Genomic DNA, 72,089 nt, shown 5'->3' with positions numbered 1-72,089 from the left:
TACCTCGTACTCGGAATTGATGAATCAAATCGATTACTCGATAACCTTCGATTTTCCCCGATCTAAATCCGAGTTCTTTCTTTCTTGATCTATATGTATTCAAAATTAACTCATTTAATCACCAATTCATTCAATTTCATCCGCAAACATATATTTGAGCATTTTTACACATTGGCCCTAAACTTTCATATTTCTTACAATTTAGTCCTTATTACACAAATACACAAAATTCACAAAAAAATTTTACACCCAAGCCTAGCCGAATTTCATGTAATTCCCTAGTAGCCCCAAACTTTCATTTATTTCACAATTTAACCTCTCAATTTACACTTTTCTAAATTTAATCCCTAATATGCATTTTTACTCAAAATCATTTTACAAAACATGTATATCAACCACCAAGCTTTCATAATTCATCATCAAACATCATAAAACCCATGGATTCATCCATGGCATTTCACAAAATCATTAACAATTTCATAAATTAGGGTACGGGCTAGCTAGTACTCAGAGCAACGATCACAAAAATATAAAAATCTTCAAAAATCGAGCTCAAAACATATCTCAATTGAGAATGCAAAAGGCCGAATCCTAAAATGCTTCAATGGTTGTTTCTTTTCTCTTTATTTGGCCAAATATGGATGATATAAAGCTTAATTTGGCTTTTTTTTAATTAATATAACTTAATTAACCAATTTACAATTTTAACCTTATTACAAAACATTTAATATCATCCATTCAATGCCCATTTATGTCTATTCCCACTATCCATGGTCTAATTACAACATAAAGACCTTTAATTTAATAAGCCATGGAAAATAGACACCTTTATCATATAGAATGCCACTTTTGCATTTTACGCAATTTAGTTCTTTTTCTCAAATTAACCACTTAACCGATAAAATTTTCACATGAAATTTTAACACATATATAATAACATACTATAAACACCAAAAATAATATTAAAATAATTTTCTGACCTCGAATTTATGGTTCTAAAACCACTATTCTAATTTCGCTAAAACTGAGCTGTTACAACTCTCCCCCATTAGGGATTTTCGTCCCCGAAAATCTTACCAGTGAATAGGTTTGAATATTGTTTTCTCATAGCATCCTTGAGTTCCCACGTAGTTTCTTCAACTCCGTGTCAATGCCATAATACTTTCACTAATGCTATTTTCTTATTTCTCAACTCTTTGATCTCACAAGCTAGAATTCTAATCGGTTTTCACTATACGATAAATCTGACTGAATCTCTACATCGGTCGGGGAAATAACATGCAAAGGATCAGATCTGTACTTTCGTAGCATTGATATATGAAACACATTATGAATCTTTTCTAACTTAGATGGTAATGCTAGCCGATAAGCTACTGGTCTAACTCGCTCGATAATCTCATACGGTCTAATGTATCTTTGACTCAACTTTCATTTTATGTCAAATCTAATTATTTTCTTCCACGGAAAAACTTTCAAAAACAATTTATCCCCGATCTGAAACTTAATATCTTTCCTTTTAAGTCTGCGTAAAATTTCTGTCGATCCGATGCTACTTTTAGACTATCACGAATCACTTTCACTTTTTCATCACTCTCTCTAATCAAATCAACCCCATGGATCTTATTCTTACTTATCTTAGTGCAATACAATGGTGTTCAACATTTATGACCATATAGAGCTTCGTACGGTGCCATTTTAATACTCGATTGAAATCTATTGTTATATGCGAACTCAATCAATGACAAATACTTTTCCCATGTACCTTTGAACTCAAGAATGCAACATCTCAACATATCTTCGAGTATCTGAATAACTCACTCGGATTGACCATCCATTTACAGGTGAAATGTGGTACTAAAATGTAGCTTTGTACCCAGTGCATCTTGTAATTTCTTCCAAAACCTTGATGTGAACCTCGGATCTCTATCCGAAACAATAGAAACAGGTACTCTGTGTAATCTCACAACCTCGGAGATGTACAACTCAGCAAGGTTATCAAGCGAATAATCAGTTCGTATAGGAATGAATTGAGTTTATTTTGTCAATCGGTCAACAATAATCCAAATTGCATCTTTCTTAATCGGAGATAGGGGAAAACCCAAAACAAAATCCATAGTTATTCTATCTCATTTCCACTCAGGAATCATATCGGCTGCAATAAACCTGATGGCACTTGATGCTCAGCTTTGACTTGCTGACAAATCAAACATTTCAAAAAAAATTCAGAAATATCATGTTTCATACCATGCCACCAATAAAGTTGTTTCAAGTCGTTATACATTTTCGTACTTTCCGGATGAACAGATAAACGATTACTGTGCTTCGTTCAAAATCATCCAAATCAACTCTGAATTTCTTAGAACACATATTCGACCTCTGAATCTCAAACAATCATCAACATCAACTTGGAATTCTGAATAGGGTTTGAATCACATTGAGATCGTTTTGCTAATATTTCATTATCAACTTTCTGTTCTTCACAAATCTGCTGTAAAAACAACGGTCTCGCTTTCAACTCAGCTACAATCGATCTGTCATCAGATAGAGCCAACTGAGTATTCATTGCACGTAGAGCATACAAAGATTTTCGAATTAATGCATCAGTAACAACATTTGCTTTTCCTGGATGGTAGTCAATTACTAATTCATAATCTTTTAGCAATTCTAGCCATCTCCGCTGTCGCAAATTGAAATCTTTCTAAGTCATCAAATATTTCAAGCTTTTGTGATTAGAATAAACTTTACATTTCTCACCAAATAAATAATGACGCCAAATCTTTAATACAGATACAATGGTTACTAACCCTAAATCATGTGTCGGGTAATTCTTTTCATGTAGTTTCAACTGTCTCAAGGCATAAGCTATGACTTTGCCTTCTTGCTCAAAATGCAACCTAGACCATTCAACAATATATCACTATAGATCACAAATTCTTTACCTGATTCTGGTTGTACTAATACTAGAGCTTCTGTTAAAAGAGCTTTCAACTAATCAAAACTTTTTTAACATTTCTCGGACCATTCAAACTTTACATCTTTCTGAAGCAATCTCGTTAACAGTGTCACAACCATAGAAAAGCCTTTCACAAATTGTCTATAATAGTGAGCTAATCCCACAAAACTACAGACTTTGGATACGTTTCTCAGAGGCTTCCAATCCATTATCGTAGAAATCTTGTTTGGATTGACTCGAATACCCGATGCTGACATAATATGCCCAAAAAAACCAACCTTATACAACCAGGATTCACACTTACTGAACTTTGCATATAACTGTTTATCACGAAGAGTTTGCAATACAATTATCAAATGCTCGACATGCTCAGTTTCATCTTTCAAATAAATCAAAATATCATCTATGAACACAACAACAAATTAATCTAGGTACGGTCTAAAAATACGATTCATTAAGTCCATAAAGATAGCAAGTGCATTCGTTAGTCCAAAAGGCATAACTAAGAATTCATAGTGACCATATATCATCTTAAAAGCTGTTTTTGGCACATCAGAGTTTTTAACTCTCAATTGATAATAACCCGATCTCAAATTTATCTTTGAAAACATTGTAGCCCCTTTCAATTGGTCAAACAAATCATCAATCCGTGGTAGAGGGTATTTGTTCTTGATCGTCACTTTATTCAACTATCGGTAGTCTATACACATTCTCATAGTGCCATCTTTCTTTTTTACAAACAACACGGGAGCACCCTAGGGTGAGAAACTCGGTCGAGCAAAACCTCTATCCGTCAACTCTTGCAACTGAGCTTTTAATTCTTTTAACTCTGTCGGAGCCATTCTTGTAACACCCCTTACCTGACTTCGACGCCGAAACAGGATACGAGATGTTACCAAACTTAAACACATACAAACATACATTTCCTAGTTATGAAATTTCGCTCCAATTTAAAACTTTTCACAATACCTTAATGTCCTTACCATGTCCCTGCGAGGCCCCAAACACACCTTGGAATTGATTCGGGACTAATCTGTGCGTTCGAGTTTGCAAGAATAAACTCCAAATACCAGTCATCCATCATATGGAGGTAAGCTTCTCTAGCCCCTCCGCCCTGACTCATTTTTACGGGCTTACTCTCTACTGGCGCGATCCCTTCAGCGGGAGCCGGCACGTTACTCTCTACATCGTCCGTCATTGCTCCGTCGAGATCCATTTACTATATGAAAATACAATTTAAATTTGTCAGGAGTCGTCACATTATCAGAATATATTTATGACATGTATAGCTAAACTCGTACTCATGCTAGGTTAGTCTGAGAATCGACTAAACCTGGCTCTGATGCCACTAAGTATAACACCCCTTACCCGAGTTCGACGCCAAAAGAGGATACGAGGTGTTACCAAACTTAAACACATACAAACATACATTTCCTAGTTATGAAATTTCGCTCCAATTTAAAACTTTTCACAATACCTTAATGTCCCTACCATGGGCCTACGAGACTCCAAACATACCTTGGAATTGATTCGGGGCTAATCTGTGCACTCTAGAAATCTTTGTAGAATTTCAAGCAGACAGGGGCACACGCCCGTGTGGAAAGACGACACGCCTGTGTGCCTAATTAACATGGCCATGTTGAAGGCCTATGTGACTCACACAGCCTGAGCATATCGAGACAAGCCCGTGTCCCTAACTCGTGAAAATTTATTTTTCGATTCGAACCTATAAGGGTTTTCACACGGCTTGACACACGCCCATGTCCATGACCCGTATCCCACACACGGCCAGAACACACCCGTGTCTCAGCTCATGTGCAAGAACCTTGACATTCTGTTTCTGACGTCAGCAACTCCTTAAGGGCACACGGCCATGGTACACGCCCGTGTACTAGGCCGTGTCCTCCATATGGTTGGGACACACGGCCGTGTCTCCGCCCGTGTGGTTATTACTGGGCATTTTGTTTTGTCAGCTTTTAGGTGAAAGGGACATACGGCCTTACCACACGACCATAGGGCAAGCCGTGTGTCACACATAGTCTAAACACACGTCCATTTGTCTTCTAGTGTGGACAAAAACAAGGCTATTTACCAAGCCTTTTTGCCACCCATACTTGCACCAACCTACACAACATCAAATATAACCAATCCAAGCATAAATACACATAACCAGATAGCTACAACCATTAGAATCTTCATCAAATGCATTTCATAAAAATTAGTATTAACCAACATTAATGGCCTATACAAAATGAAAATCACATCCATCATATGAGCCAACACTTGTGGCTAAACTAATAAGACACTAAACAAAGATTCAAGTCGCTATACATGTCACAATCAAAACATTTAAACTAGCTATACTAAAAGCTTTGGGTGATAGCACGATTGATGCCTCCGACATCCCTTGATTCCCGATACTAGCTTGGCGACACTATAAGAAGATGGAAAAGAGGAGTAAGCATAAAGTTTAGTAAGTTGCATATAAATAAGTAACAACATCAACCATGCATATTATAATTCAACACAACATTCTTGAGTGAACAAAGGTAAATATCATTACATGCTTATATATCATAAGTATAAGCCAACGATTATATTATCATCCCAAAATCATTTTCATAGCTAGAACTTACTCATGTCATTCTTACCATCAAGGCAACATAACTAGACTCAAATCTCATGAGTTTCGAATAAGAACCTGTACCACTCACAACATTATTATATCATTCCATATCATTGTCATAAGCTTTAAAATAACCCATGAAACTATTTGGAATACTAAAGGATATCTGACAAGCTTTACACAAGAGGGTGAGTTGCCAATGCCATGTGCCAAACATGGTATTACACTGGCTCACATGTCGAGGCCGATGCCATGTTCCAGACATGGTCTTACACTAGTGTACATATCAATGCCGATGTCATGTCCCAGAAATGGTCTTACACTGGCTCTCCTATCATGGCCGACGCCATGTCCCAAACATGGTATTACACTAGCACTCATAATGTGGCCGATGCCATGCCTCAGACATGGTCTTACACTAGCGCACATATCACCCAAATGTCATGGTATGGATATCCAATCTATTCCTAGGTTCAATCGGGACTCTACTACATTAAATTTCATCATGCATTATTCATAAGCAATTTTAACTATATTAGGTAAAATTAATCATTCAACACATAATAATGATAAAGTTGCCTTACTTACGTACAACTTACCTCGGCATACAAAAAGTGGGCGATTAGTTGGATTTAGTCTACTTGCTTGGCATTCCCCCAATCTAGGCTCAGATTTTGTATTTCTTGATCTAAAATGATAAAAATTTACTAATTTAATCATCATATTAATCAATGCATTTCATAATTCATATTTTGACAAAATGACCATTTTGCCCCTATACTTTCACAAAATTATGATTTTACCCCTAAGCTCGTAAATCGATTTTTATCAAATTTCCTCATTAACCAATCTTAACCAAAACTACTTTAAGCCTATAGCATCTCACAATTTTAATTATTTCACACATTTACCACATAATTTATAACTTATGCAAAATGGTCCCTAGTTAGGGTTTTCATGAAAACTACTTCACAAAAGTTTTTTATTTAACAACCATAACTCATTTTCTTCTATAAAATTTCAGCAGCCAACATGAGTACTCTCATGTAAAAACCCTAGACTCTCAGCCATTTTGCAAAATAGTCCCTTCATTAGATAGCTTATGCTACAAGGGTCCCAAAAGTACAAAAATTATCAAGAAAAATCATCAAAATCACTTACTTATGAGAGAACTTAATGGCTGAAAATTTCAAGCTTTCAAAACCCCTTTCTTGCTGAAAATTTCAATGGAGAAGAGAAGAAGAGAAAAAGATGATAGCTAGCTTTTGGGTTTATTATTTATTTATCAATTAAGTCACCTACCCTTTGACCATTCTATGAATTAAGGCTCTATGTCTAGCTACTAACATTTTATTAGTCTATTTACTCAAAAAGGACTCTACTTTAATGCTCTATAGCTATTTGACATCTTTAGTTAGTAGAACAAAACTTTCACACTTTATGCGATTTAGTCCTTTTTTCGCAATTAGGCATGCAATCGCTAAAATTATTTCACCAAAATTTTTATGCATTTATATAATCATGTTATAACACATAAAATAATATTAAAAATAATTTCTCCAACCTCGGGTTAGTGGTTACGAAACCACTATTCTGACTAGGCCCAAAATTGAGCTGTTATAATTCTGTACGGAACTATCGATATCGGAGTCCTTCCCGGCACTAATTCAATAATAAATTTAACTTCTCGAATCAGTGGTAAACCCGGTAACTCTTCAAGAAACACATTTGGATACTTACACACAACTGACACTGATTCAATCTTCTTTTCAGTCACTTTCGTATCAAGCACATAAGAAAAATAAGCTTCGCAACCTTTTCTCACATATTTCTGAGCTAACATCTATGAAATCACTGCTGGCAAGCCATTCATATCATCTGATTTAATTCGGATAATCTCATTATTCTGACATCTCAAATCTATCATCTTTCTTTTGCAATCCACACTAGCATCATGCAACGTTAGCCAGTCCATACCCAGAATTATATCAAACTCGTCAAAGGGCAACAGCATCAAATCGGCTAGAAAACAATTATCTCGAATCATCAATGGACAGTTCTTGCACACTTTATCAACCAACACACACTTGCCTAAGGGGTTCGACACTCTAATTACAAATTCAGTAGACTCTACAAGCAAACTCTTACTGGATACTAAATTTTCACATACATATGAATGAGTTGATCCTGGATCTATTAATGCAAAAACTTTAATATCATAGAGAGTAAAAGTACCAGTGATAACATCTGGAGATGACGTTTCTTCGCGAGCTCGAATAGCGTAGGCTCGTGCAGGTGCTCTAGCATTAGATCTTACAGTAGTGTCTCATGTCGCACCTCTACCACTACTCACATTTCCAACATTACGGGATGGTTTCTCTCTAACTGCAGTGTTACTCGGCCTCATGTTCTGAGCATTATCTTTTTCAGCTAACTCTGGGCAATCTTTAATCAAGTGATCTCGAGAACCACAACTGTAACAAGTTCTATTATTATTTTTCACCCAGCAATCTCCAAAATGCCGTCTTCCACACCGTTGACACTCAGGTTTAACATCTTTTACATTACCAACACTCGATACTGATGTGGCTTGAGTTTTAGGGTTGGTGTATGGCTTTTTGGGATCTCTATTCTGATATCCTGTTGAAGCTGTTGATCGGTTAAAATAGTCTCTAGATTTTTTCGATGAGGAATGATAAGATTTATTCAACGATCTCTTTCTCGAATCTCTTGCCTTTGAATTAGCCTTTCTCTTTTCTTTGCTGATATCTTTGGCTTTACAAGCCATCTCAACTAGTACTATGAATTCCTTCAATTTAAGTATCCTGACTAACAGCTTTATATCTTCATTCAACCCATTAACAAATCGTTTGCACATTATTTCCTCAGTAGATACACATTCTCGAGCATACTTACTTAGTCGTACGAATTCTTTTTCATACTTTGTCACCGTCATCTGAACTTGTTTCAACTCTAGAAACTCTTTATGTTTCTGAGCAAGAAATCTCTGACTTATGTATTTCTTCTGAAACTCGGATTGAAAGAATTCCCAGGTAACCCGTTCTTTAGGAACCACTGATGTCAACGTTTTCCACCAATGGTACACATTATCCCTAAACAACGATACAACACATTTGATACTTTCTTCGAGAGTACAAGATAATTTTTCAAACACTTTGATTGTGTTCTCGAGCCAAAACTCAACTCTCTCAGTATCATCATCAACTGTAGCCCGAAACTCCTCGGCCCCGTGTTTACGTATCTTATCTACTGGTGGCTTACTCAATCGAATCAAATCTATCACTTGTGGTATAATTGGAACTTGTTGAGAAACAGGTGGGGGTAAAGGTTGTTGAGCAGTCGAATTCGTTCGAACGAACTCCGTGAACCACTCACTCATAATTTGGAAGAAGGCTTGCTTAGCCTTTCCCCATTGGCTACTAGAAATAGGCCTAAAATTGACGGCGCTGCCCCTTGAGCGGGAGTGGGCGTATTACTTTTCATATCATCAGCTATGGCTCGATCGGGATCCATTTGCTATATAAAAACACATTTTAACTGTCAAGAATCATCACACTATCGCAGTTTATATATGTGGCATGTATAGCTAGACTCTCACACGCTACGTTAATCCTAGAATTGACTAAATCACAGCTCTGATACCAACTAAATGTAACACCCCTAACCCGTATCCGTTACCGGAATAGGGTTACAAGGCATTACCGGTAAATCACAACATAAAGCATACATTTGTGCAATCATGATTATAATCCATTCATTTCAATCATTTTGTCCCTTATAAGGTCCTAAGAAACCTTAAAACATGATTAAAAGGGTTTGGGACTAAACCGATAACATTTGCAAACTTTGGGAAACTTAAAAAAAAAATTTTGATTCTAGGGTCACACGCTAGTGTGAATAGGCTGTGTGCCTCACACGGCTACCAGACACCCCGTCTCACAAGCCGTGTGAAAACAGGACATACATACTGACTTGTACCATACGGCCGAGGACACGCCTGTGTGTCATGGCCGTGGGAAAACTAGGGAGGTTATTGTCTTGGGTCACACGGTCGACCACATGCTCATGTGCCAGCCCGTGTGCCACACACGATCAATAGACACGCCTGTGTGTCTAGGCCGTGTCAAAACTGTAGGGTATATTTTCTGTAACACCCCTCACCCGTATCCAATGTCGAGACAGGGTGCGGGGCGTTACCGGACTTAAACATTCACAACATACAAAATCGGGCCATAAAATTTCACCAAAAATTAAAACATCTTGAACACATGCATATCGTCTCTTATATAGGTCTTCGAAACTTATGACATACATTGGGGTGGTTCGGGACTAAACCAAGAACTTTGAAAATCTTTTGGCAACTTAACGAATTTTCTTACTTTGAAGAGTCACACGCCCATGTGGATTGGGCCGTGTGGTCAATTTCAATGCTATTTTCCAAGCCAATTGTCACCCTTAGTTACCTACATACACTTATACAATTTCATAGCAATTGACAAGGCATATTTGAGTAATTATATATTCACAATCAAGACACAAGCATGACATTCTTACTACAACACGTAACATATTACCAACCATGCATGGAAAACAAGCATATGCACATCACCAATATCAGACATAACATGAATAGCTAGATTTATAAGTCAGAATCATTAGCTCACTAAAGACCAATATATTTGGCCAAAATATAATAACACATGTTATAAAACTAGGTCCCTATACATGCCATTCACTTGATAATTCTAGCATATGTGTTTATACTGTCAAGGTGTTGGTTTGATAGTGTGATGCTGCCTCCGACGATCTCCAACCCTGAGTTAACCTGACAACACTTGGATCCAGAAATGACAATTTACCATTCTAGTCCATAACCTTGTATTTTCCCGATTTAAGCCCAAATCTCGATTTCCTTGATCTATAATATCACATTTAGCTATTAAGCTTGGAAGCTTGGCCAAACCCTAACCATGGCTGCTCTTAGTACATTTTGCTGTAGCAAGAAGAAAATGACACATTTGGGGTTTAAAATTTGTCTTTTAATTTATTTTACCCCTAAATGACCAAAATGCCCTTTTTACTATTCTTTCAAATTTTACCCAACCAAGGCCATTTTTGTCCAACAAGTTATACAATGGTTTAATTATCATTTAAGGACCTCCCATTTAAAATTTCATGACAATTAGACACCTCTAACATGTAAAACTGAACTTTTTCACTTTTTATAATTTAGTCTTTTTTACTAAACTGAGTGCCCAAACGTCGAAATGTTTGAACGAAATTTTCATGAAATCATTCCGTGAAATCGTAGACCATAAAAATATAATAAAAATGAAATTTTCCTCATCGAATTTGTGGTCCCGAAACCACTGTTTCGACTAAGCCCAAAATCGTGATGTTACACTGCCTTAATTCGAAAGGGTAACCTAAGGGACGCACAATGGTGTAACATGGCTGTGTATCGCACACGACTGAGACACACGCTTGTGTCTCAGCCCGTGTGGACAAAAATAGGCCATTTGCAAAGTCAATTCTCCACCCTTCATTCGTGCACACATAGCAACCAATTTGAAACCATTTTCATACACTTATAGGAAGCTCAAAACATATTAATTCACACACATATCATACCATCTATCATCAACCATTTTAACTACTCAATTCCACATTCAAAACTTACCAAATCATTATGCTAAAATCATTACAACTTGCATAACTTCTAAATGCATTTCATCATCATCTTATCATCTATTTCATGCTACAAAACTTACCATTTCAATATACTATAATCAAGTCACAACATACCATTATTCCAACCTTAACATTCTCATTTACAACTAATTAAAAGAATAACCTTATAGTCATACCAAACAAGCCAACATATAAGGCATTATATACATCACATAAATAACTTATCAAACACATAACTTAAGCCAACTTAAATGGCCAAATCCACACCAACATTTACAAACCAAATCTCATGGCTATAATCATAATTCAAAACATATCATCAACTCACTAACCTATACATGCCATATACCATATTTACAAGCATCCAAAAATACTAACAAGTTGTCGATAGTGTGATGATGGTTCCCGATGATCCCCAATGTCTGAGCTAGCTTTGATACTCTATAAAACAAAGGTAAATAACACACAGCAAGCCTCATAACTTAGTAAGTGGGTACCAAATATACTCAATAGTTCATAATATACAAATATTTAGTTAATAAACACTTAGTAGTTCTTGTATCATCATTCAATTCTAATCTATAAAAATTTATCATTTATATACAAATTCATCAAACTTCATATACATAGTATCAACTACAACATAGGTATCGTACATACTTGTACATTCCCGTATTTATTTATTTCATTCTCACCTCTTTGTTCAATACGTTAAATCGTTCGAAAATCTTTCAATGCTCTGAAAACTCGCACACTTAGTGCATAAATGATTAGCCGAAGCTATAATGATATCGCACACTTAGTGCCATCACATTAAACTGAAGCTATCTCAATATGGCACACTTAGTGTCACATAAAGCCGAATTATTCCAATTCGCACACTAAGTGCTTTATATAGCTGAAGCTCTCTCGAAACGCATACTGAGTGCCAAGTATAGTAGATTTGTCGTTGTACACAGTCTAGTCGCGTATATACAATTTATGCATTATTAAAGCATTAAAAACATAATTGTCACAATTTTTATCATGTACGAACTTACGTCGTACTCGGAATTGACGAATCAGATCGATTACTCGATAACCTTTGATTTTCCCCGATTTAAATCCGAGTTCTTTCTTTCTTGATCTATATGTATTCAAAATTAACCCATTTAATCACCAATTCATTCAATTTCATCCACAAACATATATTTGAGCATTTTTACACTTTAGCCCTACACTTTCACATTTCTTACAATTTAGTCCTTATTACACAAATACACAAAATTCATAAAATTTCTTTACACCCAAGCTTAACCGAATTTCATGTAATTCCCTAGTAGCCCCAAACTTTCATTTATTTCACAATTTAACCCCTCAATTTACACTTTTCTAAATTTAATCCCTAATATGCATTTTTACTCAAAATCATTTTACAAAACATGTATATCAAGCACCAAGCTTTCATAATTCATCATCAAACATCATAAAACCCATGGATTAATCCATGGCATTTCACAAAATCATCAAAAATTTCATAATTAAGCTACAGGCTAGCTAGTACTCAAAGCAACAATCACAAAAACATAAAAATCTTAAAAAACCGAGCTCAAAACATACCTCAATTGAGAATGCAAAAGGCCGAACCCTAAAATGCTTCAATGGTTGTTTCTTTTCTCTTTATTTGGCCAAATATGGATGATATAAAGCTTAATTTGGCTTTTTTTAATTAATATAACTTAATTAAGCAATTTACAATTTTAACCTTATTACAAAACATTTAGTATCATCCATTCAATGCCCATTTATGTTCATTCCCACTATCCATGGTCTAATTACAACATAAGGACCTTTAATTTAATAAGCCATGGAAAATAGACACCTTTTGTCATATAGAATGCCACGTTTTTCATTTTACGCGATTTAGTCCTTTTTCTCAAATTAACCACTTAAACGATAAAATTTTCACACGAAATTTTTTCACATATATAATCACATATATAAACACCAAAAATAATATTAAAATAATTTTTCAACCTCGGATTTGTTGTTCTGAAACCACTGTTCTGATTTAGCTAAAATTGGGTTGTTACAATACATGTGTAGCCTCTGTTCTTTGCTGTAATAGAGCTTTTTATGCGCTTCAGACTGTGAATTCTCCATATGCCTCCCCTTGCCACACCTAGTAGTCTTCATGTTGGAATTTGGATAGTAGGATATTTAGAATCCTTCTAGCATCATTGCCACTGAAGGTATTCCTTATTAAATCCATTTTTCATTCCTTGTTAACATTATCAATTAGATCCGTTACCAAAAAATTGTCCTGACATCGTTCACTGTTTTAGATTCTGTAATTTTCAGCTTTTGAAATCCATATTGTATCACGAACTGGAATTTTGGTCCCACTCCCTACTCTCCTATCCAACCCCTCTTGAAGAACTCCCTTCGCAGTCCAAATGCTCTTCCATGTATAGAAAGTTATATTTCTTAACATTGCATTCTTAAAGTTTGAATTTAGATAATGCTTTACTTTCGAAGTACGTGCAATTAATGAATTATAATAATTAATCAATCATCAACCCTGTTTAGCAAGTAACAAAAGATTAAATTTATCCAAACTGCAAACGCCTAATCCACCATCCTCCTAAATCTCACAAAGCTGTCTCCAAGCACACCACTGAATCCCCCTATTTCCATAACTCTTCTACCACCAAAAGGATGCGCAAATATTCTCCATTTCATAACATAACAATTTTTGAAATAAAAAACAAGCCATGGAATAAGTTGGGATAGCCTGGAGAATTGATTTTATGAAAATTTCTTTACCTCATTGCGATAGAAATTTAGTGCTCCAACTGGCAATTTTCTATTTCATGCGATCTTTTAAACCTTGAAATGCCAATTTTCCCCCGTCCGACCATATTAAAGAGTAACAACTCATTTTCAATGAAATCGGAACAGTGGTTTCAGGACCACAAATTCTAGTTTGAAAGAAGAATTATTATAATATTATTTCATGGTCTGCATTATGATTGAAATATCATATGAAAATTTCATAAAGAAATTTTATAAATTACATGTCTAATTAAATGAAAATGACCAAATTGCATAAAATGTAAAAGTTGAGTTCTAGTAGCTATAGATATCAAATAGCGAAGGAATTCAAAATTGGAGGTCCTTATATGGGAAATAGACCATTAAGATGAGCTAGTAGATAAGTATGATGATTCATCAATAGGAAATTAAATAAAGAAAAAGACTACATGGAAATATGAAATAATAAAAGAAGATATTTTAATTAAATAAGAAAATATCATCATTTTCATCATCTTTCCCAAATAAAAAGACATGGAAACCCTAGTTTGGAGAGCTTGAAGTTATCAATCTTACTTGGTTCAACTGGATGAGTATTCTTGTCTCGTTTTTAATAATTTTAATATTTTCGATATCTAATAGCTTAATCTAGCTATCTCAAGGGTTAATTTGTAAAGTTACCAAAGTACTAAGGTTTTGCCATAGATGAGTATGCATGAATTATGAAGTTTTATGGTAGAAAATGAAAGGTTGTTTATAGATAAACAACTTTTGTAAAAGGAATTTTGATGAAATTATAATTTAGGGACTAAATTGAAAAGATGTGAAATTTATCAAAAAATTATGATTTTTGTGAAATACATGGACTGTTATTGTAATATGTAAAATCTTCTAGGCTTGGAATAAGGATTAAATTGCATAAATTTCATTTTTTGAGCCTAAGGATGAAATCAAAATTAAATAAAAGTATAGGGGCAAAATGGTACTTTTGCCTAAGATGTGAATTGGATTTAATTGAATATGAATTGTATTAAATTAATAATAAATTCATTCATATAGATCCGAATAGACCAAATACAGAGTTAGATTGAGGAAAAGAAAAAATATCGGATTAGTAGATTTTGCGTACACGAACACTTGTCGAGGTAAGTTCGTGTAACTAAATTGTGTATATTTATATGTTTGAATTGAGTGTTGTATATATGAATTGTGCAATTTCTATTTATATGAAATTGATTACATATACGAAAAAGGCTGATAAATGTTAAGTTTCGTTTGAATTGATGAAATTTCGATGGATACAGGGTTCCTGAATTTGTTGTGGTCCTGCATATGTTGCGGGCACACCACAGCTCGAAAGAGAATCCCGTTATTAGCTCTCATGAGCATCCTGTTACTAGCCCTCTCTAGCTTCCCATTATATGGTTCTTGCGAGCTTCCGGTTAATAGCTCTTCGGAGCATCCCGATTGGTTGTAATTTTGCATGTGTTGTAGACACACCACAGCTCTTATGACCACCTCGATATTTCGCTTTTCGTAAGCTTCCTGATTAAAAGCTGTATGTGAGCTTTCCAATTAATGGCTCTCCGGAGCTTCCCGATATGGCTTACTTAAACTTCTCGATATAAAGCTATCAAGAGCTTTCTGATTATTGGCTCTTCAGTGCTACCCGTTATTGGCTTGTATGACCTTCCTGATTATGGCTCTTATGAGCTTCTCGTTATACAGCCCGGATAAGCTTCCTGTTACATGGCTCACATAAGCTTCCCGTTATATAGCTCGAGAGAGAGCTTCCCGTTTATGTGCTCATATGAACATTCCCAAATATGAATTGACGAATTACAGTTGTGTACACTTCGAGTGTACTACTTGTGTATCCGTTGATATTTCAAGTAAATTCAACGGGAAAAGTTCTGACATGGGATAATTTGAACTTTGAGATGAATTGTTATGGAAATGTATATGTTATATGAATATTTGATGTGGAAAGCATATATATGGAAATTGTTACATGATGAGCTAATCATTGTTTCTTGATATTCATATGAAGTACATGACTAACATGTTTCTTGAGATTTTATGTGTTTAGGCAAATTGCTAAATTTCTTTGGATAAATTTTGCATGCTTACTTTAAATGTAAATGAATGGTAAGTTAATTTCCCGTTATATGAACTTACTAAGCATTAAATGCTTACTTTGTTTTATTTCCTCTATTTTATAGTATTTCGAAAGCTCATAAAGGTTGGAGGTTGGTCGGAGCATCATCACACTATCCCTCAGCTTATTTCGGTATAAATAGTAAACTTATTTTGGTTATAATGGCATGTATAGGTTAATTAGCCAAAATGTTGGCATATAAATGTTTGATTGATAATAGCCATCTGAATGGCTTATGTTTGATATGTTTTGATGTATATATAAGTGGATTTATCATGTTAGAAGTATTGAGCTTGATTTTGCATTTATGCATTTGGTTATTTAGATAAATATGAAAATTAAATAAACATGATAATAAATTGTCATTTGAGGTGCCTAAGAGCACATTGGTTATGTGCGGTAATATGTTATGTTTAAGGCATGATTTTGGCTTGATTTGAATGTCTTGAATCGGTTGGTGAATGTGTTTAAGTGTTAATGTAGGTGAAAAACAAATTGGGTGAGAAATGTGGCCTTGGAAATGACCTATTTTCGTCCATACAAGTAGAGACATGGGCGTGTGTTTTAGCCGTGTGTGACACACGGCCTAGCACATGGGCGTGTGGTTTAGCCGTGTGTCACCTGCATATTCAAAATTTCAAAACTGAATGCTCAGAATTGATCACACGGCCTGACACACGAGTATGTGTCCCCTGCACCTTGATAAAATTTTGAGATTTTGCGAAAAATTTTCTAAGTACCCGGTTTAGTTCCTCCTTGTTTCTAATGCATATTTTGGGCCTCGAGGGCTAATTTAAGGGACAATATAATTTATTATGAAAGATTTTTTATATGAATGTTAAATGTTATGAAATATCTGTATTTGATCTGTATGTTTTGGTAATACTCCATAACCCTGTTTCGGCTACAGATACAGGTTAGGGGTGTTACAAAGGAGACCCAGATATTTTTATAGATTTCAGGAATTTCTAACATTCAACAATTGCGTAACTGAACTATTGATCTGATCAGTTGTATTTATACTATAAAAGATCATAGGCTTCGTATAATTAACACACTGACCTGAAGCCTCTTCAGACTCCTGTAGAATCTTCTTTAATACTTATGCCTCTTGATTTGAAGCCTCCCCAAACAATATGTTATCATCTACGAATAGTAAATGGGAAATCTAGAAGGGGCCTTCAGCTTACTCTAACTCGTTTCACTGACCATTCCTTCCTTCTTGGCTAAGCGCATTAAAGTCTATAACCCCTCACTACACACCAAAAAATGATAGGGGCTCAAAGGATCCTGTTGCCTTAGTCCTATTCTTGGCTTAAATTTCTCACCATCATACCTACTCACCACAATCGAATATGAGACTGAACCTGTAACACCCCTCACCCTTATTCAATACCGGAATAGGGTTACGAAACATTATCGGACTAGAAACACATATAACTGTACTATTTTCATACATTTGATTAAATCATACAACCAACATTAATTCCAATCAATTTGTCCCTTATAATAGCCTACGACGCCTGAAACATGCTTTAGAAGTGGTTCGGGTCTAAACCAATAACATATGAAAATTTTGGAAACTTAGAAAAATTTCAAACATACAAGCCGTGTGCCTCACACAACTAGTAGACACGCCTGTGTCTTAAGCTGTGTGGAAATAGGGCATACATACTGACTTGCATCACATGGCTGAAAACACGCTCGTGTGCCAGGTCATATGAAAACTGGAGAGTATGCTAACTTAAGCAACACGCCCAAGTCACACGCCTGTGTGTGAGACCATGTGGAGCATACTAACTTCATTTTAATTCAAAACCAGGGGACACACAGCCGTATAACATGACTGTGTGTCTCACACGGCTGAGACACACGCCCGTGTCTCTGCCTGTGTGGACAAAAATAGGCTATTTGCAAAGCTATTTTGCCACCCTATTTTCACTTAATACACAAGCATAAAATTTCATCAATTTATAACTCAATAGGCAGCCATTCCAATACATTTTATACATATATGATACCAATTCAACATAGTATTCAATTACCTAATTAACATCATGCATTTTCCAATTATATTCCAACCACATATCAAGATAACATTTGCATAATTCCATTCCATCTACCACTTATCAAACATACCATAATTGAACACTTATATACAATCACAACATTGTACCAAATTTAGCCAAATCACATGGCTTAGACTTATACCATAAAATGTACCAAAAATTCATTATCTCAAGTAACCATACTTATCATTTTTAATACTAGCCTATACATGCCATATTTACATATAACAATTTCAAAAGTACCAATCGCCAACTGGATAGTGTGATGCATAACTCCAATTTGTCCGAAACGAGCGAGCTATCGAACCTCTATAAAACATGGAAAAAGAAGCATAATAAGCTTTAAAGCTTAGTAAACCCGTATAATTCAGAATTAAATTTACCATTTATACATAATCAAGGCAAATAAATAAGGTATACTCAACTCAATTTCGAAATGCCTAAACACAAACATTCATCAACAAGTTAGCCATATAGATACGTGTAACCATCCATTATTTCAATTCAATACTCAATACATTGCATTATACCAAATTCATATATCATGTACAACATTAGTAACATTTCATTCTCAATCATATAAACAATAATCCATTTGCAAACAGTAGTTCATCCATATAAATAGTATTTATGCCCGTTGAACCTATTAGAATATCGAAGGATACTCGAGTAATATACATTATGTATAAATCAGTAATCCATCAATTCATTACAATTTTCTACTCTTTCAAGCTATGAACAGTAAGCTCCTCCTGAGCTGATGGATAGTAAGCTCTATTGAGCTGAAACGGTAAGCTCTGATGAGCTGAAAATAGTAAGCTTTTATAAGCTGAAACAGTAAGCTCTAATAAGCTGAAAATAGTAAGCTCTTACAAGCTGATATATCGGTAAGCTCAATTGAGCTGCGGTGAGTCTGCAACACATGTAGGATCTTGACCAAAACGGTAACCCTAGTGACATGTCACTCGTATCCTACGAATTCATATGGTTCAAATGGGGCTCGGTAACTATCAGTCTATATCAATAAGGCATTCATATTCCAAGTATATCAATTAATCAATTAATCAATTATATACATAAATTTCAAATAATTACAAGTATTTAAAAGTTCGATGCTAATTATACGAACTTACCTCGTATAGCTCGGATAACAACTATCGACTATTCGTCAATCTTTCCTTTTCCCGATCTAAACCTGATCTCGGCTTATCTTCATCTATATATTATCAAAATCAGCTTATTTAATCAACTATTTATTCAATTTGGTCCAAAATACACATTAGGGCTATTTTACATATTTGCCCTTAAACTTTCACATTTTTATAATTTAGTCCTTATCACATAAAATTGTAAATTCATGCAATTTAGTACCAGCCCATGCTTAGCTGAATTTACTATATATTACTAGCAGCCCATATTTGCAATTTATTCACACTTCTACCAACATAATTTTACATTTTCTCAATTTAACCCATTTTTGACATTTTTGTCAAAAATCACTTCACAAAACTAGTTTAACTATCAACAAACATTCAAAATCCATCATCAACCATCAAATTACTCAAACATTCAATAATGGTAACATGTTAAATCTTTAAAAAATTCAAAATCTAAGGTATGGGCTAGCTAATATACGAAGCAACGATCTCAAAAACGTAAAATTCATTAAAAACTGAGTAAAAACCATACCTTAATCAAGAATCTAAATGGCCGATCCTCAAAGGAACAAAAATGGATATTCTTTATTATTAGTTTCGGCAATAATGGATGGTTTTTTTTTGTTTTATTCACTTATTATAACATAATTTATGAATTACAAAAATAACCTTAATAATTAACATAAAAATTTACCTAATACATGTCTAAACATGTCCATTAAAACAACCATTGGTCTAATTTGAACATAAGGACTCCCACAATTTAATTTCATAGCTATTTAATACTTTTAACTATTAGAACTGAAATTTTACGCTTTACACGATTTAGTCCTTTTTACTGAATTAAGCATTCAAACAATAAAATTTCTTTACAAAACATTCACATAATAATTCTATTATACTGTAAACTTTAATAAAATAATAAAATAAATATTTTGACTTCGGATTTGTGGTCCCAAAACCACTATTCCAATTTGACTCAAAAACGGGCTGTTACAGAACCAATGCAATACATAATAAAGTTTACCCATTAAGTAGCAAACCCCATCTTTAATAACATTTGACGTAAAAAAAATCTCATTCAACACAATCGTACGCTTTACTCATATCCAATTTTAACACAAAAAAACCTCTCTTCTTTGTTCTTTTTTACTTGAATGTATGTAGAACCTCATAAGCAAGTAATACGTTATCAATTATTAATCTGCATGGGACAAAGGCACTTTGAGCATCGTCTATATAGCAATTTAGAACTTTTTGGAAATGATTTGCTACCATTTTTGAAATTATCTTATGAAGGACTGAGCATAAACTTATAGGCTTAAAATTTGATAAATTCATTGGCTAAGTAGTTTTCAGAAGGAGAATAATATTAGTAGCATTATAAGGTTCCAAAGACATATCTTTGTTTAGAATACTCATACAGAACTCGCTAACATCTCTTCCCATAATATGCCAAAATTGCTGATAAAAAATCGTAGGGAAACCATCACTACACACTGCCTTCATTGGTCCCATGCTTTTAATAGAAGTAAAAATCTCTTCCTCCACATAAGGCGTCGTTAATTTCTTATTCCTTTCTTTAATGATTTTCCTCTCCACTCCGAAAAGGATATGATCTATATTTCCCATTCCTCTTGAAGAGAAAAGATCATTAACATAATTGCGAGCAATTGTCTCCATCTCCTTTTCTTCATTCTAGATCACGTCCATTTCATTCTCCAAGCCCCTAATTCGATTAACATGCCACCTTTTAGACGTAATTCTATGAAAAAACGTTGTGTTCTTGTCCTCCATTTTCAACCAATTTGCTCAAGCCCTCTATTCCCAGCATAATTCTTGTTTCTTTATCTCCCAATTCAACTACATTTTAATGTCAATAATTTTTGCAAACATTTCATCATCTCTCCCAGCTTCCAAGAGTAATTCCAACCTGTTGTTTAAATTCTTACCCTCTTCACCTTGTTTCCTTTTATATTTCTCTCCCATTCTTGTAAGGCTACTTTAAGATAATCCAATTTAGATAAGACATCACTTAATTCAGACTCCTACACCTTCCGAATAATTGCCTCACATGAATCCTCCAGAACCTACCATGTTTTGAATATGAAATTTTTATATCTTCCTCCCTTTTATCCCTAGTTCGTTCTAACTAACAATGTACAATTTTCCGAAAAAGAATGAGTTATATGATCAATAGAATAATTAGAAAATAATTTTAACCAATTTATATTCATCACTCCTCTATCCAATCATTCCCTAATATTTGTTTCTGGTAAATTACCTCTTTCCTAAGTGTACCAAGAACCCGAGAAACCTCCATCCAATAACTAGCAATCCTCAAGCACCTTTCGAAAGTTCTACATGCACCTTTCTTCCCTTGGTATTCCTTTTACTTTCTCATGAGCATATAGAATTTCGTTAAAATCACCACAAACTAGCCAAGGGACTTCACAATTTTCCCTAAGGTGTCGAAGTATACTCCAATTGTCTACTTTATGTCTAACAATTGGGGCTCCATAAAAACCTGTAAACCTCCATTTCAAACTTCTAACATCCTCTTGGACATCAACATCAATATGATTTTTAAAGAAACTCCGAATACTGACCAGTGCATTTCCATTCCACGTAATATTAAGACCTCCTCTAGAACCTTCCGCTTGGACATTAATCCCATTCGTGAAACCACACCTTCTTCGCACTTTCTTCATTCGTATCCTATCTAAATTTTTTTCATTAATAAAACAATTTGAAGATTAATAGACTTCAACATAAATCAAAGTCTTCGAATAGCCTGTGAACTCCCCAATTCGTAGACATTCCATTATAAAAGTTTTGTTGTATCCGGTCGGCTTGCCCCTTAGCATTCGCAGATATCTAATTGTGGTAAGTATTATTTCACTCAACTAAAGGTCCAAATGAATCAATAGAAATAGAAACATTAGGAACCATCATTTTAGTTCTGGGCCTTTTCTTCCCATCAACAGACACTATTGGGTCATCTTCAACTTCATGATCTATATAGATTCGTCCCATTGCATTAGAGGAACTAATCTGATTGGCTAAATCAATATTATGATATCCTTCCAAATTAAACCCTAAAATCGGGTTGATATAATTTCCAAATCCAGTCCTTCATTCTTCTCATTAATTACTCTCTGACACATGTATTGACTGATTTCTTTCCTTAGACGCATCATCCTCTTCCTCTAGCAGCCAAACACTGCTTGCAGTAAAGGCCATTTGTGTTACCGCTTTCAAAGAAATACTCTACCCAAACTCTATGATTTCATCTTTGAGGTTTAATCTAGCAAGGCAGAACTTATCGCTGTGACCTAAACATGTTGGGAAATGTGTCTATATTGTAGTAAACATGTAACTATTTTCTATTTATTTGAACAATGAATAAATAAATAAAGTTAATTTTACATTTCACTATTATGTCTTTTGTATTTATGTCTTTTATATTATGCATGCATAGAAAAATTGTGACAAACAAATATTAGCTCATTGATTGTCTAAAGTACAAACTGAAGATAAGTGGCATTGTAAAGAATATTTACATTGCGAGAAAGACGACTTACTTCAGTAGATAATCTAAATGAGTCTGTAATCCCGTAAAAGAATCAAAGTGAGAATTTGATTCGAATACTAAGAAGGATTATTATGTCGTCTACAATTCTAATTAGGGAGATGACTAGTCTTGACTATCGGAGTAGTTGACTCCACAACTAGAGACATAGATGTATTTATTGGTAGAATGATACATTGGACTGGACGCAAGATGAATTAATTCTGAATACGTTTGTGAATTAATTCACTTATGACATTTATGGTGTGATTTACCTAAATCCTGAGTTAGTCACTGACCATGCGTATGCAACTCATATGTTTTGATTTAAGTAGAAGCGTATGCTCTAAAGATGATCGAGCCCATAGTTGCTATGTTGAGTACATGACTTGTGTATGGCATGCCTTTACTAGCAACAATGGAATTCATAACTCAATTAAAGAGTTAATGATATCCTCTCATTGGCGTTGTGTGGATTAATAAAAATGGAACGTGGCCACGGGTTGCTCGAGCAATTTATCACAGTCAATTGTTGATAGTGGTTATATTAATCATTAAGAAGACATAATGGTGACAATGAGATAAAATAGGATTGTATTGAGTGAACGAATTTAACTCAAAGGAATCAAGGATATCATATGAGGGTGACACACACATGACGAGGTCATTGGACAAAACAGTTGGATGAGTGCTTTCGTAAAGAGCATACAATAAGGAGTTTTCAATCATGATATTTCTTATGGCTTGACTTCATGATTAAGTAATTGTGAATTATCGGAACGATACTTCTGGATATAATTGTAATCACTAGAGCCTAATTGTATATGTACAATTGGTCCCTCCGCTAGCTCAACAAAAACTCGATCGGACTGCATTTGAATCAAAAGAAAATTTTACGACTTTGGGAATAATTTAATTGAGTTCATTTATTCGATGTGAAATTAAATTAGGTAGTCGTAAGAATTGTCCAACTAGAGAATTTGATTAAATAATTTTCTTGAAAAATTAATTTGGAAAATCTAAGTGATTTTGGGAAAAATTAATTTTGATCAAGTAAAATTAAATTAATCAAATCAATTAAAATTAATATGATATTTTTGGAAGCTAATTTTCAAGTTAGACAATTGACCCGGTAATTGAACTTGAAAATTGGTCTTGGGATCATAAATTAGGTCAAAGAGCCCAAAACTAAAACCAAGACCCAAAACTGGTCGAATCGGGCCCGGTATGTGAAACCGAGTTGACGGTCCAATCGGTGGTTAGACCGGACCAGTTGGATCATCATTAACCTGGACCGAACCAACAACAACTGAACCGGGTTGGGGTGCCGTAAGGGTGTCACATCTGCATTGTTAGACACAACAATGTTCTGGTGGCCGGCGGCGGTTGGTCGTCGGTAGTTGAGCAGTGGAAGAGTTACACTCCTATTGAGACTCTGCCAGAGAATTTGATTTCAGATTAACTATTCCAAAAATAATATTATTTTAATAGTTTAATATTAAATTTAATTAACACTTATTTTAATAGTTTTTTATTAATTTAATATTAAATTGATTATCTTAATATTAAATTTAATTTAATATTTATCTTGATAAATATTATATTAATTTAAAATTAAATTGATTAAGTTTAATTATAGTTGAAGTCTCTAAACTCTCACTATATAAAGAGAGCCTTGGGTCATTAATTACACACGCTTGAATTCAAGAGAAAGTTGTAAACAGATAATTTTTTGAAAAAATTATTTCAGAAAATTTCTAGAGATATTTTTCTGATTTACAACTTGACCTAAAAGTTAAGAGAAATTACAAAATTACCCCACTGGTAATTTTTGTGAAAATTTTTCTAATTCGAAACAAGCACACACTCTGCAGACGTGAGCTTGAGGATAGCAGAGATAATTACTCGGTCGAAGCGCTTATCCTAGACAAATCGAAAAGGTACAATTTTGATTAAGTGATTATTACTTTAGATATCACAACCAAGATCTTGCTTTGGAAAAAATTTTAAAACTCTAGTTTTTTCCTAAATTTATTTTTCACGTTTTCCAACCCATTTTTCCAACAAAACATCCATATAAGAAACAAAATAGTGTAAGCTTTTCGTACCGAAAATTTGCATAAGTGAATTTCGAGGAAGGTTGCATTATATTCTTCTTTCTTTTTAACGGTTTTCTGACATTTAACTCTATACGAACTCTCAGATAACTCATGAGCCCCCTATTCAGTTGTTTCAAGTCAAATTCCATAAATCTACCCACTAAATTGCTTAGTTTCTTCGCAATGGCTTCCGTAAAAAACCTAGGGGTAAATCATGAATTTGGATCCAGAAAGCCAAAAAAACTAATGGCACCAACTTTGGATCATTATCTTCTTTCAGCTTATGAATAATAAAAAGATGATTATTGAATGTCCAAGGACAACCATTGATCACCTGATCTACATCTACTTCAAGGAAAAACTTGAACAGATATCATCTTCTCCCAAGATCCATAATCTGAACACCCCTCAGAGGATGCCACAAATTTACCATTGTAGTTTTCATTGCAAAAAAATGAACCACACTCAAAGTAGAAAACATCCCACCAAATAGTATTCATACGTCACCTTCTATAAAGTTGTATCAACAGATAGTAGAACCTCCTCCTCCCTATCGTCTATATTGAGACCTTCCAAATCCTTTTCCATGGTGAGAATCACTTACAAAAGAGCGAGCAATAAAAATAATTATAAATGTAACAATACGAGAAACTTTTGACAAAAAAGAATATAAAGGCAAAAGCGTGCTAAAGAGAGTAGACTAAATGTGCTACAGAGAGTAGAAAATTGTGATAAATGAACTGAAAACTTATTCTCAAACCTAGTAGTCTATTTTTTTAAACATGGCACATTTATGTTGTCCTTTTAGAAGGCATGTATTGGCAAAGTGAAATTTTTTGAGAGGACCAAAATAAAGTTGTAAAAATTTGGTAGCTGCAAAAAAATTAGGGAGCTGAAAAAAAATTAAAAGCTAAGTTTCTAGAGGGCCTAAAAATGAAACATTTCTACCAATCAAGAGGCTGAAATTAAAACTATTCCATTTAACCAAAATGGTCTACGCCATTCCGGTGAAAGGATGACAAAATCCAAACTTTTCAATGGATTGAATTGAGTAAATCTTTTTATCAAATGTGAAGTGAGTAAAGGTAAAATGTGGTGGAATTTTCTTTAAATAGTGACTATGGAGTGTTTTATGGTAATTACTTTTTTTTTTATTTGTTAAATAAAATTATCATTTTACCATTGTATATATGACTATTAAAAAGATAAAAATATAAAATATAAAAAATGTTATAAAAAATCTATTTGTTTTTTATTTAAATTGTTTTCAAAAATTATGTTTAAATCTTTACTTGTTTTATAAAAATATTAGAAATAACTAGAAAAATAAATTGAAATGAAGCATAACAGGATGAGGATTTATGCATAGTACAACAGGGTGAATGGTGGAGTAAAGCATATTATCTATGGAGCAATGAGGGATTCGTGAATATCCATTTCACCTCGGGCCATTTCCATCCCAATTTCAATGCCTGGAGGTGTTTATAGGCTACGTTTGATTTTAAAAAAAAATTTTGGCCTGAGCTCAACTCGCCCAAGCTTACTCAAATGACCCGTTTCATTGTTCATAAAATAATAAAAACTTATTTACTTTAATTATAAAATATATAAATATTAGTATATATATTTTTAAAAATTGTTGTATTTAAATAATAAAAGGAACCAAGTTGAGATTGGAAATTTTAAGTTAAAGCCTAACTCAAGTTGGCTGTGCAAGTCACTTAACCCATTAACTTATTGACTTGCCTCCTATCCATATTTATAATATATAATAACATGAGTTCGGAAAAATTTTTAAATTGATGAGGATATTTATTATTTTAAAATTATTTTTCTTATCAATCTATTATTTGTTTGGTGTAAGCGAAAATTGTTTTTTTAGTTTGTTTGTTTTGAAAAAAAATCAAATTATTACATGTGTACTTATAAATTAATGTAAATTAATGTATTTACGTGTGCGGTGCATGAGATTTAATGTTTTTAAATTTTCATTATTTTTAAATTGGTCTAATATCATTAAAATGTTTCAGATATTAAAGTTTAAATAATAAAAATATTAAGATATAACATATTTAAATTACGAATATAATAATAATATTTCATAATAATTTTTTGTAATGTTACGACACCGTAATTTTTTGTAATGTTTAATCATTTATAATTTGCAAATAGTTGTCAGCCACTTAAATGTTTTCCTAAAATGTTTCAATACATTATCATAAATAAGATATATGATATGATTTAGTTTGAGTACAAAAATTTACCCTAAATATTCAATTATATTAATATAAAATTCTTTTACCATAAATATTATTTTTAAAATTGAATTATAATTAATTTCACGACACATTGATTTTGTTTAATTCAAATAAATGTTTTTAACTCAATGTAAAAATAATAATTTTTATTTGAGCCTAAGTTAAATTATAAAAATAAAAATAATATATAAATGGGAAGGATCCACTTACAGTGTAAAAATTAAAATAGTAAAACACTTCTATAATTATTTATATGATTAATATTTTAATGATCTAACTATTAAATTTATCAATATAATTATACTTATTATGCATGTAAATTTTAAATTGACCTAATATCTATCATATCAATCTAAAATACTCTATTTATTAATATATATTCAACAATTAATTTTAAATTTATATTAAAAAATACTCTATGTGTAATTTTCTTTTACCTAAACTTTTCTTTTCTCAAAAACAAACTAAAACTAAAAATAAATATAAATTTATAAAAAAAGTGATGAATATTTAATAAAAATAAATAAAAGCAAGTAACAAAATAATAAGAAAAAGTAAACAATGAGCCAAAATAAAAAAAGAAAGAAAAAACAAATATTTCTATAAGTTGTTTATGAAAGTGAAGCATCACAACCTGCACCGTCATATCAAATAGTTGTTTTCAACCTTCCTCCATCTCTTACTAATTTGCAATATCCATTGGTTTTACTTATAAACATAATTTCAAAGGATTATTTATTTATAGCGGATACTGAAAATATTTTAAAATAGAAAATGAATAAATCAATACTATAAGCGAATATTTTAAATTAAGATCATATTTTTTTATAATGAAACAAATTAATGTCAATAATAATGTAATATAAAGTTTTGACTCTTCTCAAAATCATTAATTTTGAATGCATGTATATCAAATATTTGGAAAACACTAAATTTAATGTTTACATTATGTAAATGGAGAAAACAAATCTATTAACAAATTAACCTATTTTGAGATTCCATGAATAAGTGGTCTCGTCCACACAAATCTCTTCTATAATAGCCTCCTAAATAATATATTTTAGTGTTTGGATGATCATGCATAAAATATTTTTATTGTTTAATATATTTTTGAAAATATTTTATAAAACTGTTTTTCATAAAATAAACATAACTTTGAGATTTTTTTTAATCTTTTCATTATTTAATTAAATTTATTTTATGTCTATAAATTTATATTTTACATTATTCTTTGTAAACCAGACACAACTCAAATATATTTGTTATAAAATATTATAGTACAATTTCCTTTTAACAATTAAAATTTATTTCATAATAGTAAAACATTTTGTGATAATCAATATCTATATAAACTTAATAATAAATAATACTTAATTAAAATTTAATTTAAATTACATATATTACATATATAAGAGTACACATTGACATATTAAAGTTGTAAGGTATAAATGAAGCTAAGCATTATTTAAACAAATACTCATATTTATATAATTAAAATATTCATATTTTTATACTAAATTAAAATATGTCATAAGTCTATTGTACTCTTTATAAATTTGAAATTTAGTCCATGTACTTTTATTTTGGATTAGTCTTACTTTTTAGAGATCGAATTTAAGTTTAACTGTTAGTATTATTAAAAATATTTTGTTAAGTACACATATCTATAAAATACAATTAAAATATCATAATTTTAAAAAAATAGAGTCTTAGAATTTTTTAAGTGATAACTGATTTTTTGAATTATATAATTATGTAATTATTTTTAAATTTGTTTTGGTATGTTCGTCTAAAAATAATGAAAAGTAAGCCTTAGAGGTGGATACAAGGGGGCGGCAGTGGCCCTGGACCCTTAAAATAGAAAACTTATATTTAGGCATTTGAATTTTTTAAAATTTTAAATTAGTAAAGGTAAAATTATACTTTGCCCTCTAAAATTATAGAAATTTAATTTAATCCTATAAAAATTATAAAGATATAGATTATAAAAATTAATTTTTTATCATCTCTTCCTAAAAATTTATTTTGACTTTGCGCTTGCATTAGATTCAATTTTTTAAAATTTCATAAATTAAAAACATACCGTATTTTTATAAAGTTGTTTTAGAAGAAAATCAATGGTTATAAGCTCTAAGGTGATTGACGCTTGACCCAATCAGAATAGGATAATACTCGTGAAGGATGATTTAAAATGCGTAACCAAACATGAAAAAAAAGGTAGCATAAACCCTAGAAATTACAAGAGCTTAAACCCCTCTGTAATATCAATTCAGGATCCATATTCCAGAAGGAAAAAAAGAAAAGAAAAGAGAAGAAGCTTTAATGGCTGGTTCGACGATTCTCTCTAGATTATCATCATCTCGGTTAAAGGCTCTTCCTGTAAAGCTTAAAAGCAGCAAACCAGTGTTACCCACTATTTCTCCATTGAAATCGAGCTCTCAGTCTCAGTTTTCTTCTGCTTCTTCTTCTTCTTCTTCTTCTTCAGTGAAGCGCATTTCCGGGATTCCAAGGTGATCCTTGTTTGTAATTAAAACTATTTGAATCTCTAAAGTAATGATTTTGCTCGCTCTTTCCTTTTTGGTTTGATTTCTTAGAGAAATGGGAATTTCCCTTTCATTTAGATTACCAGTGGAGCTGAGCTGCTTAATCTCAATGATGCCTTTGCACAGTGCGGTTGCTTCGGCTCGCCTCAGATCATTTCTTGCTATAGAATCTCAGAGTTGGGGTTTGATTCCTCAAGGTCTCTCTATTTACTCAACTCATGGAATATTTTTATTTTTATTTTTGGTATTAATGTTCATTGTTTTGACATTGTCACCACTGAAGCTTATTAATATAGTTTTTGATCTCAGAATTCTTGCTTTGTTATAGTTGAGAAAAGGATTGTTTGAAATAATTATGGTATGGGAGCATATATCATTATAATTGGTATTATTTCACAAAAATTCAACCTTTTATTGTAAGAATCATTAATGAATTGTTGAAATATGTGTCGTGGTTGTTTCATATAACCATTTGCGTTATGACCAGGGCGAACCTGATTGCCTCGGCCTCCCTTGTCTTCTACAAGCTCTTTTGATCATAAGTATTTTCTGCTCGAAAAATAATAACTTGTTTTTTTCCAAAAACATCTTTAATTTTATCTGGACTCCCAACATAAAATTCTTATCTTGAGGATCTTGACTTGCATGTTTTACGATTTTAGATGTTCTCTCTATAAATGTTCCTCTATAGAGCTTAGATTTATAGCCTGCAATGTCCTCCAGCATTCACTGGTAAAGGCATGCATACTTTGGTGATACTTTATTTTGTCAAAGAAGCCTGCATTTTATTTGCTTCATAAAGCACGACCGTCTGTAGTGATGCTAAATTGATTGAATAATGTTAAAAACGAAATATCTCGTTCGTATTATTTCTTTCGGAATGTTTACAAGAACATATCATTTGTTCTGATTCATGTTGTTTTTTCGATGTTGCAGGTATCTCTATGCCTTTATAACAGCACCCGTGGTTAGTGTCTGGTAATTTTTCTTGCCAAAATGGAGTGTAATTTCATTACGAACTCGAATTCTGTAAGGGTTCATTCTTAATAATTTTCTTGTTGTTTGTTACGGATATGATGAATGCTGGAAGTCTTGATCGTTGAGAAATGAGTCAGACATGAATCGAACCAAGATATGTTTTATTTCTCCGAAAATTAGTTTAAAATGCAAGGTTATTGTTAAGGTTTATGTTCCTTGTTCCACTTCTGCATCTCTCGTGATTAGCGTCAATGATCTTCGTTCCATGTCTTTAGATGGAAAGTTTGCAGTTTCGGGATGATAGTAGTATCGTTATCGTCTTTATGGTATCAATTTTTTCTGTTTTGATTAGGATTCGAAACATTTAATACCCTCTTTAACGATCAAAGAAGTAGAACTTAGTAACAAGCTGCCATTCGACTAATTGATAGCTGATAACATTAGTCCTGTATTAATTTTTACGTATGTTTTAGCATATGGCTTAGCAATAAACTAACTCAATTGGTAATATTTAGTCACTTCTGTAACTTATTTTTAACAAAGAGAAGGGAAAAATTTCGCATATTTTGATTATTCATTTTCTAATTTTAAGTTTAAATCTAAACTAACTATTTTTATTTTATATCTAATTATTATAATATATACATAATAAATAAACTTTTCCTCATGTTATTAGGCATAAGATATATGTAGTAAACATGACAAATTAATATGATGCATGTATTAAATGTGATAAGTTCATCCATTCATCCCTTATCTTTTATATTGTATTCATGTTTGTTATATGGATCATGTCTGTAATCACCAGATCCAATGCATCTTAAGAGTAGAGAAATTCAATAAGACTTATGTTGTTCGAACTATTCATTTTCTTTGACACACAAATGTCAAACACAAAAATACCTCCAATTTTCTTCCAAATACATTGAAAAACTTGGGAAAATCTAATCATATTCGAATTTGACACCCAAATTTGAGTTTGAGTAATAAAATTGTAGACAACTCTTTATCGAAAGCAAATAGCCTATTGGGAAGAGTAAAATATTACAACAGCCTTATAAGTTCAATACATACATTCTATGACATGAACAAATAATAAGAAAAGAAAAGAAAACCAAATGTCAAAAATATCCACTTAGCCCAAATGGATTGGTTTTTCCATTTTCTGTACAGGGGATGATGTGCATGATTCTTATACCAAAACATGCAGAACAAAATAGGAGTCAAGAGATGGATAATATATGTTATATGTAGTTAAAATTTTCGAGAGAGCTTAAAGTGGGGAAAAATCTGAAAATGAGAAAAGAGGAAGTTAGCCATCTGAAATAATGTAAATAATAATAAAAAAAATAAAAGAATTCAGATTCACTTTGTGCCAGCTCTTCAAGGAGGTGTTGGTGTTGATTTAACTTTTGCCATGTCAACAAGGTCTCCAAACATCCTATCTTCTGGGTTTGAAGGCCTGCTGGGTGGAACGTAAGAGGAAGTAGAAACCTGGTACGAAGAGTTTCTTAGGCCATTATCATCTCTGATGGATAGCCCATGCATTTGTTCATCAAGATACTGCTGCTGACCGAATCCAGATGCTCCCATTTGGGGGTTTCCATACATTTGTTGAGTATGTTGAGGGTAAGAAGTCATTTGACCACTTGGCATTTGCTGTAGAACAATGCCCATGTACTGAGTTCCCGGGCTTTGTTGGGGGTTGAAATCAGCAAACTGGTTCCCCTGATTGGCTTGATTATTAATTGTCGAATAATGACCAGGTGTGATCGGCTGAATGTACACCGCCTGATCACTTCCCATATGTTGGGATCCTTGGGGTTGCCACTGAGCACCTGCAACTGGGGTAGAGTCTGCTCCCTGTGCTTCCCAGGGTGGTGGTGGTAGTGAGCCACTATACTGGGTACCTTCTCAACATGGAAAAATTAAGCTTCATTGATTTTATTATAGTAGTATCGAGAATATAACTATTCAGCCTGTCAAATAAGCCTAAAACATCACGGCATTAATTTGGTAAGAGAAAAGACCATAGTGAGGCGGTCAATATATGTAGTCACTTTCAATTCTTAAATAAAGTTTGAGATTTAGTACATATGCTTAAAGAAAGTTAATAACATGTAACTTAGACCAATCATTGACATCGTAATATTTTTAGTCAAAAATTGTTTTCGATATATCTATGCAATTATACCAACTTGAGAAGCAAATCATTATAGCAATTATACTAACTTGAGAAGCAAATCATTATAAACTTAATAAGCATACTAAAGGCGTAAACTATTGGACTAAAACTTTCGTATTAATAAGTGAAGAGGATTTAATTTATAAGGACTAAATCTCAAACTTCGTCAAAAGATAAGGACTGACGGAATATTTTGACCTAATGATGTTGCTTTCCCCGAGTGAAATGCAGGATGCCGCAATCATACGTGACTGTCCCTAAATACAATAAGGCTCTGCGCCAAAAATAGGACATATTTATGCATAAAAAGCTTATTATAAATAGAAACAAACCATAGAAAGGGTCTGCGGCATGCTGATCCAGCTGACTATTCCAGGAAGGACCTGTGCCTTGAGCATATGACTTCTCATATTGAGGTGATCCCATGTTTGGTGCAGTTCCATTCACATGGAAATTCTGTTGCTGCTGAAATTGAGAAGTCCAAGGATCGGTTTGTCCAGTCAGACCATGTATGTCATATCCAGGTGATCCCACGTTTGCTGCAGTTCCATTCGCGTGAAAGTTCTGCTGGTGCTGAATTTGAGGAGTCAAAGGATTGGTTTGACCACCAAAACCTTGTGTTCTTGAAGAATCATAGGTGGTGTTACCATCAGAGAACATATCATATAGAACAATGGCGTTCTGCTCTGGTGCAGGAGTTGGTTGTTGTGGTTCTCCAAAAGGAACAATGGCCAGTGAATTATCTACCTCTGGCGAATTGTAGTCATTGCAACTAAGCAGGTCTATTTTGGGACTCGCTGCTGCTGGAGTTGTATGTTGAGAACTTGCAGCAGTGCTGGAGATGGATCTGCGGGGAAATTATGTTAGTCAAAAGCTCGAGATACCGGAATCATTTGATCAAGGATGACATTTCAACCGGAGTTAAATAAAATTTGGGTTAACTGCAACAAACTTCTCCAAACTATCATCCAAATTCTAAATTGATCTCTAAACTCAGTATTTGTATTAATCAAGTCCTTCCATCAGTGTAGCTGTCAATTTTGATGTTAAATATCAATTCAAATACCGACATGAAGCACATTTAAAACACATGAATCAAATTCGAAACACTTTTGTACTACTGCATAGACAGCTTATATTTGCCATCTGGCATGCTAAATAAGACAAACAAGGTTAATAAAAATTGAGAGGGCAATTTCTCTTTCTTAACATGTTATCTCTATAATAACATGTTTTAAATATGCCTCATGGCAAATTTAAGATGATATTTAATGCTTAAACTAATGACTAGGTTGATAGAAGAATCTGATTCATACAATACTGATACTTTGAGAATTTAATTAAAGTGTTTTGAAGTTTGAGGATAAATTTAAAATTTGATCATATTTTATGGACAATTTAGAATTTGGTTTATAGTTCTAGGGCTTTTAATTAAATAAACCCAATAAATTTCAGTTTCTTGACTTCCTAAAATTTGATAAGCAAATTAAGCACCCCGAGAAATACACTACTAATCATTAGATCTAGAGAAGTTCAACGGGTTTGGTCTTCAACATAATCAAGCCCTTGCAATAAGGTAACATACTTTGAAAAACTCTGTGACTAAATTCTACTAAGACTAAAAAAGAGGAGAAAAAACCCAAATTGGTGAAAGAAACTTGTAACGAAGTTCCAGGATTCTGAGTTAAGCGCATGATTCGCACCACTAATAATTTCCTGTAGTAACAAATAACACATTTTAAACACCAGTTCCCTGCATATTGTAAATCCAGCTCATAGAAGTATCATTACCTGTCATTAGACTGGTTGCTGATATGACCAGTATCAACCAGAGGACCGCCGGCTTTCGCAGGTTCTTTTGCAGGCTCAGGCTTATTTTTGTCTGCTTGAGAAGTTCCTGTAGCTAATGATTGATGCTTTGCTAGTACCCGCTGCAAATCATCATTCAATGCCAAACCTTGGCATAGAAGTGACTCATCCCTACAAGAATGGAGAATTAAAGGTAATAAATGTTTTAGATGTAAAAGTATTTCACACAGCTCTTTCTACAATTCCCCAGAGGTTAGAAAGTAACTACCGATGCAATTCGTACACCATACATCTTGAATAGGTGACAATATCATACAGAAATTGAATTGAAATGCGCACAAATTTATTCAATAAGATGTTCTCATAGGGCGTTTTAAAGGAAAAAAAAAAACAAACGAATAGAAAACAAATGAAATCCTCCAAGGAGGGCTGTGGCATCTTGTCAACAACATAGCACCAAGAAGAATATAATTGAATAAGATAGTTAAGTCCTTTGACCTAAGATCTCAGGGTTTCACACCCCTCCTTTTCGGTCAAGCATTGAATAAGATAGCAAAACAAAACAAACACCTTAAGAACGAGGTAAAAGCAAAACAAACAGAATGCATAAAAAATTCTACACAGAAAAGAACGTCCAAGTGATGAAGACAGATGACAACATTGAGTCATCGACATAAAGGTACCAAGGTTGCTAGGAAGTTATAGTTAAAGAAAGAGCATCCTTACGATGTTGAATTAACTAGGTGAATAACTCTTTGTTTAAAGGTGCGGCACTGCTCCACTAAGTCAAATATGACATCCTGCTTAAGTCCCTGAAGTTGTAGAAGAAAGGTCACCAAATATGCGTTATAAGATTGGGGGATTTAGCAGCATGAAACTTCATGAGCTTCTGAAAAGTTTTTCATTACAAAAGCTGGAAAAAAATAAAGTTACAGCGTAAAAATGCTTTCACAAACTGATGAATTTGAACATTGCCAACCAAATTATTACAGAAGTGTCGGTTATATTCAGAGTTTAGCTTTTACTTCAAATCCAATTAATAACTTCTCAGTTAGAAACTGCATTATTATGCTCTTGTGGGACACAGAATCATTTTAGCAAGTAAACAAATTTATCTTCCTTTTCTCTAGATTTCAAATTGTGAACACATACCTCCTTGTTTGCAGGATCTATTGCGCTTAGCATTTCTGTAAGGACATTCATGATACTCCGGGCATTCTGAAGTTCTGTCAAACTAATAAATGAAAATCCAGTTAAAAGACTAGGTGTGTCATCCATGATAAAATACCAAGTAGGAAATAGTGAATTAGAAATGTAATATCACTAAATAACATGAAAGACCAAGTAGTCCACGTTTTTTCAACTATTATAATTGCGCTAGCTTGTAGAAAGTCCCCAGTGCTCTATCATAGAACTGAAAAGGAGTATAAAATACTCAAACAGTTGAGACACAACAAAATACCTCAGGGTTGGGAAGTCAGGCTCTTCAGAAGACTCAGCTGTCTCTTGCTGATCAGATTTGCGTTTATTTTGAGGAGGAGGCTTCTCAGTTCTCTGGGGAAACATTGCCCCGGCACGCTGAAATGATAAACCAGTTTGTCTCAGAGAAAAAATGAAGGGAAAATAGCACACCATGTAGAACTAGTACTTGCATAACAGCATGTACTGAATCACGAGAGTTATAAACAAAATAAAGCGTAAGAGGAAATGTATCCTGATCGATGCAGCATGTCTCATACAGTTTGAGAAGAGAAAGCCTCAGCAGACATACCAACAACTCTTGATATGCAGAAAAATATTGTGGATATCTTGCCCTTGCCCCACCAAAAGCTTCTTGCCAAGTGTCAACCAGAATCAATATTTTCTCTTTGACACTATAATCAGGCTGCAATTGAGCACTACAAAAACTTAGAACAACCTTCGTTGGAAGAAAAACAAATGCAAACATGGGATTTAAAATAACTTCCTACCCTTTTCTTGAAAATTTTTACCATCTCAGGAAGAATATTTCTGTCTGCAACATGCATATGGACAATTTCCCCACAATTTTGTATCATAGTCTCTAGTAGCTAAGAACATAGGAAGTAGATCAAAATTCAAACAAGTTTAGTTCCATTTGAGAAAAAGTTGGTAAAAAGGACAACGGGAGTGATAATTGCATCCATGGATTAGTAGAAAAATGAGAGTAAAAGTTCTGAGGAGCTTACTGATAGTGCAAGAAGTTGAACTTTAGGATTTTTACTTTTGAGCTTCTTCTTTATGCCTTTCACAACATCTTTCACTTGCCTGATAATTAACAATCACATTTATATCATTTGGTACCCTTTTAAAGGCACAAAAAAAAAAAAAAAAATCTAACTTCAATCTTTTAACTCCAGCCAGCTTATACATTCCAGCCTCCCTCCCCTGGTGGGAGAAAATTGAAAAAGAAAAGCCAAATATTAACCAGAAAATGAAGAAACTAAACCTTTGTGTCTTCTCTGCTATAAAACTTAAGGCATATTTAAATTGTGTTACCAAATACATTCTGAAAAAAGGGGGAAAAAAAACTAAAAAGCAAAGGAACTGTTCAATCCTGATAACCTTCCCGAACAAAATCTTTCTTTTTACTTTACATGCCATAAAAAGAAAATTATTTATTTAATTTCTCGAAATTTATTCTTTATAATCAAATTGAATGCAAATCATCAATAGAATCATAAGAGCAGAGAGTAGGAAATCCAATGCGAGACATATGCGGGCATTTTACCCAGGATCATGTTTAAGTATTTCGCAGATCTCGGTATTCTTAGCCCAATCAGGCCCGACCAGCATATCGCTCGTAGCTCTCTCCACCAAATAATTCACCATCTTCCCTCACCAAAAAAAAAAAAAAATCGCAAACGCAAAAAGTTTGGAAAATATATATAAATAAAATTTTATTGAAAAGCTCAATGCAGTGCAATGCAATGCAATGCAATTCCAGTGACCTTCCGACGAAATGAATAGCGGAATATTCCGGAGACTCCTACGAATTATCTCTTTAACAAATAAAAATTAAACAGTCCAAAATCGGCAGGTACGTAGTCTCCTCCCCTTTCCCCCCTCCTCGCTTCTCTCGCCGTTTATCCATCTAAAATTAAATCAAATTGTTTTTTTTCTTCTTATTTTTGGAAAATACTTTTTTTTCTCTCATTTTTTCTTCCTTTTTAACCTTTTCCCAATTATTTGGGAATGATTGAAAGAAAAAATAGGAAGAGTCAACCAAAATCGACCACGTGTTATTAAAGAAAGGTACACGTGGCCTATTCCAGATGATACCAGCGCTTTTGGCGACCGCATACGTCAAACGGTTCTTTTTTTTTTTTTTTTTTTTGAACAGAGTCAAACGGTTCTTTTTATTGTGTTTTCCCAGGTCGATCGGGTGGATCCGGAGTTTTTAAATTTTGGGTAAAATATATTATTTGTTTTAATTATTTAATTAAAAAATATTATAATTTAATTATTGAATTATTCAAAAATTTTAATTTAAGTTATTAGTATGTTAAAATGATGCTATATGACTTACTTAATTCACATTACCTGCACCAATCAAAATCTCTTTTTCCTCATCTCTTTTACAATTTATTTTTTTCATGAAACATCTTTAGACGTCATGAATCTGTGAACCAAATTTAAACGACTTTTTTCTTTGATCTCCAATACTGATTGCTTGATCGACTTGGATCTAACGTATATTCTTCTACTCATCAATGGAGATTAATCTACCGTACTGATCGTTGAATGGTGCTCGCTGGCGAAACTTTTTTCTTTTGTTCAATGACCAAATTATAACTTTTTTAATTAAGTAGCCAAAACGAAGACTTACTCATAGATTAATAACTAACGATAGTTTACCATTAAAATTTTTAAATTATTTTAGATTTTGTTATAAAATAAAGAGAGATGGAGAGAATAAAAATAAAAAAAATATGAAAGCAATAGATAATGTACTTTATTGATCAAAATAGATGATTATAACGCTTCATCAGAAGTAAAAATCTAATTAGAATTTAAAGTACATAAAAACTTTATATTGATCATGATGGACATCCATTTAATAAGATATTCATAACACTCCCCCTTGGATGTCCATTGGTAGATAATGTGTCTCGTTAAAACCTTATTAGGAAAACCCTGTGGGATAATGAAGGAAAAATAGTATACAATCTATAATACGCATAATATACTACCTCATTAAAAATCTTACCAAAAAAACCCAATGGGACAAAACCTCGATTAAGGAAAAAAGAGTGCAACACATATTTACTCTCCCTCATGAAAACATCACGTATTTTCTCATATTCTACGTATTCAATCTTGAATTTTAATTTTTTAAATGACTATTTGAATATATTTGTTAAACATTTATATTATCATTTTTTAAAAGTCATGAGTGAGGAAAATTTGGGGGAATATATTTTGATCTTTTCGGAGATTCAACAATAATCATAATAAACTTTAATAATGATTCTTTTATAAAAACACAAATAGGTATTTTGGATCATTTTATAATCTTCCTTCAACTATTATTCACTAAGTCAAATTTACCACATATGTTCAAATTATTTCAATTTATATAAATAAACAATTTTTCGAGATTTCAATATGCTTCTAGCATCCTAAATCCTTTAAGGATTTTAATATAAACTTCACTATATAATGACTTATAAAAGGTTGTAACAATAACTATTAGACGTAAGTTAAATCTTTTATGAATTGCCAATTTAATAATATATCTAAATGTCATTGCAGTCACCATAAAAGAGTATTATATCTTTTTATAATTAATGCCAGAAATTAGCGAAAAACTTCATATTTTTATTTTGCTTTTGCAAAACTACTTCAATTGCACCCTCACTAGCTTTATACTTTTAAATAATTGGACTACTAGTCCAAAAACTCTACGAATTTAATTGTACTTGAGTTGTGTCTTTATATTTTGATCAATTTATTCCATATTTGTATTTCTCAATAGATTTTTTCAAGATCCTTTTTTTTTTATTTCATTATTTCAATAATAATATTGCATGCAAAATCATTATCAACCACTTTTATTATTCGATTCCACATTTTCTCGAATTGATATAACTTATCGAGATTTTTTATTTTCATTATTTTAAAATTCAATTTCAGGTGCCTGAATCTCTTTTAAAGTTTTACTTATTAGTTATGTCTTGGGTCTCTTTTAGAGCATCCGCTTCCACTATATGACCATCTAGAATAATTTTCATTTTTGGAACTGATCAATCTATTATTTATTCTAACTGATTATCCTACTTAGACTTTAATTCAAATTAAAATATTAGATGGTATATAACACTTGGTCATTCTCATTAAATTTGTAAATACATCTAACAGTTAACTTGTAATGAGTTATCCTTATTGTGAACTTCTGGTTCAAATTACTCTCGTTTAACTCATTACAAGTTATTATTTCTCTCTTCCTAATGTTGGGAAAACCATCGAATCAAAACTGTAGTCACAAATCATGTCATAATTGAATCTTCAATGCATTCAAAACATCTTATAATACAAAGAAACTAGTAATTAATATATATTCTCAACTTTCTTTGAGGATTCACTCATCTTTGTGCATTGTGGTGAAACAATTGGAACATATGCGCACATACAAAAAATTTAAAGGTGAGAAATATTTAACTCTTGATCAAAAACCAATTGTAATAGAGAGTATTTATAACTTATTGGCTTGATGCGTATAACACGTAAATCAACATAATCCTATGTTAAAATAGGAAGTTTAGTTCTCATAAGTAATAGTTTAGACATTAATCAGAGGTGTTTAATCAATAATTTCTCCAAACCATTATGCGCAAATTTTTACAAAAAGTTTTTTAAACTCAATCAATAAAAGATTGAGATGTAAATCATCAGTATTAGCAAGATGAATTATCTTAATTGCATGATCTAAAATTAATTATCTAAACAAGCAATCTTGCAAATGACAAGTTGCAAATTGATAACACATATGTGATTATTTTGTAGATGCATCTATCAAAATCATAGAATATCAAAACCATCCACAAGGTGGATGAATGGCCCCATATTCGTTTCAAAAATGCAAGACATTAAATCTTAACTTTAGCTAATGAGTTTCTAATAATCAATTTTCATTGAGAACAGACAACATATGAGAATTCTTTTAAATTAAAGAATCTACTGGTTCTTTAATGAATGTCCATATGAATTCTTAATTAATTTTCGTAACATCAATGATCCAGGATGGTCTAATTGGTCACGCCAAGCAGTAAATGCATTTGTATCAGTAAACTTCTAGTTTACTTTAACATGTTTTTCAATTGTACTAAATTGTAACAAATTAATAATTTTACTATCATTCATTTTATTTTGCATCCATATATAATTGCTATTGTGACATTTACTACTGGAAATGTCTAAACTAATGTGAATATTATAATGTCACTAAGTCAACAAAATAAATATAATTTCCAAACAATTACAAGCAATATTCACTTCAGGGAATATGCCAAAATCTTCAGGTGCGTCCAACCATAATGAATTTTAGATAGAATTATCATATTTTATTACTCATAAATAGATCTTTCACAGTCAAATATTTTTCTTCCAACCCTTTAATGGGGATGATGACAAAAGAAGATTACAAAGACTATAAAATAAATATAAATTAATAACCCAATCCTCTCCTTTTCATCATTTCAAAATAGATATTTATAGCAATAATTATTCATATGAAATATAATATTTTCCTTATTCACAATCTCAATATAAGATCCATTATAAATATATTTTAAAATCAATGGATTAATCATCACAAGATATTAATATATTAACTCTTTTAGATCTTTCGACTAATTTTGTATTATCAAATATTTGAATAATATTTGTTTGTTTTAGTATCAAATAAGATAAATATTTTCTATTTATAATGATAAAAGTTATTGCTACATTCGATATCCTTCCTCAAAGAATATTAACAGTAACAAAATATTTGGGCATATGCCACATATGTGGCCAATAATCTTTAATATCACATTGATAGCATAAGTTACCTTTTGAAGAGTTATCTTGGGAACTCTCTTTGTTCTTTTATTTATTACTATATTTCCGCTTTTAGTGGTCCGTAATTATATATTTTATTTTTTTTATGTTTACATTCACTTCAGGGAATGCAATAAATCTAGTAGGATAGACTTCTAAACGCCTCTATTGATTCTTTATTTCATAATCACTATAAAAAATATGCGTGGATTTTAAATCAAATTTTATTGATTTATGTTGTCATGATTAATCTTCAATCACCTCCTCAATTACAACAACAATCATGATATCTATATTTTTATTTTTCATAATTGTTAAGTACTGCTACATTCACTACATTCACTTCAGGGAATGAAGCAAAACTAGTGAGAAGAATCTCATAGTTTTTCATTAGTAACTTATTATTTTGCTTAGCCATTAGAAGGTATGAGATCGTTAGAAAATATTGTTAAAGTCATTTTTCACAATATTGTTACTGCAGGAGCACATTAGATATTTCAATCATATAGTGTAATGTATTCTTTCGGAGAATATATATAATACAAATACATGAGTATCTCATATTATTTATATATATGGTTTTAATGTAAAACACATGGAGTTTTTATTTAACATATATCTTCTTGATCTGAAAAATAATATTATATTTTACGAAATTTTGCATCACAATGAGCTAAAATATAAGCTTTTAAAGAGCTTTTACAGTTTGATGTAATATTAGCTCTTCAGAGCATATAATCATTTTATTGTATAGCCTTAATGAATGCTTAATTTATTTTAAATAAAATTTTATTTATTCATATAAAAATAAAATGAATAGGTATAAATAAAACATATATTAAACGCAACAAATAATAAATTCATCTCACTAATAAATCATTGTAGTTAGATAATATAAATTATATATCATGCTACAACAAAATACAAAATATTATAATGTCAAATTAAAATAACTTTACAGCTATAAAAGTTTAGACATAAACATTTTCTAACATTCACCTCTTATGATATAATTTCATATCAAATTTTACAATGATATGAAATTATCATAGACAGATGAATATTCCAAAGTTCATTACAAGTAAATATTTTTACTCACATTTTGCAATAATCATATAACTTAATCAAAATAAAAATAAACCATTCAATTCTATTAAAAATGAAAAAATATTTATTTCCACATCAAAATCCCAATAACTAAATACGTGAAGGGTTTTATAAATTCATAGAAATAGGAATAGTGAATTATATAAATTGAACTTTTAATAGAAATCAAATCAAATTTCAAAAGAAGTTGATTAGATTGACTTACGTTACCATGGATAAGAAGTAGTGATTATAAATATCCTTTGTAATGAAGAGAAAGAGATCATCCCCAAGCAAATATCAAAAAGCAAACTTTGAGAGCGAATCTTACTTCTCAATTTCATATAGATAACGGTATCATATCTTTCACCATCCTTAAAAACAAAAAAGTAAAATAAGTTAATCAAAATAACGATAACGTGTAATGAAAGAAGAATAAAAAAGAATAATCAGATATGAAACATTAAATAAAAGAATTTTCTTGTAAAAACTTTGCATCTTGTCGTCAAAGATATTGAAAATCATGAAGGATAAATTTGATTGACGAACTATCACTTTGAGCAAAATCGTGCTGATAACATGTTATAAAATAAAGAGAGATGGAGAGAATAAAAAACAAAAAAAATTAAAATATGGAAGGGATGGAGAATGTACTTTATTGATAAGAAATGAATGATTACAATGCTTCATCAGAGTCTCTATTTATAGGTATAAGAAGTATAAAAGAAGTAGAGTTCTAATTAGAATTTAAAGTACACCAAAACTTTATCTTGATCATGATGGACATTCACTTAAATATTCATAATGATTTGAATTTTCAAATTAAATTATTTTAGATTTAAACTTTTAGGTTCAAATTACTTAGAGTTAAAGTTGTTTTTAATTGAATTATTTTGAATTTAAATTTTTTAGATTTAAATTATTTTAAACTCAGATTATTTTTAAATTTGGATTAGATAGATTTAATATATTATTTTATAATTATGAAATCAATTTGAATTTAATTTGAATTTTAACTAATCAAGTTAGTTTTAGAATCCCATCAAAATTCACCTATTTAAATTTATCATATTTTAATCACTGTTATTCATTAAAAAAATTAGATATGTTAATTTTTATTTAAGTTAATTTGAATATTATTCAATTCAAAATGACTTGAATAAATAACTCAAAATAATCGAAATTTGAAATTAACATGACCTAAAATAATTTAAATCTATAACGATTTAACTTGAAAATTCAAATTTCATACCTAAATGACTCAAACGCAAAACAATTAAAGCCTTCAAAACCACCGAAACATAAATCAAACCTAAAATTAATCCAAATTCAAAATAACAAATTAACTCCAACAAAAATAATTTTGTTTTTAAAACCTAAATTAATCCAGTCAACTTAACCCATAATAAAGTTGACTGTACTTGTCTAATTAACAGGTCTAACAGAATCTACCTTCACAAAAAAAGAAAAAGAAAAAAAAAACAAAACAAAAACAGGTCTAACAGAATTTCAACAAGCAGGAAACTTCTAAAAGAAAAGCAACAAAGAGGTAAAAGTTCCACACAAGCCCCTTCACTATACCCTTGATTGCATTTTAGCCCCTTTACTAAAAAAAAGGGAAAAAACAGTCTTTGTAGGTTAGTTGAGTGAGCAAAACAGCCTATCTGATAAAATTTGGCATTTATATTTAGGGAATAATAACAAATTTAGTCTTCAACCTTTATCCATTTTTTCAATTTGACCTCTACTTTTATTGAAAGTAAATTAGAAAAATTTTAAACTAATATGGCTAAAGGGTAGAAAAACCTTAGTAAAAATTTTAAAAATCAATTAAGCCCTTTTAAAACTTCAAGAATAAAAATTATAAACAAAATTTATGAAAAAAGTTATGAGAATTTTAAATTATAAAAGTTTTATTAAAGAATAACAATACCGCCCATTACAATCTAATGTTATAATCTTTTAAAAAATTTTGACCCCTACTCTTTTATTGGGCCAATATTTTTATTTTTAATAAAAATTATAATTTTAAAATTTGTATAACAAATTTTTTATAATTTTTATGATTTTTTATGATTTTTAAAATTTAAAAAGGCTTAATTGATTTTTTTTTTTTTTAGTTTGTTGCTAAGATCTTTTTGACCCTTTAGCCTTATTAGTTTCAAAATTTTCTAACTTCTAATAAAAGAGTAGGGGTCAAATTGAATAAATGTGTAAAAGGACTATTTTTACCTTATATATGTTTAACTAAAATTTTACAAATGGCTGTTTTGCTCACTCATCTATGTACAGGGACTATTTTACCTATTTTTTCAATAAAGGAGCTAAAATGCAATCAAGGGTATAGTATAGGGGCTTGTGTGGTACTTTTACCTCTTTGTTGCTTTTCTTTTAGAAGTTTCCCGCTTGTTTAGATTCTTTTAGACCTGTGTCTTTTCTTGAAGGGTATAGTACAGGGCTTCTGTGGTGCTTTTACCCAACAAAGATAAACAAGCAAGAAGCAAAACCATTTTGAAGGACCGAATTTAAGGATTAATGTGAAAAAAGAAATTCAAAATCCAATCAGAAATAAATATTTCTTTGTTACTATAATGAAATAATATCAGGCATTCAATTTCGCACTGCCAATTGCATTACTTTGTAATATGCCTTATGAATATATTTTCTAACATTGAAAATGGTTAGGTCGAGAAACAGTAGGCATACCACGCAATTGCTTAGGCCACATGTCACAACTACAACATAGTCACAAGAAAATCCAAGTTTTATGCCTTACATTTGGACACACATCAGCACATAATCTCGGCGCCCACGGGTTAGCTTAAATCTCTGCTATTCAGCATCATCAACTGAGCTGCGGGTGGCTTTGTGCTAATTATTTTTTTCATAGCCGCGAGTGAACACTATATTACCAACATCACCACGTTGCTCAATTGCAATTGAGAGACGTGATAATTGTCGGAGAACCACAACCCAAAAACTAGTTGTTGAGGTTGGAGACCTGAGTCCCACAAAAACATCCCATTCTTTCTATTGTACATTACCAACGGACAAATATCACGTTACTCCATTCATATCTCTTTTCCTTACGGTTCTTAACATGTTTTAATAATAATGGTCAAATAAAATTTTGTTTAACAATGAAATAATCAAACAAAACTAAGCTGATCCATTCTGTTTTTAAAGTTTCAAAACTAAATACACCAAGCTAATTTACATACCATAGTGCTTTGCATTATAAGATATTGCAGAGTTATGTCTATATGCAGAGCCAACAAGTGAGAAGCAGATTCTTCGACAAACCTTCTGAGAGCAAGAGAATGAATCAAAGCTTCTGCTTCAACAAGGAACAGGTACTCGGACTGATGAAGGACCGGATTTCATGTCCTCCAGGATAAAATTCAAGAGAGTTTGAGTTATTGGACCTTCCTTGCCTACAAAGAAACGCATAAAGGGCACTATCAACGCTACAAATAAACACATAATGTATGAGAAGAGGCTTGATGAACCCTAAATTATTAACACATCAGTTTAGCATTTCTTTTGAAGAACAATGGTACATCAGCTACATAGCTTTCAAGGAAACTTCGGAGAGAGGTCTTCCGAGTTCAACCTATTTCGAGGCAGTTTGATTAAAGACACTCTATGTTTTCAGACAATGTGGTTAACCAATCAAAATTGAAGGACTAAAATGATGAATGCAGACAAATTTGAAGGCAAGAAACTAGTAACTAGATGTTGCAACTTATGTAAAAAATGAAGCTTCTTACCATCGCCAATGACCTGTTCATCCCACTGTATTACAGGGCGAACAAGGACCCCACTGCCAATAAGCATCATTTCGTCTGCGCTTTTCCCTTCGTCGACGCTCATGTTATCCACTCTTATTCCACGAAGCTTCCCCTCTCTCACCAGTCCCTCTGCAAGAGTCAAAACTCTCTTAGCCGTGCAACCAGTCAAAATTTTGTCGAATTTCGGCATCAACATCTCCTTTTCCTTTGTAATGAATGCCACATTCATACTAGGCCCTTCAGCAACAAATCCATCATCATCCAGCCAAATTGCTGCATATGCACCTTTTTCTTCAGCTTCCATCTTTGAAAGCGCGTTCGGAAGGTAATTCACACTCTTCATGGTGGCAAACTGGGGAGGCTTCATGGGGATTGATGAAGTAACTACTTTGATGCCTTTCGAATCGAACAAAGATTTATCTTCAATCACAATAGCATAAAGAGCTGGTTGGTGACAGCCAGAAGGGGATAGTTGAAAGTCACCAGGTCCAGCTGAAATCCAGTATCTCAGTGATCCATTTATGCACTTGGATACACTTACAGTTTGTATAAGAATTCTTCGGAGAGTCTCACGATCAAATGGAAGAATGATTTTTGCCATAGTTGCCGACTTTACGATACGATCAACATGTTGGTCTAATTCATAGAGGTGTCTGAAATGTAGAAAAAACATAACAGAGCTTTACAAAGTACCAACTTAACATGCATATATACATACACAAGTAATTTTCTCTTCTTGGTTGAAAAACACCCAATTCTATTGGATTCAAAGCCTCAATCTTGATTCAATCAAGACATAATATAATTTTTTCATCAATCTGTTAATCAATCCAACTTGTTATAAAAAGGGTTATTAAATTATTTTATGATTACGGACTCCATTCCAAATTAGGGACAAAAAAATGAGCTCTTTGGCTGAAAGATTCACTAACCTGTTCGCTATTGTAGCAGTATCAAAGACACCATGTCCCCTATGAACCATGTGATCATCCATAGGGATCACCATGGCAGCTTCATCGGTTACTATTCCACCAAATATGCTAGAGTACATAGCCAGGTATTGCTGGTTCCCTTTGTTGTTTTCTCTGTTATGTTTTAGCTTTTCAATAGCCTTAAACAAACCAAAAAAAGTAAATAAAAAAAAAAGAAAAGAAAGAAAAACATTACAGATGGGAAATCAAAGATATCATGTAAGAAAGAAAGAAAGAAACCTCTAAACAAGACAGTAAAGGAATGTCTGATAGTTTATCAGTAGAATCTGCCAAGACAAAATCACCCACCAAATACAGAAAGCTCATAAGAAATGATGCGATATGAAATGTAATAACATAATTTACCAAAAAATACACACTAACCGATCATTGATTCAGTTTGATTAGAACTTCTAACGATTGTCAAATCCGAGAAAGACCCATTTTTCATAAGAGGAAGATTTCGTGGAACAAGACATAAATCATACAACAGGTGCGTGTATCTAGTCGGAAAATTGGACGTATATTTAGGGTAAGAAGCTGAAAGAGAAGCCATGGAAGCCATAGATGCTACTAGTTGTTTGAGTGAGTGGAGAAATGAAGAGCGGTGTTTATCTTTTAGTAGGCTATGGAAATGGTTGACTTAATAGTACTATGGTGGATTGGATTCCATTTCCAAAAGAGTGTGACGACGAGACCTAAGGACAAAACTTTGCCGGCCGAGTGGATTATCTCCCAGAAACGACCTTCAGCATTTACAAGCCTGTATGGCGCGTGGAGCCACAACTAATTAGCGCTGAAAAAGGTTTATTTGGTTAGGTTTTGTCGATTTTTTTTAAATTTATGAATTTCTTATAATAATTCTATTTTAATTTTTGGTTTTATACAAGTTTCAAAGTACCTTTTATAGATATATTCTTAAAAAACTTAATTTTTCTAGTAATTAAAAAATTTAACAACTCTTCTATCTTTCTTACTATTAATAAAATCTTTAAGTAGGATGCTCTTACGAGTATTAATTCGATTAAAAATTATAAAATAATATTTTATATTTAAAAGAAGATATTTAAGGTTATTTTAATCTTTTAATTTTTAAAAATAATAAAAGTATACTATTTAAATTCATGTCAATCAATTTCATTGGAAAAACTTTAAATTTACTAAATAACCATAAATTTATTTTGATTTATTTATACATTTGAATTTTATTACTTATACTTTATTACATCCATCAATTCTATTTCTATATGATTAATAAAATTCTGACTGCATTGGTGTCATCAGTCACCCGTAACTAACTAAGTTAGGAAAATTATAAAATAATCTTTAATTTTAAAAATTTGCCTTAGCTTTTAAAAATTTATATCTTTTGTCAAATTGACCCTTATTTTTTTAAAACTAAATTTGACCATCATTCTTTTAAAAAAGTCAAATTTCACTATCAATCTTTTGAAAAATAGTTTAATTTATTTTTAATGAAAATATGGATTAAAATCTTGAAACTTAAAACATAGCAATTTACATAGCAGTTCATGTATTCATATATATTTTTAATTTTTATGAACCTTTTATAAATTTTAATATAATTTATAATTATTTTTTATAATTTTCAAATTTAATGCAACATTATCAGTAATTATTTTGAACAACTTTATTAAAAATAACATGGTTTATTTTTATATCATCCATAAAATTGTCCAAAATATAAAAGAAATATTAATTGATATAAAATCAAATGCAAGGGTAAAACAACCAATTAGTAAAAGTATTTATACGGGAGTATAATATATATAATATTAGTCATAAAATATGAAAAGAATTAATTATAAATTTGTACTGGGATTTTAATATTAACAAAAAAATATTAAATTTACAATCAACTCAAGTGACGTATTGAGAAAAGTTGTTTTACCAGGACTAGGGCAGACAGTCAGGATGGCCGAGTGGTCTAAGACGCCAGGCTCAAGTTCTGGTCCTCGTGAGAGGGCGTGGGTTCAAATCCCACTTCTGACAAATTTAACTTGATTTTCATTAAGTGTGGTTCTGGCTCTCTTTTGTCAACAAGCCCAAATTTTTAAAATTTGGTTCATTTTTCTCAAGAAGCCCAAAAATGGAAGAGCAGCCCAGAACTTCATATGCGCAGCAACGTGATAAGATTAGAGTTTAAATAGAATGAAAATTATTATTTTTGTAATTTATTTTTCACACCATATAATATTTCTATATAAAGAATATGAGTAGATAAAGAGTTACTTATCACTTAATTTTGACATGAAATCTTTTAAAATTATAAAATAAAAGGGTTCATAATTTAAAATTAATATTTATAATACAACCTAATTATATTTTGTACTTAATTTTAATTAATATAGCAAATGTTCTTAATTTTAATTAATATAGCAAATGTCTCATAAATTAAATTTTTAATACTTAAATTTTCAGCACTTAACTTATGAATTTATCAAATACCACCTTACTTTTTTCTACCGCATCCAGCTTTTATAATAGTTCTATTACCTCTAATAATATTTTATGTCATTATTTTAATTTTTAGTATATATGTCATAATGTATCCAATAATTCCAACATTTGAATAACAAGGATAACCATATCTAGGAGTTGTCACTAATATTTTTAAGTTAGGCGAAATTAATTACTTATTAAGTCAATTTAGAGTACGATTCACATAAATACGAACTATGAAAATCCTAACAAAAACAAACTGAGGTCCATATTTACTAAATTAGGACTCGATTTTACATTATTATCGTATCATAACATCATTATTGGATATTAAAATTTATTAACTAATAGGTTTAATTCAAAACAATCCAATATTTAAGAAAATCATTACTCATTTGCGAGGAAGTATACAAGTCAACCATTCATGGTCTTTTGAATAAAACATTTTCTAAAAGGATAATAATTTTATTTTATTTTAAAACAAAATAGAATGTCCTTATCTATGGGTCAAAAACAATTATCCCCATTAATGATTTGTGACTTTTTATAATAAAAATACTTTTTTAACAAAGTGAATAAACGACGGTAATACTTTTTCACCGTAGAAAAATTTGACTTAATATTCGATATTTATTACCTTAAAGATCATCAATATTACCTCCCATTCTAATTAAATCCAATAATTATGAATATCTCAATGTAATTCCAAATATAAATAAAATCTCATTGTTAAAGTTAAAATTGGTATTGATTATATTATACACCAAATTTACACTTAAGTTGATTAGCTTTAAATTCTATTATTATAATTTAATCTAATAATATTACATGTCCAAACATACGCAAATACTAATTACTATTAATCTTGCCAAATTAAATTAGTTCATAAATCATACACTATAGAATTAAATTTAGAAATGAGTTTTAACTTTGTTGGCATTGAACAAATTTATCTTATCAATTCCTTGTCTTGTCTTCTCATTGATAGATTTCACTAACTCCACTTTCTTTTCTCCATCTAAGCTAGAAAACCCATTGATGGGAAAAGGCATAAATCAAGTATTGTAAGTGGGTTAAAATCATAAACAATTTCAAAAGGAGAGTAACCGATAGTTGAATCAATAGATCTATTATAAGCAAACTCTACATACATTAAATACTCTTCCCAATTTTTAAGATTCTTACCCACAATGACTCTATGTAAAGAACTTGAGACTTTCTTGGCCACCTCAGTTTGGCCATCGGTTTGGGGTTGACAAATAGTCGAGTAAAGTAACTTAGTTCCAAGCTTACCCCATAAAACTTTCCAAAAGTGACTTAAGAACATTATGTCTTGATCAGAAATAATGGTGCGAGGTATACTATGCAGGTGCATCACCTATTTGATTAACAAGTTAACCACATATGTTGCATCATCCGTTTTGTGACAATGATCAAGTGAGTCATCTTTGGAAACATGTCAACATCAACAAAGGTTGGAAGCTTATAATTAAGGCATGGTGGAAGGTGAGAGAAACATTTTCTTTCTTTTTCCTCATACAACTGAAACCGCCATTGCCAAAAAATGGAAGCTTTGGCCTAGGGTTCTTGAATTGCAAGCCTTCAATCGATTAGTTCAAATTAGCCTTTTTATTGTAATTTTTATGTTTTTGAAATCCCATGAGCTTAATCTGGTTGACCCGTGTATTAATTTTTTGAAACTGTTAAAGTTTATAAATATTGCCATTGTTTAATCTTAAAGCTTTTGGCGTTATTTGGTTATATTTTAAGCTTGGATATGAAAAATGTCAAATTATTAAAGTGAAAACTATTAATGTTGAACATAAGGATTAAAGTGTAAACATTTCAAAATTGGTATGAAATTCCTATAATTAAGAATAATAGTTGGTTGTAAAAGGATGAAATTGAGATTGGTTTCGAAATCGGGGCTCAAATTTGAAAGTTATAACTATTTCGATTTTAGGGACTAAATTGAATAAAATGAAAAACTTTAGGGAGCATTAGAAAAATAAAATTGAGCTGATATATGATTATAATTGGATGAAATATAAGATGTTTGGAATTGATAAATTTTAATTGAATTATTGAATAGATTAGAAATTGGACCAATTTGAAGAAAATCGGGGAAATGACAAAAACTGTTAATTAATCCTTAGAGAGTTGTTCTGTTGTTGTTTTGACTAGGTAAGTTCACATAGTACAATTGTTGTAACACCCCCAACCCGTAACCCACATCAGATTAGGGTTACGAGGCATTACTAGACAGACAGAACATTTCGGACCAATTCAGAATCACAGATACTATTTAACATCATTTCATAAACAATCATCTCTAATTATGGTCTACGAAACCTAAAATATATATTTAAAGAAAGGTTGGAACTAAACTGAACTTATTCAGAATTTTTAGAATTTAACCAATTCTTTCAAACTGTTAAAGTCACACGCCCGTGTGACTAGGCCATGTGGTACACACGGGCACTAGACACGCCTATGTGAACCAGCCGTGCCAAAAAATAGGTCTTATACTGACTTTTTCACACGGCCAATAGGCACGCCCGTGTACTATGGCCGTGTAATACTTAGCTAGCTACTGACTTTAGCCCACGGCCATATGACACGCCCGTGTGTCGAGACTGTGTAATTCTTAGAAGAATACTGCTTTTCTTACACGGCCACAAGGCGCGCCCGTGTACCCTGACCATGGGGCACCAAGCAGGCTTGGTTAAAGCCAATTTGCCACCCTTTTTTGGGTCCAATCCTACAAACAATAATAGACAACATTCACACCAAAATTTCCAACCAATTCCATGCTTAAGAATGACCAAAACACATTAGAACTTAGCACATTACAAACATACACCAAAACTATACACAACTCATCATTGTTAGCCAACTCCCATGGCATAATATATACACATCAAAACTTATATACGTAGACCTCCTAGCCTATACATGCCATACTTTAAAATTATTTACACTTTCAAAAGTACCAAAATAAGATTGATAGTGTGGTGACGATCCTCGACTATCCCCGAGCCTTCAGTAGCTACGATAATCGTAAATGCAGACGAGAAACACACAGAGTAAGCTACAAAGAGCTTAGTAAGCCAAATACAATTGGTATAATTACTAAAGCATATATGTACCATTCAACCATCTAGATTCATAACCATTTCATAGAATAATTCATAAACTTAACCATGTTTCTTTGTTTGCATATATGTCATGCTTCATTTCCATACATATTTCATAGAGACAGAGTTTTTCATATTCAGAAAATTTAGTACAATACAAAAGTACCTGCATAGGTTGTACAATTCATATACTCAATCTCAGATTTCATACATTATAATTAGACGGGTCAGAAATGATACAGATGCTCATAATCAAGTACAATGCCGATGTCCCAGACGTGGTCTTACATGTAATTCAATATCGATGCCTCTATCCCAAACAGGGTCTTATACGAAATCAGATATGATGCCGATGTCCCAGAGATGGTTTTATACGTAAATCTCAATCGAGGCCTGTGCCCCAGGCACGGTCTTACACGATGTAACAGACAAATGTCAACTTTTTTTAGGAACATACAAAGTTTTTTTCAGATATTAACATATTATCATACTTTACTCCAAAGATATACATCAGGCACTCAAGGCCATCCAATACAGATTACAGTTTATATGTGCAAAATTTATTTCAATTAACACGTAATTGTAATTTGACTTACCTTGTACGGATTTCAGACGAAACGAGTCGACTATTCAACTATTTTGGACTTCTCTCGATCTAAGTCCGATTTTCTTTATTCTTGATCTAATACAATTAGAATTCAACCATTCAATCATTCATTCACTCAAAATAATCTATAACACATATTTAGGGCACTTTTCATTTTAGCCTTACATTTTCACACTTTGACAATTTAGTCCATTTTTCACAAAATCAGAAATATGCACAATTCACCATGACTATAGCTTGGCCAAATATACATAGCTTCCATACAAGTCCAAATAACATAATTAATTCATAATTTAGTCCTTCAAAACCTCATTCTCACAAATTAGTCCAAATGACTCTATTACATCAAAATTCAAAGACAAAACTTATAACCCATCCACCAAGCCTTCATAATTCATCCAAAAACATTTTAAAACTCATGATATCAACAATGGAATCTCATGAAATCTTTAATAGAAACAAAACATGGGCTTTGAATAACACGAAGCAACAATCACAGAAACGTAAAAATTACTAAAAACCGAGTCAAAATAGACTTACAATTGCTTCCTCAAAGTACTAAATTATTTTTAGCATTCAAACCCTATTTCCATGGTAATATTCGGCCAAAATGATGAACATGCAAAACCATTTCATGTTTTATTTTATTATAATTACATTTATTAAACCATTTACTAAAATACCCTTGCATTTAAACATTAATAAACCATTTACTAATGTCTAACAAGGTCATTTAATACATTACATGGTCAATTAACCACATAAGGACCCATTAGTCCAAAGCCATTTCAAATACATACTTTAAACATGTAGCATGCTAATTTCACTTTTTATGTGATTAAATCCTTTTTGTATAATTGAGCACAGAAACAGACAAATTAAATCACAGAAATTTTCACGGATGTAAATTCACATATCACAGACATAGAAAATAATATTAAAATATTTTTTAGACTCAAATTTGTGGTTTTGAAACCACTATTCTGACTAGGGTCAAAACCGGATTGTTACAATTCTCCCTCTTAGGGATTTTCGTCCCCGAAAATCTTACCGTTAAACAAATTCGAATATTGTTGTCTCATTGAATCTTCAGCCTCCCACGTATCCTCTTCAACACCGTGACGATGCCACATCACTTTAATAAGAGGAATTTTCTTGTTTCGTAATTCTTTAATCTCGCGGGCTAAAATACGGATCGATTTTTCTTCGTAAGTCATATCAGAGTGAATCTCAATTTCAGAAGGGGATATCATATGGGAAGGATCGGATCTGTACCATCGAAGCATCAATATCACATCTGTACCGTCGAAGCATCGATACGTGAAATACATTATGTATCTTTTCTAACTCAGATGGTAGCTTCAATCTATAAGCAACCGGCCCAACTCGCTCGGTGATTTCATACGGTCAATGAACCTCGGACTCAACTTCCCTTTTTTACCAAATCAGAACAGTTTCTTCCACGGAGATACTTTCAGAAACACTTTATCACCGATATCAAATTCAATATCTTTTCGTTTTAAATCTGCATAAGATTTCTGACGATCAGAGGCAGCTCTCAAACTATCTCGGATTACTTTCACTTTCTGTTCTGTTTCTTTGATCAAATCAACCCCGTGAATCTTATTCTCACTAAGCTCAGACCAGTATAACGGAGTTCTACACTTTCTACAGTAAAAGGCTTCGTACGGTGCCATTTTGATACTCGATTGAAAGCTATTATTATAGGCGAATTCAATCAAAGGTAGATATTGTTCCCACACACCTTCAAACTCAAGAATGCAACATCTCAATATATCCTCGAGTATCTGAATAATCTGTTCTGATTGACCATCTGTTTGCAGATGAAAAGTAGTGCTAAACTATCATTTAGTACCCAGAGTATGTTGCAATTTCTTCCAAAAGCGCGACGTAAATCTTGGGTCTCTATCTAACACTATCGATAATGGCACACCATGCAATCTCACAATATCATAAATATACAACTCAGCTAGCTTATCAAGTGAATAATCAAACCGAACCAGAATAAAATGAGCTAATTTTTTCAATCTGTCAACTACAACCAAGATTGCATCTTTCTTTTTCGAAGACAGAGGCAAACCCGAAACAAAATCCATGGTCACTCGATCCCATTTCCATTTCGGAATCATAATTGATTGTAATAACCCAGATGGCACCTGATGCTCAGCTTTAACTTGCTGACAGATCAAACATCTCGAAACAAAGTCAGAAATATCTCCTTTCATTACCGGCCACCAATATAGTTGTTTCAAATCGTTATACATTTTCGTACTTCCCGGATGTACAGAAAATCTACTACTGTGGGCTTCACTCAAAATCATTTGAATCAAATCTAGATTTCTTGGAACACAAAGTCTATTTCTGAACCTCAGACAGTCATCAACATCTATCCAGAATTCAGAATCAGAATTTGAATTACACTGAGTTCGTTTAGCCATAATCTCATTATCAATCTTCTGAGCTTCGATAATTTGTTGTAAAAACAAAGGTCTTACTTTTAATTCATCTAAAACTGAACCATCATCAAACAGAACTAAATGAACATTCAGTGCAAATAACGATTTTCGACTCAAAGCATCAACAACCACATTTGCTTTTCTCGGGTGATACTCAATCACAAGTTTGTAGTCTTTTAACAGTTCTAACCATCTTCTCTGTAGTAAATTCAAATCTTTTTGTGTCATTAAATACTTTAGACTTTTATGATCAGAAAACACGTGACATTTCTCACCAAACAGATAGTGACGCCAGATCTTCAAAGCAAACAAAATGGCGGCTAACTCAAGTTCGTGTGTCAGATAGTTCTTCTCATATGGCTTTAATTGTCTCGAAGCATAAGTAACAACTTTTACTTCTTGAATTAAAACACAACCGAGTCCATTCAATGAAGCATCGCTATAAACAACGAATTCTTTACCTGACTCAGGTTGTACCAGTACCGGAGCTTCAGTTAACAGAGCTTTTAACCGATCGAAGCTGTTTTGACACTTTTCAGATCACTCAAATTTTTCATCTTTCTGGAGCAATTTTGTAATTGGAGTTTCTATCACAGAGAAATCTTTTATAAATCGCCTGTGGTAACCAGAAAGTCCTAGAAAATTGAAGACTTTAGATACATTCCTCAGAAGCTTCCAATCTAGAATAGATAAAATCGTACTTGGATCAACTCGGATACCAGAAGCTGATACAATATGACCCAGAAAACCAACTTCTCACAACCATAACTCATATTTACTGAATTTCGCATACAACTGTTTATCTCGCAGAGTTTGTGTGACAGCCCAAAATTGGCCCTAGTCGGGAAGTGGTTTCGGGACCGCTAAACCGAGTCACCGAAATGTTTGAACGTAATATTTATTGTCTAGAATATGTAATTATGAATGTGTGAAAATTTCAAGCTTCGATTTAGTCGATTGCATGTGAATTCAGTTAGTAGGACTTGTGTGACACTTTTGAAATGTGATAGGCTAATCTATAAGGACCTAGTAGTGCATGTAATCAAAAGGGGGGACTTGCATGTCAAATTTCCCCCTAATTGGTAGTGGCCGCCATGACAAAGGATTATGGGCAAAACATGTCATAGACATGTTATGTTTGTGCATCATGGGAGGAAAAAATAAATTAATGAGTATGGGTAATAAAGAAATGGAAAAGAAAAAAAAAGAAAGGATGTGTGAGTGTTACCCCCATTTTGCCGTGAGTTGAAGAAAAAAAAAAAAAAATTGTTGTTCATCCTTTTCATTTCTTTGAGCCGAAAATTCTAAGGAAGAAGGAAGGAGTTCTTGCTTCATGCTTGGTTTGGAAGAGGATTAGGAGGAGGTTTGGCCATACTTGTGTCTAGATTAAGGTATGTTTGAGGTTGTGCCATGAGATTCATGCATGATTTTAGTTGCTAGCTTGAGTTCCAATTAGCCCATGGTTCAAATCTTTGCTATGTCATGGGGATGATATTCGGCCAAGGTGGATTTTGTGTTAATGCCATTGCATGCTAAATATGAAGCTTGATAATGATACATGTGATGGTGGATTGAGGACTCTTGGATTTTCTTTTTAGCATTTTTTGAGTGAGACATTAAGTTCTTTGTTTAACCATGACCAAAATTGAAATGGTATGGTGTTGTGATGTATTCGCCATGGTATACCCATAAGTATGATTTATGCTTATTGCATGGTAGGTAAGATTTGTGTTTTGGAGTTATGTTCATGTTTAGTTATAATCAACTTGAGATTCGGCCCTTGCACCTATATGTATATATGTTTGCACATGATGTATTGGTATGACATATATACTATCTCAAGGTATATATTTACTTATGATGATGTTTGGTTATGAAGTAAATGATAGACGCGTATTGAGCTACAATATGTAATGCATTAGTTAGTAAAATGTATGCCATTTATGTGTGGTATTAAATATGTAATTGGCCTCGACATCAACATGCATATTCGCCACATGAGATGGATTGGTGTGCATGCATTCGGTTAGAGGCAAGCATATTGATGCCTTTATCTTGGTTAGGACAATCGGCTAAAAAGGAGTGTGGGTTAATATCTTGAGTTGATGCATGATTTCACATGTATGTGACTTTAATGTCTAATGTATAAATGTGGGCTAAGTGCCTTGTGTTCCTCTTTTCGATGCTCAAATGATTAAATCGATTTATTTATTTAATTAAGCTCAAGAGCAAAGGGGATCTAAATCCGATAAAGGGAAGGAAAAAGTGGTCGAATAGCCATCGAAATCGTTCGACAACATCCGAGGTAAGTTTTCGAGTAATGGAACTTAGATTATGATCTAATTAGATTATGTAATAAACAAATCAAAATCATGCCCTTGTATGTGGCTATTGAGTCGAAATTGTAAATATGATAAGTGTCTTGTGTTTGAGCTTTGGTAATGAGAATGTAATAAGGATGTGTTATGATTTGTTGATATATGTGCTTGGTTATTCGAATGGTATCCGGCTAAGTCCCGAAGGCTTTTGTGCTAAGTGACTAAATCCGGGTCAATTCCCGAAGGCATTTGTGCGAGTTACCAAAACCGGGTTAAGTCCCGAAGGCATTTGTGCGAGTTACCAAAACCGGGTTAAGTCCCGAAGGCATTTGTGCGAGTTACTAAATCCGGGCTAATTCCCGAAGGCAATTGTGCGAATTACTATAACCGGGCTATGTCCGAAGACAATCGAGCGAAGTCGCTATATCCAGTTAAATTCAAGGTACGTGATTCGGGAATGAGCAATCTTGCTGTAAAATTTCAGTTAATACGCTTGCAAAAATTCCAGCAATGAGGTATGTTCGTATGTGCTTTGAATTAGTTGAGCCCTTACAAATAAGTATTCGCCGGTTGATAAACGAGCTACCGCCTTTAGCTAAGTTGATCTTTTGTGTATGAACATAAGGGTTGGTAATGTGAAGTAAGTATGATATTGAGAATGTGTGCATATGAAATTATCCGTTTAGCTATATGAATGCTATGCTTTTGTTGTGCTGGAATCCCTTGCTCAAAACTTACTAAGCATAAATTGCTTACTCCGTTTCTTTGTTCTCTGCTTTATAGATTTTGGCTCGTCACCATCGGACTCGGGATTTTTGGAAGTCGAAGTCTCCCACACTATCAAAGCCCCCCCTTTTGGTACAATTTTGGTTGAACTTTGAAATGGCATGTATAGGACTACCCTTTTTGTTGTTGGTCATGTACCCATGGATTTTGTGTAAATTTGGATAGCCATGCGAAAATGGCTTATATACGTTTTAGCATAGTACCATAATCATTTTGTATGTTGATCATTAAGAGGTAAGGAAATGTTTGGAAATGATTAGCCATTGGAATGGTTAATCATGATCATATTTGTGCCATGTATGCAAAAAGGGCTAATTGAATCATGGAAATTATGAAATAGGTAAAGTCTACCTCAAAGGCAGATGCTGACAGCAGCAGTGATGTGGATGTGAAAAATCACTAAAAATAGTAGGGATGGAATTAAATAGTGAATAAATCATGTAAATGAACCTTGATGAATCTACTTTCATATGGAAGAAACGAAACGGTCATATGAGTTATATGTTAAGAGATATTTAGGTTTTCATGGAACAGGGCTAGAACGGTTTCTGGAATCCCTGTTCCGACTTTGGAAATTCATTATAAATTAACCAGAGATAATTAGGAGTCATGCCATATATGTATAGATTCCTATTTGAGTCTAGTTTCTATATAAACAAACGGCATCAGTATTGAAGCCCTGTACAGGGAGATATCCAAGTCGTAATACGCGAAGGTCAGTGTAGTCGATCCCTGTAACAGGGGAGACTTTAACTAATAAACTGTACTAATTGGCCCGACCAAAAATTCTAGAAAAAAATATGTAGATGGAAATATGAGTCTAGTTTCAGGGAAAAATTACGAAACTGATTTTCGAGCTTTGAAACTCAAGATATGATTTTTAAGGCGAAAGTGATGCAGTAACCAGCTTGTCTGGAAATTTTTTTAAATGGACTGTGAAAATAATTAAGTTAAGTCTGTGTGCACCTTGTGTTCGACTCCAGTAACGGACTCGGGTACGGGGTGTTACAGTTTGTAGCACTATTCTCAAATGCTTGGCATGTTCAGATTCATCACGTGAATAAATCAATATATTATCAATGAATACCACAACAAATTGATCTAGATACGGTCTGAAAATTCTATTCATTAAGTCCATAAATACAACAGGTGCATTCGTTAAACCAAAAGGCATAACTAAAAATTCATAATGCCCGTACCTCGTTCTGAAAGCAGTTTTCTGAATATCAGAATCCTTTACTCACAACTGGTAATAACCCGATCTCAGATCTATATTAGAAAACACAGTAGCACCTTTCAACTGATCGAATAAATCATCAATTCTAGGTAGAGGGTATTTGTTCTTTACAGTCACTTTATTAAGCTGTCTGTAATCAATACACATTCTCATTATGCCATCTTTCTTTTTTACAAACAGAACAGGAGCACCTTATGGTGAAAAACTCGGTCTAGCAAACCTTCGATCGGTCAATTCTTGCAACTGAGATTTTAATTCCTTTAACTTGGTCGGAGCCATTCTATACGAAGCTATTGAAATCGGAGTAGTACCAGGTACTAATTCAATGCCAAACTCGACTTCTCGAATCGAAGGTAAACCAGGTAGTTCTTCAGGAAACACATCAAAGAAGTCACAAACAACAGACATTGATTCAACTTTCTTATCATTCACTTTCGAATCTAACACATAAGCTAAGTAAGCTTCACAACCTTTCTTCACATATTTCCGTATTTTCATTGTAGATACCACAGCTGATAGTCTATTCAGATCACTAGACTTAATTCGGATTATTTCATCATTCTTACACATTAAATCAATGACTTTTCGTTTGCAATTCACAATAGCATCATACAGAGTTAACCAATCCATTCCTAGAATTATATCAAATTCGTCAAAAGGCAAAAGCATCAGATTAGCAGGAAAACAGATATCTCGAATCAATAACGGGCAATTCTTGCAGACTTTATCAACCAAAACACTTTTGCCTAAGGGGTCCGATACTCTAATTACGAATTCAGTAGACTCTATAGGCAAAGTCTTATTGTGCACTAAATTTATACAAATATAAGAATGCGTTGATCCAGGATCAATCAATGCAATCACAGAAGTATTATAGAGAGTAAAAATACTAGTAATCACGTCTGGAGACGAGGTTTCCTCATGAGCTCAGATAGCGTAGGCTCTGGCAGGTGCTCTGGCCTCAGATCTAACAACAGTATCCCCAGTAGCTCTTTGACCACCACTTGCATTTCTCAAATTTCTAGAAGGTCTACCCCTAGCTGAGGTATTAATCGGTCTCGAATTCTATATATTCTCTTGCTCAACAGGTTCAGAACAATCTCTTACAAAATGATCCAGAGATCCACATCAAAAATAGGCTCGATCATTCAATCTATAATTTCCTGGATGTCTTTTACCACAGTGTTTACATTCAGGTTTTTCAGATTGGACATTTCCAACACTTGCAGCAGAAGTAACAGGAGCTCTGGAATTCGAGCGCAATCTAGCTCGATCTTGGTTCGAATATCTTACATCAGTCTTTGAACAGTTTCTATCATCTCAGAATTTCTTTGACTCAGATTGAAATGCTCTACCCGAAGATCTCTTTCTAGCATCTCTAGCTTCAAAATCAACTTTTCTTTTCTCTTTATTTAATTCTTAAGCTTTACAAGCTCGCTCAACGAGCACTACCATTTCTTTAATCTGTAAAATCCCAACTAGCAAACAAATATCTTCGTTTAGTCCATCTTCAAACCTTTTGCACATTATTGCTTCATTCGACACACATTCTCGAGCATACTGACTCAATCTCACAAACTCACGTTCGTATTCAGTGACAGACATACTGCCTTGTTTAAGCTCGAGAAACTCTTTGCGTTTCTGATCGATGAATCCTTGACTGATATATTTCTTCCGGAATTCAGCTTGGAAGAAATCCCACGTAACTCGTTCTCTCAGAACCACATATATTAAGGTTTTCCACCAATGGTACACTGTATCTCTCAGAAGTGAAACGACATATTTCACACATTCTTCAGGATTCAAAGACATTTCATCAAACACTCGTATTGTACTCTCTAGCCAGAATTTGGCTCTTTCAGCATCATCATTTGTTGTAGCTCGGAACTCTTTAGCTCCAAACTTTTTAATCTTATCAACTGGTGGTCTACTCAACTGTACCGGATTCACTCGTGGCATATCAAAAGTTTGAGGAGGATTAACCGGGGGTGGAGGTTGTTGTACAGCTGGATTGGTTCTAATATATTGAGTGAACCAATCATTCATCATCTGATAGAAGGCTTGCTTAGCCTTACCATCACAGCTACTCGTAGCCGGTCAAGAATCAGCTTGCACTGTCCCTTGTGCGGGAGTAGGCGCATTGCTTTCAACATCGTCAGCTACAGCTCTATCTAGATCCATTGCTATACAAAAGCGCATTTCAATGTCAGGATTCATCACACAATCATAGTTTTAGATATATGGCATGTATAGCTAGACTCACATATACTATGGTAGTCCTAGAGCTGACTAAACCATAGTTCTGATACAACCAAACAAAACACCCTTAACCCATAACTGACATCAGATTAGGGTTACGAGGCATTACCAGACAGACAGAACATTTCAGACCAATTCAGAATCCCAGATACTATTTAACATCATTTAATAAACAATCATCTCTAATTATAGTCTACGAGACCTAAAATATATATTTAAAGAAAGGTTGGAACTAAACCGAACTTATTTAGAATTTTCAGAATTTAACCAAATTTTTCAAACTGTTAAAGTCACACGCCCGTGTGACTAGGCCGTGTGGTACACACGGGCACTAGAAACGCCTATGTGAACCAAAAATTGGTCTTTTACTGACTTTTTCACACGGCCAATAGGCACGCCCGTGTACTATGGTCGTGTGATACTTAGCTAGTTACTGACTTTAGCCCACGGTCATATGACACGCCCGTGTGTCGAGACTGTATGATTCTTAGAAGAATACTGCTTTTCTTACACGGCCACAAGGTGCGCCCGTGTACCCTGACCGTGGGGCACCAAGCAGGCTTGGTTAAAGCCAATTTGCCACCCTTTTTGGGTCCAATCCTACAAACAATAATATACAACATTCACACCAAAATTTCCAACCAATTCCATGCTTAAGAATGACCAAAACACATTAGAACTTAGCACATTACAAACATACACCAAAACTATACACAACTCATCATTGTTAGCCAACTCCCATGGCATAATATATACACATCAAAACTTATATACATAGACCTCCTAGCCTATACATGCCATACTTTAAAATTATTTACACTTTCAAAAGTACCAAAATAAGATTGATAGTGTGGTGATGATCCTCGACTATCCCCGAGCCTTCAGTAGCTACGATAACTGTAAAACAGACAGTAAACACACAGAGTAAGCTACAAAGAGCTTAGTAAGCCAAATACAATTGGTATAATTACTAAAGCTTATATGTACCATTCAACCATCTAGATTCATAACCATTTCATAGAATAATTCATAAACTTAACCATGCTCCTTTGTTTGCATATATGTCATGCTTCATTTCCATACATATTTCATAGAGACAGAATTTTTCATATTCAGAAAATTTAGTACGATACAAACGTACCTGCATAGGTTATACAATTCATATACTCAATCTCAGATTTCGTACGCTATAATCGGACGGGTCAGAAATGATACAGATGCTCATAATCAAGTACAATACCGACGTCCTAGACGTGGTCTTACATGTAATTCAATATCGATGCCTTTGTCCCAGGCAGGGTCTTACACAAAATTAGATATGATGCCGATGTCCCAGACCTGGTCTTATACGTAAGTAACAATCTAGGCCTGTGTCCTAGACATGGTCTTACACGATGTCACAGACAGATTTCAACTTTGCTTAGGAACATACAGAGTTTTTTTCAGATATTAACATATTATCATACTTTAATCCAAAGATATACATCAGGCACTCAAGGCCATCCAATACAGATTACAATTTATATGTGCATAATTTATTTCAATTAACACGTAATTGTAATTTGACTTACCTCGTACGGATTTCAGACGGAACAAGTCGACTATTCAACTATTTTGGACTTCCCTCGATCTAAGTCCGATTTTCTTTGTTCTTGATCTAATACAATTCAAATTCAACCTGTAACACACCAAACTCAGCCCAGACGTTACGACCGGATCTGACGTGCCACATCGAAATGTTAAAAACAATTTTTATTTTTAATCTAGGAAATCGTACTTAGTGATCAAAGGTTGATTTCATTATAGGTTAAAGTGAATAGAAGCTGAGCACCAGGTAGGAAACCAGAAAAGAAGAGGTGAGTCCATCGGACTGCTTAAGTACCAAGCTCCCTTCGGATCCAATCCTAGACATGCACACCACCATTGCCACACCTTAACTTAGTATATGTTCTTAGGAAACTGATTCAATTAAGTCCAGTTTAAAGAAAAGTGATTAATTTTGGAAAAACATTTTCATTGTGGAAGTTTTGCTTTGTTGTCGTGATATTTTAAAATCAATTACTGTTTTTGAAAACGCGCCCTAAAACTAATCAGTTTCAGTGATTAAGATAATATCATACCTATTCTAGTAAAACATATTAAAACCATTTAAAATAATTAAAGCGACCTTATTACAACTTGAAACCTAAAACAATTAAAGTAAATAAAAACTAATTAAATTATAAGAAAAAATCAAGTTTGTAGTACGCGTGGCCACTCCGAATCCCTCACAGCTCCAAGCCCATTGTGGTTGGGGATTACCTGCGTGGATGAAAATAAGGGATGAGTTTGGGAAACTCAGTGTGTAAAATAACCCAACCATAGTCTAAACCAGTACAAACCACAAAAATAGATTAAGTTGGGCCTTAGCCCTATACAGAATTCAGAATGAAGCCCATAGGCCCATAACAGAAATAGAACAGATATATCATGTATGCAGAAAACCCAACCCATATCCATCCGTATACACCCCCGTGCCAGCCTTACACCATGTGGGGAGACTACTCGACCCACCCATCCATCTACATGTCACAAGTATGCAGCATGGCTGCCAGAACAGATATTGTGACAGAGTCACCAGAAACAAATATTTGTGGCAGGGCCACCAGAAACAGATATTTGTGGCAGAGCCACCAGAACTCTTCCTCCATCATTATAACCCATATCCCATGCAACAGATATACATGTCATGGCATACAACAAACAGAATCAGAGTATCATGCATTTCAGTCAAAATCAACCCTAGGGGTATAATGGTCATTTTGCACCTAGGGGTATAATGGTAATTTTCATACTTAGGGTACTTTAGTAAATTTACCAATTTTATGGTTTACATACATATTACAGCCATTAATGCATCAACAGAAACACTTACCGAGCGTCTTTACCGAATTGGGCCCGTTGGCCCATTATCCCGTTTTCGGCCCGTTAAGCCCAAATATACCGAAGTGCATGAAATTGCGTACTTTGCAATCCTATCACTTGAGATTACCAGGAATAGCAATCAAACCATTTCACGAGTGCTCGCACGCTCGCAAGTCCCAAAATACCAGCTTTTCGGCATTTCGGCTTTTCGGCTTTTGCTGATCTAGTCTATGAGTGAGTGACGTTTACACACCTATTTGCGATGAAATGCTGACGAGTTACACAAACCAGTTGGCTACAGTCAATTACCAATACGTTAACTATGAATCCATAACAACTTGTATACAAAACTCCTTACCCAAAAGTCGGCCATTAACACTTTAGGCACTAGAGATCCTACCTTTTTTCGAATCTAGCGACTAGGTTTAGATCCAGTCGTTCCACTTGTCCAAGCTTTCAATTAGTAGCCTCTAGATCATACCATCATCACAATAAAATAATTGTCACAACCCTAAGAGCCATAGGGCCCAATCGGCAGCCTCCCTAAGCCTTGAGGGGTTCAGCTTTTTCTAAAACCCGAAATAAAGAATAGATTCGAAAACTTACCATCGGTTCCTTCATTCAACGATTCCTCTTAGTTCCTATTTGATTTTGATGCAGATCTAACCCCTTGAATGTTAGCAGAAAACAAATCTTTAAAGGTCTAAAGATTCGGCTATGCCCCTAAGACTATGGGGTTTTCTGCTTCTTGAAATAGTGAAGAGAAAGATGAAATATGAGGGTTTTGCAGTGGTTTTGTCGGCAGGACTTTGGTTCAGAGGATGAGAGAATCATCAAAAAAGATGGAGAAGAATCAGAAGGTTTGGATAGGAGAAATCGGCACAGAAGAAAAATAGGCTTTCGGGATTTCGGCTTTTAGGGCAATCGGCTATAAGGCTTAGAAACAAATGGTAAGGAAGTGGAGTTGAGTAGAATGATAGAAAGATTCGGCTATAGAGGAAAAGAAGAAGAAGAAGAAATAGATGAAGAAAGAAGAAAAGAAGAAGAGAAAAGAATTGTCAGAAACGGCACAACTTTTCCCCAAGTGCCGAAATTACAACTATCAATAGACCTAGCCAAATTTTGCCCTCTACAGAAACCCTTGGCCGGCCAACTCTTGCTCCCTGATCAGCTCCTAAATTTTCTCCCTTATCTTATCCTTACTCAACCCCCTTACCAGCTTAAACTCTCTCTAACAGAGTTCCCCCTTGAGTTCCATCACATCCCCTTTTTGTTCACAAAAATAAATACCCTATTTGCTTACCTTGAGGCTCGAACCTTGGCTCCCCATAAACATCTACACGCCACTCCCCCTATACCTTATGTGGCGTCACATGCCAATTTACCACAGGTCCCTTGTGCCCTATTTTACCATCTTTAATTTAAAAGCCCTTAATTCCAGTACTCTCTCTTTTTAAAATTGGGAATTCAGAAATTGCCTCGAATTGGATTTACTCATGGGTCTTTTAAAGGCCCACTATCATACTCAGACCCACTACAGACAGTTAAAACACAGAATTTCTAAAATTCATTGAAAATCATAGAAATCCTGAAAATCCCAAAAATTAGGGCGTTACACAACCATTCAATCATTCATTCACTCAGAATAATCCATGAACACATATTTAGGGCACTTTTCATTTTAGCTCTTACATTTTCACGCTTTGACAATTTAGTCTATTTTTCACAAAATTAGAAATATGCAAAATTCACCAAGACTATAGCTTGGCCAAATATACATAGCTTCCATACAAGTCCAAATAACATAATTAATTCATAATTTAGTCCTTCAAAACCCCATTTTTAAAAATTAGTCGAAATGACTCTATTACATCAAAATTCAAAGACAAAACTTATAACCCATCTACCAAGCCTTCATAATTCATCCAAAAACATTTCAAAACTCATGATATCAACAATGGCATCTCATGAAATCTTTAACAGAAACAAAAATTCAGACATGGGCTTTGAAGAACACGAAGCAACGATCACAGAAACGTAAAAATTACTAAAAACCGAGTCAAAATAGTACAATTGCTTCCTCAAAGTGCCAAATTATTTTGAGCATTCAAACCCTATTTCCATGGTAATATTAGGCCAAAATGAAGAACATGCAAAACCATTTCATGCTTTATTTTATTATAATTACATTTATTAAACCATTTACTAAAATACCCTTGCATTTAAACATTAATAAACCATTTACTAATGTCCAACAAGGTCATTTAATACATTACATGGTCAATTAACCACATAAGGATCCATTAGTCCAAAGCCATTTCAAATACATACTTTAAACATGTAGCATGCTAATTTCACTTTTTATGAGATTAAATCCTTTTTGTATAATTGAGCACAAAAACAGACAAATTAAATCACAGAAATTTTCACGGATGTAAATTCACATATCACATTCACAGAAAATAATATTAAAATATTTTTTGGACTCGGATTTGTGGTCCCAAAACTACTATTCTGACTAGGGTCAAAACCAGACTGTTACAATTGTATTTAATTTTTTTATATTTTATTTGTGAATTTTTATTTGTTTGATATAGTTTGAATTGTTCACAATTTGGTGTAATGGGTGGGTTATGGACTAAAACATAGAAAAGTGATAAGTGATGGATAAAATTTAAAATGATTAATTGAAATTTGAAATAAAAATGAATTCATAATTGATTGTAATTGGTTGATTGTTTACGATAAGGACTAAATTGAATTGATTTGAGATTATTATATATTGATGTAAATGAAAAATTGATTTTGTATTGAGAAAAGTTATGTTGGTATATTGATATGTATTGATGAATGGTTATTGAACAGTATAATTGAATTGAAAAATTGGCTTATAATGTAAATGTGAAATAATTACCCTATTAACTGTTCGGGCAGGGTCGAGTATAATTGGCATGTTATAGGATAAGAAGAGTTCTGGGTTATATGATTTTGTAGGATAAGAAGAGTACTGGGTTATACGACTACGTGTTAAGGAGTGCTAGGCTCCCCATTTATCGGTTATATCGACTAGTGTAGGGTACCTATATTTTTTGGTCATATCGACTAGCGCTGGGCACAACTTATTGTTTTCGGATTTATCCAATAGACACTGGGTGCCAAGCTGGTGTGTTGGTTGGATCCGTGAATTCGTTTGAGTCTGAGTCAGGTTAATAGGGATATGAATGTGATATTTGTTAAGTAATATATATGATTGGATTTATGAAGTGATTGGATAATATAAATAGAATTTATGATATATAAATATCAGTAGCATGTAAAAGATCATGCAAATTGAATTTATGAGCATAAGGGCCATTATGAGTTTATGACGAATGAAATGGTTCGATTTGGAGCTTGGTTTGTAATACGATGTAACGAAAAGTGGTAAAATTGAATCAATGTTCAATGCATTAGTAATGAGATGATGATATGTTTTGTTTGTTAGTTTGGTTAATTCAAGTGATAAACATATGATTCATATAATGCATAATTGAGTAAATGTTCATACTTATAGGTGATAATGGATATAGACTATATTGCCTATGAATTAAATGTTGATAGATTATACAAATGGCATTGAAAAGTTCATTATAAGCAAATTGGAATGTTATATGATTGAAGTATTATATAAAATGGTTTATGATAAACTCAACTTGTTGATTTGTGATTGCCATGTTTAGGAAAAATTGTCCATTCGAATAGCTTGTTGCATTAAATCATAAAATAAGGTAAGATGTTGTTTAATATTAGTGAACTTACTAAGCATTTGTAATGCTTACCCCATTTCCTTTTTCTCTGTAGTGCCAACTTGCGAAACATGTTGGCAGATCGTCGAGAAGCTCACATTATCCCGATATTGATTTAATAGTCTTTCTATCATTTAAAAACTTGGTTTTGTGGCATGTATATAGGCAATTCATTTTTGGTCAATCTTGAGTGTTGATGCTTTAGTTCTTGAATGTTGTTTGTGTTTTGATTGGCTATATGTTATATACATAGGTTGATATGTGTAAGTGTTTTTGACATGATTGGCAATGGTATTGAAGGCTTGCATATTATGACTACATGTTTTGAATCTCATTATATATAAATCTATGAATATATGTGTGATGGCAATGGTTATGTTAATGAAATCTTGTTGATTAGTACGGCATGTATGCTTAATAGCTTAAATGGTGATTAGGTGTTTTGCTATGAAATGAATATGGTAGGTAAATTGTAACACCCTAAAATAGGGTGTTGGAGTTTTAGGGTATTTTAAGGATTTTAGCTTTAGAGTGTTTGGAATTTGGTGACTTGGTACACTGTAAATATTTTCGACTATGGTTTTTAGAAAATAAAATCAATATTTGGAAAAGAATTTTAGAGACCTTAAATTTTAGAAAAAGGACTGATTTGTAACAAGGGTCAAAGTTGTGAGTGTTTATGTTGTAGATAGACCAAATTTTAAAATCAACTTAATAATTTCCCCTCACCTATAGTTTGTTTTCACAATAGTCATTCTTCTCTTCCCTTGTTGCAGCCCTATGCTCTCCCAAGCCACTCCCACTCGATTTTGTTCTTCAAATCTTAATTCCATTGATTTCCTTCATCCTCATAGCATTAATCTACATAACATTTCAAGAAAACACCCTAAAATCTCATTGATTTTATCATCTTCCTTGTGGGTTTTCTCGGATTCGTGTCAAAAGTTCATTTTTATTCCATCGAAGGTAGCCGTTCATCTTTTTATTAGTTTTAGATATTATCTAGTCTTTAAAACTGAGTTTTTAATCATTAAATCACATGTTTTGATTAAAAGACAAAAATTGGGTCGTTAATGGTGAATTTTGGGATTTTGAGTAAAAATGTGGTTATAAGGTGTTTTTCAATTAGTTTTGACATGATTATAATGTTTCTAAACTTATTTTAAAGTTTTGTTAAAGATTTCCAACATTTTGATCACTTTTCGTGAAAATTGTCATAAACATGTCAAAAATTTGATACCATGAATTGGGTAGTTTTGAGTAGTTTAAAGGTTGAGAATCAGTCATAGGTGAGTAAATAGATAAATGAAATTCATTTTAGGCAAAAAAAAAGGAGTATAAACCAAGATATTTGGAATTTAAGTTTTCTATATTGAAGGTTTCAATTACTTGAGAACATAGCTTAGGCTTATGATTTTGATTATTTAAGGTGAATCCTTAGCTGAATGTTGATTGTATTATTGTGTGAATTATTTTGTTGAAGCTTTGGATTCACTAGGACTTTCTACGAGTTAAGGAAAGGCTAGTTTTAGCTTTTTGTATTTCGATGAAAGTGTATTCGTAAGTGTTTAGAATAGCTGCTTACAGACATGATTCAATGTGTTAATTGGGAATTTAGTAGTAGCTTTAAACCTTACTCTAAATTATGAGTGTAAGCTTTCTCGTACTCATGTTTAACTTGTGAAACATGTAATAATTTGATTTTGGGCCTAGTCAGAAAAATGGTTTTGGGACCACCAATCCGAAGTCGGAGAAAGTATTTATTATTATTTTAGACTTATAACATGTTTATTATAGTGCATGAAAAATTTGGTGAATTAATTTTAGCATTTGAGCGCTTAATTGCGAAAAAAGACTAAATCGCATAAAGTACAAAGGTCTTAATGTGATAGCTAAGGGAGTTAAATTGCCATGTATCATAAATTGGGGGTCTTTAAAGTGAAATTAGGCCCTAAAATAGTGCTTGGCCAACCATGAGACAAGGATTTTAACTTAGTCAAATGTTAGGTGAAGTTGGTGACTTATTTGACAAAAAAAGAAAATAAAATAAACATAGGATGATATCATCCCTTTCTCATCTTCTTCTTGGCCAAAAATATCAGCCATAGGAGGGTTTTGAAGCTTGTAAATTTCAGCCACTTAATCTCTCTACAAGTAAGTGATCTTGATGGTTTTTCTTGATGATTTTTGTACTTTTAGAACCTTTGTAACATGAGCTTTCAAATGAGGGGACTATTTTGCAAAATGGTTAAAAGTATAGGGTTTTACCATGAGTGTGTTCATGTTGTTTTCTGAAAT

The 72,089-nt window shown here is 32.9% G+C and overlaps 3 protein-coding genes and 1 non-coding gene across 6 annotated transcripts; 2 read left to right on the top strand and 2 right to left on the bottom strand.

Moving 5' to 3' along the window:
• Positions 1-29,571: 29,571 nt before the first annotated feature.
• LOC108485466 (protein NONRESPONDING TO OXYLIPINS 2, mitochondrial-like) lies at positions 29,572-31,093 on the top strand. Of its 2 annotated transcripts, none has more exons than XM_017789308.2 (3): positions 29,572-29,906; positions 29,991-30,136; positions 30,876-31,093. In XM_017789308.2, the coding sequence occupies exons 1-3, from the start codon at positions 29,719-29,721 to the stop codon at positions 30,893-30,895; spliced, it is 354 nt and encodes a 117-aa protein (XP_017644797.1). In that variant the 5' UTR covers positions 29,572-29,718; the 3' UTR covers positions 30,896-31,093. The 2 variants fall into 2 exon arrangements, with proteins under 2 accessions (XP_017644797.1, XP_017644798.1); XM_017789309.2 differs by having other exon boundaries at positions 29,580-29,906; positions 30,018-30,136.
• Positions 31,094-31,922: 829 nt separating this feature from the next.
• Positions 31,923-38,106, bottom strand: LOC108485544 (TOM1-like protein 9). The gene is made up of 11 exons (XM_017789395.2): positions 37,661-38,106; positions 37,119-37,197; positions 36,882-36,980; positions 36,683-36,796; positions 36,374-36,489; positions 36,064-36,145; positions 35,638-35,723; positions 34,894-35,082; positions 33,435-33,949; positions 32,287-32,827; positions 31,923-32,207 (listed from the first exon to the last, which is right to left on the bottom strand). The coding sequence occupies exons 1-10, from the start codon at positions 37,759-37,761 to the stop codon at positions 32,301-32,303; spliced, it is 1,908 nt and encodes a 635-aa protein (XP_017644884.1). The 5' UTR covers positions 37,762-38,106; the 3' UTR covers positions 31,923-32,207; positions 32,287-32,300.
• Positions 38,107-46,136: 8,030 nt separating this feature from the next.
• On the bottom strand, positions 46,137-48,663 carry LOC108484201 (D-amino-acid transaminase, chloroplastic). Of its 2 annotated transcripts, XM_017787903.2 has the most exons (5): positions 48,203-48,663; positions 48,059-48,105; positions 47,780-47,958; positions 46,827-47,500; positions 46,137-46,490 (listed from the first exon to the last, which is right to left on the bottom strand). In XM_017787903.2, the coding sequence occupies exons 1-5, from the start codon at positions 48,381-48,383 to the stop codon at positions 46,396-46,398; spliced, it is 1,176 nt and encodes a 391-aa protein (XP_017643392.1). In that variant the 5' UTR covers positions 48,384-48,663; the 3' UTR covers positions 46,137-46,395. The 2 variants fall into 2 exon arrangements, with proteins under 2 accessions (XP_017643392.1, XP_052885158.1); XM_053029198.1 differs by lacking the exon at positions 48,059-48,105 and having other exon boundaries at positions 48,203-48,325.
• A 1,084-nt stretch (positions 48,664-49,747) lies between these two features.
• On the top strand, positions 49,748-49,831 carry TRNAL-CAA (transfer RNA leucine (anticodon CAA)). Its single transcript has one exon. It is a non-coding gene; the product is annotated as a tRNA-Leu (tRNA).
• Positions 49,832-72,089: the final 22,258 nt, after the last annotated feature.

The sequence above is a fragment of the Gossypium arboreum genome, chromosome 6 (assembly GCF_025698485.1).
Source record: "Gossypium arboreum isolate Shixiya-1 chromosome 6, ASM2569848v2, whole genome shotgun sequence".
Lineage (NCBI taxonomy): Eukaryota > Viridiplantae > Streptophyta > Magnoliopsida > Malvales > Malvaceae > Gossypium > Gossypium arboreum.
The sequence above is the reverse complement of the archived record's forward strand: the minus strand, read 5'-3'. Positions and strand labels throughout refer to the sequence as shown.

Coding starts and splice junctions, on each gene's coding strand:
- LOC108485466 (XM_017789308.2), top strand. CDS start 29,719: ATGGCTGGTTCGACGATTCTCTCTAGATTATCATCATCTCGGTTAAAG. Junction 29,907..29,990: donor CGCATTTCCGGGATTCCAAG/GTGATCCTTGTT, acceptor TTGATTTCTTAG/AGAAATGGGAATTTCCCTTT. Junction 30,137..30,875: donor TTGGGGTTTGATTCCTCAAG/GTCTCTCTATTT, acceptor TCGATGTTGCAG/GTATCTCTATGCCTTTATAA.
- LOC108485544 (XM_017789395.2), bottom strand. CDS start 37,761: ATGGTGAATTATTTGGTGGAGAGAGCTACGAGCGATATGCTGGTCGGG. Junction 36,490..36,682: donor CTGCATATCAAGAGTTGTTG/GTATGTCTGCTG, acceptor TTATCATTTCAG/CGTGCCGGGGCAATGTTTCC. Junction 32,828..33,434: donor TGCCGCAGACCCTTTCTATG/GTTTGTTTCTAT, acceptor CATGTTGAGAAG/GTACCCAGTATAGTGGCTCA.
- LOC108484201 (XM_017787903.2), bottom strand. CDS start 48,383: ATGGCTTCCATGGCTTCTCTTTCAGCTTCTTACCCTAAATATACGTCC. Junction 47,959..48,058: donor CTTTACTGTCTTGTTTAGAG/GTTTCTTTCTTT, acceptor GGTTTGTTTAAG/GCTATTGAAAAGCTAAAACA. Junction 47,501..47,779: donor ACTGCTACAATAGCGAACAG/GTTAGTGAATCT, acceptor TCTACATTTCAG/ACACCTCTATGAATTAGACC.